The sequence below is a fragment of the Micromys minutus genome (genome assembly GCF_963924665.1).
Source record: "Micromys minutus genome assembly, chromosome: X".
NCBI classification, from domain to species: domain Eukaryota; kingdom Metazoa; phylum Chordata; class Mammalia; order Rodentia; family Muridae; genus Micromys; species Micromys minutus.
The window spans coordinates 59,532,415-59,604,503 of NC_137970.1; the positions used below are offsets into that span (position 1 = coordinate 59,532,415).

At 36.9% G+C, this 72,089-nt stretch overlaps 1 protein-coding gene and 1 pseudogene across 2 annotated transcripts; one reads left to right on the top strand and one right to left on the bottom strand.

Annotated features, from left to right (window-relative positions):
* Positions 1-30,685: 30,685 nt before the first annotated feature.
* On the bottom strand, positions 30,686-32,030 carry LOC308414976 (protein FAM98A-like; annotated as a pseudogene). The gene is made up of 2 exons: positions 31,952-32,030; positions 30,686-31,860 (listed from the first exon to the last, which is right to left on the bottom strand). The product of its transcript is annotated as a protein FAM98A-like (transcript).
* A 24,065-nt stretch (positions 32,031-56,095) lies between these two features.
* Positions 56,096-56,452, top strand: LOC308414538 (ubiquitin-conjugating enzyme E2 D2-like; the record flags this gene model as incomplete). The annotated part of the gene is made up of 1 exon (XM_080909770.1): positions 56,096-56,452. One exon carries the CDS (start codon positions 56,096-56,098, stop codon positions 56,450-56,452), a length of 357 nt encoding a protein of 118 aa, XP_080765896.1.
* Positions 56,453-72,089: the final 15,637 nt, after the last annotated feature.

The following is a 72,089-nucleotide window of genomic DNA, read 5'->3' on the forward strand; positions in this document are numbered from 1 at the left end:
AATGGCAATGTTTGGATCTTTGTTTTTTTATCTTTACAGAGAAGAAAATTTGAATGTCCCCCTAGCCAATTCTATGCCTCCACAATTTTTACATTGTTGCAATCAGAGTATACACATAACCCTGTATCCTTTTTTTTTCCTTTTCTTTTATTGGATATTTTATTTATAGGATATTTCTTTCAAATGTTATTCTTTAGGGTTAGTCTGCTCTGCCATGCTGGGTGGTTGTCTGGCTGTACATGGAGGCCACATGACACTGTTCTCTGGGTGGGACAGCACAGTCTAAGGTTCGGGAGACAGTCTATTGGAGCATGCTTAGGGGTCTCTGGGCCTGCAACAAGGCCGGGTCTCCTGGTTCTCAAGTTCTTGGACACCCAGGTGTCACTGGATGCTACAGAAGAGCTGAGAAAAGAGTGGGGACACAAGATCTGAGAACAGAGTGGCGGCCCACTAGCTGGATCTGAGGGACTGAGGGAAATAGGGGAGTCCCGGCTGGTCCTGTGTGTGTGGGGGGATGCTTGGCTTGGCAGTGGCAGCCAAAGCTGGAAACGCAGAGAGGCCTTCTACCTGAGATTAGACAGTGGTTCTGTAGACAAAGGCTTCTTTACAGCTCCCCACAGTGGATCCTGATGAAAAGAGATAGTCCATGGTTTTAAGCCATTTATTGTCATAGAGAAAAGTGGATGAGTAAAACTGTACCCCACTTCTCAGGGTGGGTCTGAGATTAAATGCATTTTGTACGGAGGAGTGTCTGTGTGGGTGAAGTTCATTGACTAAGTCTCCAGGCTTTTAGGTACCTCATTATAGTGGAGATCCGTCTTAAGCCCATGTAACCTGTAGTCATGTCCTCTGCATGTAGAGTGTCTTGGGGCATTGCCCCTACATAACTGATGACCACAAATATATGGGGAGCTAAGGCTAGTAATGGGGGTGAGGTGGGGTGGGTGTCTGTTTTCCTGGGAGTCTGGCAAAACACCTACCATTCCTTAGGGCCACTGGGGTTTCAAACCTCAGCTCAGCCAGGAACCAGGGTGCCTTTAGAGGTTCCACAACTCTCCGTTAACAAGGTAGGGTGGGTTAGGGTTGAAGCATCAAATTAAAACACTACACAGGCTGGAGGGGTAGCACAACTATGCCAGAGGGGTAAGGAGGGTTGAGTGTTGTGGTTGTGAAGACAAAGGATCATTGAACAAAGTAATTATACCATGGGTTGTACAGTTTGAGGGTATCAACATCGGTATTAAACAACATTTGATTAATCTAGCTGCATATGCTTTCCTTAACATCATGTAACTTTACCCAAGTTTAGTTAGCCATTTGGCTTTGGCAAGAAAGAAGTTCATCTGTAGCTGCAACGTCCCAAGTCTGTCTTCTGTGGGTCTCAGCTGCCATGTATGGATCTTAGCAGATATCTTAGAATTCTTTAGTCAGATGAGGTTGTCTGAAAGGGAGCTTTGATGTCCCAGGCAGGTACCAGGAGATGGTGTTCAGTCTCTGCTGGATCTGTGGGAGCAGCACTGTAGGTAAATCTGTAGATTAATCAGAACAGAAGAGCAGAACCCTAGCAAGGATATGTCTGCATAGGGTAGGTATCATGTGTTAAGCCTGTGATGGTTTGCTTGGGAGCACATATTGGTCTGTTATGATCCCAGAAAAGCAAGGGTGTTTGAGTAGTTTGTCTTTTAATTCTGCTTTGGATGGCTGAGGAAGGAAATATGTTGATTTTGTATCTGGGATAGGCAGTCATAGCTTGTCTGTAAAAGGAATCATGTTGTTAACTAAGGATTAAATAATGGTTATGAGTATATTTGGTTTGACAAGTGGGAGTAGATTAGAGGACTTTTGAACCTTTAAGAAAATTAAAACTGTAAGTCTTATCTATTTGAGGCACTCATGAATGAGAAGAGAAACCAGGATTGATGTAAAAGCAAGTAGTTTATTAGTCTAGTGCACTGGGGTTGCCTACATCCAGATGAGAGGCGACCCTGAAAGGCTGTTATAAGCAGTTTTTATACTTTTTAGTAGTACAGGTTACATCAGCAGGGTTATTATTCAAATTCATTGGCTAAGCATATTGACTTTTAAATCGATTGGCTAGTGAGCATATGAAACAGGAACCCATCTGGGATTTTACAGAGAATCAGATGGCTATGAATCGGTATATTCTACAATTCTTCTGAGAATTATTTACTCAGGAAAATCCTTGCAGCCAAGGCAGGGTGGGCCGGTGGGCCATTATTACCTTTATCCCTATTTGTCAAGCACATGAGGGGCAGGGAGAAGAGGAATCGAGAGTATGGAAGGCATGGATATCAGGGCTAGAGATTTTTCCACTGTGACTTCTTCAAAATAAATAAAAAATTTTTTCGACATAAATCACAAATGCTAGGGAGAAAATAAACATTTAAATAAAGAAGAATGAAAAATTTTGGTTGAGAAGCACAAACAATGTCTTTGGTGTTCATGTTACGGAGAATAAGCATTTAAACAAAGCCTGAAAACTTTTGGATCTCAGGATATTTCCCACACCTTTGGCTGTTCTAGGTACATGTGGTGGAGATGGGGGCTGCTCTGCTGCACTGCAGCTATGTGCTCTAGCAGATAGGTTTCCTTGTTTTCCTTGGTTGTTTTTTCTTGGCTGGTATATCCTAAATGTAAAATGAAAGGAGATGAAACATCAACTTCAAAGAAAAGCTTAAAGGAAGAGGCATAGAGGTTTGATAGCACAGTTATTACCAGAGCCAGAAGGAGTAAGGGGAAGTATCCATAGTAGCTATGTACCCAGTCCCTGTGGCAGCAACAGGCTGGCCAGTTCTACAGGGCCAGGGTGCATCTATCTTCAGTCTGTAGGGGGCCTAAGAGAACCTCAGGTTGGCTCTAGCTGGCTGGCAGGCAAGGGAAGCAGAGAGCTCCAGGCATCTGCCTTCTGCAAGGCAGTTCCATTGGCAGTGTAGGAGCCCCTGTCACAGTTCCACATTATCCCTTTACTGGCTTCCCATCCAGAAACCCTCTATCCTATCCCCCCCCTTCCCCTGGTTCTAAGTGAGTGCTCTGGCACCTACCCACCCACTACCTCCCACCTCTCTGCCCTGGCATTTCCTTACACTGAGGCATCAAGCCTTCCAAGGACCAAAGGCCAGACAATGACATCCTCTGTTACATATGTGGCTGGAGCCATGGGTCTCTCCATGTGTACTCTTTGGTTGGTGGTTTAGTCCCTGGGAACTCTGGTGGGTTGGTGGTGTTTGTTTAATATTGATGTTTTTCCTTTGTGGTTGCAAACCCCTTCAGCTCCTTCAGTCCTTTCTCTAACTCTTTCATTGGGATTCCCTGCTCAGTCTGATGGTTAGCTGCAAGCATCTTAATCAGAATCAGTAAGATTCTGGCAGAGTCTCTCAGGAGCAATAGTGACAGGGTTTAGTGGCTGCATATGGGATGGATCCCCAGGAGGAGCAGTTTCTGGGTGGCCTTCCCTTCAGTCTTTGCTCCACACTTTGTCTTTATATTTCCTTCTCTGAGTATTTTGTTCCCCCTTCTAAGAAGGACAGAAGCGTCCACACTTTGGCCTTCCAAAAGCAGGAACAATATGATATTGAGAGCTGACATACTGGTTGAAATATGGGTGGAGATTTAGCAGGGAAGTGGGCATATATGATCGCATTTCATTATATATATATATTCCACAATATTGTCACAATATTAAAGAATAGCATCTTTAAAATCTAGCTGGCTTGGAAGCATTATAGTCTAGTCTCAAAATTACTACAGCATCCCTTGCAACTAGGAAATAATTCCTTTAGAATTCCTCTAGTTACTTTTTTTTTTTTTTTTTTTTTTTTTTTTTTTTTTTTTTTTTTTTTTGCTGAGCAAGTGGTTTTTATTTTCATAGGTTCTTGTTCAAGTGAGTGATTTCCAGCCTATGAAGGCCATTTAATGAGGAAAAAATAAAATACCACCAGAGTTCTTAAAACTCTGTACTCAGCATTTGATTTCGGTGAGCACAGTCAGAGATACTTGAACATAGGGACTGATATTCAATTGAATCATATACTGTGTTTCATTCAGTTATAAAGAAAATTTAAGCTTAATCCATTTAAAAATTAGTGAGAATACCTACTATTTAGCTTTTATTATTATAGTATCAGTTTTATCGTTTACTACACAATTGCTTGCTATTATAAAACAGAATTTCTTTCGTCTAAATATAGAAATGGTTTAAGTACTGTAACTGCTTCTGGGAATTCACATAACTATTATTGTTAATATATAAAATGATAATCTGTATGTGAGATTAGGAAAACAGTGCAAACATATTTATGCACAGAGATATTTCTTTAGCAATTTATATTTGGTTATTTCTTATTACTTATTTAAGTTGTTTTCCCAACAAGCATGTAGCTTGTGGTTTTTGGCTCATATTTAAATGAAATCAAAATAAAATATGTATAATGTAAAAAATATAATTTATATTTAGCACATTTTATTATGTATACAACCAAGTTAATATGTGCGTATATTAGTGTGTGTCTGTTTGTGTGTGTGTGTATATATATATATATATATATATATATATATATATATATATATATATATCAATCATATATAAATAGTAAAAAGCACATCACTTATATAATATAGTATAATAAAGTCTACTGTATTACAAGGTGAACAGAATCTCAAAATAGGCAAAAGTGATTCATTTTAAAGCTCTTGCCACATGTAGTCAATAAAATATATTACTTTTTTCAAGTTCCTGGTGAGAAAAAAAATTATAGAAAAAATGGAGGGACTTAAGAGCATTAAATTTTTGTTTAGTTACATGACTTATTTAATTGAAAATACAGCTATTTTCTGTTAGTTATAAAAGGGACAAAGAAGAACTAATTAGCTTTTCAAACTCATTATGTACCATGTTTAATCTAATGTTTGTCACATTTGAATTTGTTTAAACCTCACTAATATTCAAGTTCTTGTACTTATATTAAACACAACATGTGCTAGAGTATAATGAATATTTTAATCTCAGTAAGTCATTATTTCTCTAAACACATTAAATGTATCTAGGTGAATTATTTATCTTTCCCATTAGATTTATGAGACAGATTAGTTCCAAGTAATGGAAAATTAAATCTTTTTATTTACTTTTATGTTTATTCATCACTTGTTAAGTAAGTGATCTCTCTGACCTTTGTTCTCTTATTTTAATGAGAAAAGTGAGGCTACCTAAAACAGTGCTTTATCCATTGAATTTGCAAATACTAAGTTATTGAATTTTTCATTATTTAGTTGAAACCAAAATATAGAGTATCATGAAGAAATCTCCTTAACTCAAATTTGGGTGTTATTTAAGTAAATACTATTTTTATTGTCTTTTAAAAGAAATACTTATATGTTATTATTTTTAGTTATGTGTAGGTGTATATGTCTGCATTGTGGGTGTGTATGGATCCCTAAGGAGGTCAAAAATACAAGATATTCTAGTGGTTTAGGTATTGACAGTTTTGATTTGTTTTTTTTCTAGATTTCACCATATAAAATTTATCCCATGGAAAACTATTATCAGTATTAAATTTGTGTACATTAAATTTTATTTCTCTTTTTTGGTTAAATCAAAAATGTGTATAAATATATAAAAGTGTCAGAACATTACATATTAATCACCATGTAAAGATGTGGGCCTTCAATTTAGTTGGTACAATTGTAATAAGATAATCAACTTGTCACTTAATGTTTAAAGTGTAGTAACAAGAGAACCTTAAATAAAAACTGACCATAGCTGGGGCAAGCTAAGGTGATTTTACAGAAAGAGAGGTACTGGGAATTGAATTTCTTTCTTCTGCAAGAACAGCAAATTATCTTGACCCCTGAGACATCTGTGTAGCCTCTTGATAGCATTTATTCAGAACTTTTGTTTGTAGCCTATAACTTTCTTTTAATCACTTGTTATTTTCTTCATACCCATTAGTTTTTCATAAGTCTAATATTGACAACTCTTTTGTTCATCAATCCTTAATTCTAAAGTCAATGGAAATCAGACAATCTAATGTTGCATTTGTTAGTTTAAACTCATGCCTGCTACATAATTATTTAAAATAACTCTATCTTTATTGGTAAAAGGGAATTATTAACTTCTATGTAATATTAAGGATCATGTATTAAAGATCTAGTCCTCAGTAATTGTAATCATTGTTAGGTGAATGAATCAGGAGGGCACTGTCTTAGTCATTGAGTTAATTGTAATACAATGAAATATTGGAAAATGATGTTAATTGTTAGAAATTTGACTTACTTTGACAAAGTAGCTGTTTTGTAGAGATACCCTTAGTGGCTCTATGTCATTCTAGGCTCTCTTGTCTCTGAAGCTTTGTTTCAAGGTATTTATGAAAAGTCCAGTTGTATTATACACTAGTTCTCTGCATTGTGGTCTGCTTCATCACAGGGAAGGGGGGCAGAGGGGGTGGGGAGGTGGGGGGGTTATTGCCATCGGTGTGTATCACAAGCAGGCAACAGAAGGAAGAGGCATGTGGAGGGGGTAACCATTTGCATCCCAGAACCAAACCTTGCTGAATGCCCTGTCAACAGCACACCGCCACGCTCTTGCACCAATGTACCCCAGAGCCACACTGACTTTGAGGTATTAAATAGAACCAGACACACTAGTCCAAAGACGGGGGTCAACCTGGACTGAAAGAGACATGAGGGGACATTGTGAGTGCCTCAGTTGGCTAAATGAAGCCCAATGAAGGCTTTAAGTCTACCTCTTGACCAAACAGCCCTGCTATAAAAAGTCTGTCCTCTAACCCATTATTCCAGAAGCCAGGCTGGGAACCCCACTGGAGTGGTCCTGCTTCAGGTTGAGTGGATGGTGACAGGCCACAGCGGAGCTGGGGACCATCCACCTGACTGCTGTGGCCACAGGAGAAGGAAGGGCAGGCCTGGAAGAGCTGACTCTTCTCCCCTCCTGCTTCATGTTGACTTCATAAGAATTCTTGGGCGACCCACACTGGAAGGAGGCACTCCCTGTTCAGCCTGCAGCCTTGGGATGTCCCACAAGGGCAGGAAGTTCTCTGGCTTTTCCCCCTATATACTGTGAGGCCAAGGGGGGTAAATAGGGAGAAACACCTAAAAGTACTATGTCTTAAAACTTCCCAGGTCCCTGGGTGCTCTGAGAACCTGAAGCAGCTGGGGCAAAGTTCCTGGAAAAGACAGGTGGAATCTTCCATCCCTGTGTGTCCCTCCATCGGGCTTCCTGGGCAGCTTCTCCTGGCCCTATTTCTCTGTGGGCGATCAAACACACTTGAGCTGAGAGCAAATGCTGGTGGCTGTAAGCAATGTAGCAGGAGACAAAGACTTGGTTGCCAGATGCCCCAGTAGCCAGAGGAAATGCAGGGAGAGAAGCACTTCCTGGCTGTAATTCTCTTTGAAAGTGTGGGGTTTGTTTCCTTTTAGTTGGTGTTGTTTTGATCCAAAATATTTCTTGCTCATTTGCTCATCCCCCTCATCCAGAATCCCCCCCCCATCCTAAGACACACACACACACACACACACACACACACACACATATGTACTGCCTTTGGCACTAGAGTTCAGATAGGGATCTTAGAAGCAGCGCCCCTTGCCCCTTCCCCTTTCCCCAGCCCCTGTTCTCAGCAGCTTCCTTTTTCAGCCTTGCAAACTGTCGGAGGGCTCCATTGCTCAACGAATTAAAAACAAAACAAAACAAACAAACAACAAATTAAAAAAAAAAAAAAAAAAAAAAAACGACTCAGTGATTTTCAGGTGCAAAATGGAAGCCTCGTTTGACATTTTCAGAATGAGTGGCTCACTCTTTTCCCATAACCATGGAAAAAACAGTTCAGGTATGCTGGCGGGCATGACCCAGGCGAGCCTGCAGGGACTCTACTGGTCCTTCTTTTCTTTTGTTGTTTCTTCATAGTTGTCCAGCTCATCTGCCTGGACCAGGAATTCCTCAGGGGGCCACCGGAGCTCCCCACTCTTCACCTCCCCTTCTGTGGTTTCCACCATGATGGAGGGCAGGCGGTCCTTCAGTTTGCAGCAATGGTCAAAATCTGATGGGTCAGGAAAGATCTGATAGGAAAGGCCATCCTTGCGGCAGTGAGACCAATCTCTTCCATGGATGGAGCATTCATCATCACCTCAGTCATCTCAGCCGATCTCAGATAGTCAGAGCTTCTTAACTGTCTCCTTCTGTCTGGTGCTCCTTTAGGCAAATTGTCCCACCCCAAGGGGTCAGCTTTTCTGCAAGCTTCACATCTACCACTCTACCCCCTTCTGGGGTATTGGAGTTCTTGACAAGGGTATTTTTATGTCAATCCTCATTACAAATCCATTCAGTAATTCATCTGTCCCTTAGCCATTAAAGCAGAGCTTCTTCTACTCTCCTCATCTTCTCACAAGCAGGCTATATCCTTCATAACTACATGGATGTTTTCTTGTAGCATTTTACTTATCAATATTTGTTAAAGCTGGTCAAATATTATAAAAGTTATTTTTATTTGCTCTCTCAGATGAAGAGATGAGATGAAAGCTGTACCCAAGCTTTCTAGCTCTTTTTGAATTCTGGCAGGCTAGCATAAATCTGTACTTCTGGATCAAGCTCCTCTCCAAATAGACTGATACAAACTGGGTTCTTTCAGTTTTGCATGGAATTTCTCTGCATGGAAAAGCTGCATCTCAGTTCCTCTAACTGATCTGCACTGAAAGGACTGACTAGACTGGCTGCTCCACCTGAAGGGAACTGAACAGAACTGATCTAAATTGACTGCACTTATTCCCAACTGACAGGCTCATATTCTGTTCTTTTAAGCGGCCTCTCTTCCCTGTATGTTCTTATGAGAGGAATAGCCTATCTCTGAATCATCCTGTCAAATCTTTTTCTGATTTGTCAGTTTTTCTGACCCTCAATTAGATGGCATTTTTTTTTTTTTTTTTTTTTTTTTGGAATTAAAGGTGTCTACTAAGGTGTGTCTATATTCTAGCCATAGAGATTAAAGGTGTATACTAAGGGCATGTATTGCAGCCAGATCATACAAACATGTTTTTCTTTAAGAAAGGAGCCATGTTGCTAGATTAAAATTCCTCTACAAAATATGGCAAATTTCATTAAGCCATCTAGAACAAAAGTTGCCTTTACCTCTTCTATCACACTGCAGTGTTTTTCTCAGCATTTATTACTCTTTGAAACTACTTAAGAGTTAGCTAATTAAAAAAAAAAAAAATATATATATATATATATATATATATATATATATATATATACATATATATGAGACATAGCAAAATCATCAGATTTTGTTTCATATTTGTTGAGCATAATCCTTTGTGGTACTATGGATGAAAATCATTTGACTATGTTGGCAGAAATACATGCTGGCAGAAATAAACCTTTTATTGAAATCTTTAAACATATATAAATAGTACTCTTCTGTTAGACCTATAAATTTGTATTCATAAAATAAAATAATAAAACTCCTGTAGTTGAAAATCAAACCCAGGCTGTGAGCAGATGGTTCAGCAAATAACAGTGATTGCTCTATAAACCTGAGAGACTGGGCTCTAATCTACAGCACCTATTTTAAAAACTGGGCATATCTCCAAATTACTTTTGCATTGGAAGATGGAGATGGGCAGATACATAGAGCTTGCTGAACAACCTGCATAACCACAATGTAGAGCTTTCAATACAGTGAGAGACACTGCTCATGTTGGATCCACATGGCCCAACAATTGGGGTGGCCACTCCCACAGAGACACAGATAGACTGAGAACCAATGCAATAGGAAAGAGGTTTAATTAATAAGTCCATATATTGGGGTCGTTCTGTAAGTGGTACAGAGACAATCCTGAGGTTTCAAAGTACACAATTTTTATACAGTTCTGAGGACAGATTTCAGCCACAGCATTGGGTGGTAGTGTCTCATTGGCTAGTTACAGTGACCCTTAGATTCATTGGATAGAGGGGGGGTTAGGGTGAGGATGATGCATATTTGGACTTTTCTATGAGACCTTGTAGCTGTCAGCCAGTAAGTTCTGTCCTTTACTTTGTCAAAAATGGATGTTTTGAAAGTCTCAGAGCAGGGACAACTTAACCTGGCCAAGAGTCTCACAACATTCTTGGGTGTTTTGGAAAGTCCTAGGGAGGGGGGCAACTGAAACTTGTTCCTAGGTGTCCTGGCTGAGAGCCATATACTCAGAGCAATAATGCTGAGAGGAACTAAGGAAGACACCTGGAATCCCACTCTGACCTAGAACTGTGTGTGTATAGAGACATGTACACTTATATGCAAACACAAAACACAAATACAGCACAAATACCATCACCACACAACACACAAACAAAAATAGAAACTAAACCATGAAATTAAAATTTTCATGGCCTAAAAATGGAACTTAGTCTCCTTTTATGTTAAAATTCAATATTATTTAGGATCTAAAAGTAGAAGACAGCACACATTTCCCATAATTTCTCAGTTGAAAGAACTACATATTTGCTTATTCATGCATCTTAGAAAGTCCCTTAGAGACTAGATTAAGTAGTGCCATGTGAAAAAGAAAATGAAGCGTGTGGTGTATGTGCTTGAGGTAATGGGTATCTATATTTATCCCTTGATTTATAAATTGCCTGAAAATTTTAATTAGTCATGCATTAGTATGGTGTTCCTTTAATTATGTCTTGACTCTGTGGTATAATAAACTTTGAAGTTTAACACATTTTTCTTAATACTTCATATTATTTCTGTTACATTTTATAAAGCCTTCATATTTCCAGTGCCTGAAAATACATGTATGTTAGTTTTAATCTCTCATCATTTGGCAAGTGCTATTTTGACTATTAAACAGTTTATTTCCCATATAATTAGTAACATAGTCAATGATTCATAATATTCTTGTGGAACATCTCTTATGGCACTTTCAAGAAATTGCTGTCAAAAAATGTATGACTAATAAGTTTCAATTTTGAGCCACATATAAGTAGTTTTAACACTGATTTATCCAATCAGTTTTTTATTCATGAATTCTTTTCTTTTTATTTGATGTTACTGGGACAAGAGAAAAGTTGATTTTTAAAAAAAAATGTTGCATAATTTTAATAATAGTGTACTATAGACTGAAGACCATGTTTTAAGATTTTAATTCTTACATATTTACATATAGATTGTTAAATATATATTTTTAACTGTCAGCATTTTTCTAAGTTAAAAATGTATTTAAAGAGTATGTAAAGCACTATAATTTATACCTAACAAGTTTGTTATTAGTATACCTTATTTGCATTTCCCTTCATAATAAGAAAAAATTTAATGCTCACATAAATATTCAGTAATATATTGGGTACTGAGAAAGAAAATATATGTTAATGTCTCCTTCAAATTGACTAAAATCTGTTTGGTTAACTGTTTTGGTAGCTGCTTTGAAATTGAAACTAACATAAATATTTTTCTTTCACATATTATGTTGTATTTATTTCATATCTTTTTATTAAGAATTAAAAATGTCAGTAGCTTCAGAACACAATGTACTATAAAAACGTATCAGTTTAGTGGAAGGATGTAGTGAATCCTTAGTTAAGTCCATAAAGTGAGCAGCTTTGATAAGAATAGTGTTATGATTAATACTTAAAGTTTCTAAGACCTTTGTCTGGCCTCAGTGGGAGAGGGTATGCCTGGTCCTGTAGTGACTTTAGTTTTCAGGTACTGGTACCTAGCATAGCTTCCGCATATTAGAGGAGAAGGAGGTAGAAGGATGAAGGGAGGGGCTATGTGAGGGAAGAGCTTGGAGGAGGGTTGTATCAGGATTGATAGATAAATCAATGGGAAAAAAAGATCCTAAGATCTAATTCTTGTGTATTACTGTGATGAGTGTTGGCAGATTACTTATACTCTTTATAAAGATATGCCATATTATAAAACTTTTATTGTGGTAAGAAAAGCATAAAAGGTACAACAATGCAATAGTTAGCAAAGATCTTTAAAAAAAAACAGTTGAGGGTATGAAAGACAAAATGAAGTAAATTTTTACAAAGGATGAATAGAGCAATTTAGAAAATATGAACTCAGAAATGATAGATAGCCCCAGTAAAAAATAAGATTATACCGGAAAGTGCAAAATGAATCATCTTTTTATTGAATTTAGTAACTCACTATATTGTTTCCAACTGTACTCCCCGAGATTAATTTTTATTAGAGCTATACAAGGAAGTTCCACAATACATGCTAATGGAGTGTAAAAAGTAAATTAATGCCTATATAGTCCCTGCAAGACAATATTGGATATAAAGAATATGTCTACTTTCCTTTGTTTGAAAGGACCACTTATTATGACCTATATTACAATTATAAATAAGGAGCTAGAGTCACCACAACCTCAAGGCAAATCATGCTAAGTCATAAATATAAAAGTAAGGGTGCCTTTGACAAGGCATTGGATGGTCCTGAGAAGAAAGATCAGGAATTACTAAAATGATTAGCCTTTATTATGAAACTGTGCCATGAATTAATCACTTCATACACCTATATGTTAGCAAAATAGTAAATTATACCCAGGAAAGTCGGGTTATATTAATGTTTTGATGTTTCAAAAAGTGTATCTTGAAATATAAAGTTTCATTAAATACATGGTGTTGTGATGAAGGGTGAATTGTCACTGCTAGAAGTTATCCACATGAAAAGCTAAAAGGTAGAGTAGGGTCATTTCAAATTCAAATTATAGGCTAAAAATATAAAAGAAAACTATAATGAGAAAATTATAATGCTATGTAGTGTCTCATTTTGAACATGTACTATTAAACACGTGACTTCTGTTTCCAAGGGGTGATAATATACTGTCCTTTCTCTAGCATTGTTTCCCTTTTCTTATACAAAGAAGCACATGATAGATAATTTTTCATAATCTCTTCTTATTTAGGTTATTTTTCCTTTCTATGATCTTATTTTCTAAATTGCTCTATTTATCTTTTATCATCATGTACATTATGAATGAAAGATACTGCATATTCACAAAAATGATGGGGAAAATTTACTTTACCAAGTATTTTATGTGTTCACTCTGTAAGAGTTCAGAAACCAAATAGAAAATGCTGCCATTATCTGATTCAAAATATGTACATTTATGAAAAAGGGAATAAAAAGCCTGTGATGGAGATGCACACGGTAAATTTCAAAACTTGGGAAGCAGAGGCAGAAGCAGAAGAAAAAGCAGGTGGATCTTTCAAATTTGAGGCCAGTACAGTCTATAGAAAGAGTTTTAGGACAGCCAGGTCTACACAGATAATCCTACTTTTGAAAACAAAAATAGGAAATATAAATCTTGTTAAAAAATGTAAAATTCCAGTATAAAAGATACTTCTTTTATTTTTACATTATTTTATTTTTTAATTCTCACACAATATATTTTAATAATATTTCTCCTCCCACACTTCTCTCCAATCCTTTCTGCTCTCCTTAGCAACACAAGTTCTTTTTCTTTCACTTAAGAAAAAAAAAAAAGACAAACCAGAAGCACAACAAAACAGTGTTATGTTTAATTTTTACTGGTGAACTACTCCACTGAAGAAAAATAGTTTTCTTACTGGTATTCTGCTAAATTAACAGAACAGAAATCTAACTCCTAATGATATATTGCTTTCTGGTTCATTAAATACATTGCTCAACACTTGTCAGAGACGTTTCTCCTTTCTGTAAAAGGGAATTAACACAGAGGTCTATGATTGGGCAATGTGAATGGAATGTCTTGATTAAACTCTTCCTGTAAAGGTTCAGGAAATCTATGTACAAGATGGAATGGAAAGATTGTAAGGATCAGAGGTCGTGGGCACCTTGTAAGAGATACCCCTCATTTTTAGAGAAAAAGCTTTTCAAATCATAGGAACCACAAATGATGCAAACTGTCTTCAGTCATTCCCACATGTAATACGATCACTAATAACTTGAATTAACGCAAATCACATTTTCTGCTTTATTAGCCACAGTATAGCCTCCTCACCTGCCTTAGCTAAATGGACATTCATTTGTTTTTACTTTGCCTATTGAATATTCCTGAAGGACATAGTGTTACTGTGGTATTTATTTGTCAGAGATGGTTTCAATTCATAATGGCTTCACATATGTTTCATTTTACTCTGTTTCTTAAATAAAATTTAAATAGAAACATTTAATTGATTAATTCCAAGAATAAATGCAAGTCAAAATTAAGGTCTGAACAAACTGTGATATTATTATTTATGGAGAGCTCAATATTTTTATTGTATCTATTATAATACAATAAGACATTGCTTCTTTTGTCATATTTTACCCCAAAGCTGACAATCCTATTTCTTTAAAAAAAAATCAAAACTTGTAAGTTTTTCTTAACTACAGGAAAGAAAATGATCAAAATTGAAAACTATTATTCCCAGAATTTCTCAGGTGCATTTACTTGTAATAGTGTGTTTTACTTCAGACTTTCACCATTTTAGAATCTTACTGCCCATTTCTTGGGAACCTTTTTAGAATAATGAAGAATAGAAAAGAGAGATTTAAGATCTAGGTGTACCCCACTCTGAGTGGGTGCTATACACTTGTTGTTGTTGTTGTTTTCTAAGAAGGACTGAGGCTTCCACTTTTTGGCTTTTATTTTTGTGAGCTTCATATGGCCTGTGAGTTGTTTCTGAGGTATTCAGAGCTTTCTGGGGTTAATATCCAATTATCAGTGAGTGTATACCATGTCTCTTCTTTTGTGACTGTGTTACCTCACTCAGGATGATAGTCTCTAGATGCATCCATTTTCCTAGGAATTTCATAAAGTCATTGTTTCTAGTAGCTGAGTAGTACTCCATTGTGTATATGTCCCACACTTTCTATATCGATTCACCTGTTCATGGACACCTGGGTTCTTTCCAGCTTCTGGCTATGATAAATATGGCTGCTAAAATCTGTATGTGTTTTTCTTTTTTCTTTAAGATAAAGTTGAAAGAAAACAACAAAAAAAGGAGAGAGAGAGAGAGAAATTAAAGGAAAAACAAAACAAAACTCACTATATAGCATTAGGTTGAACAAAATATTTTATTGAGAAAAATATTTTAAAACTTGTATATAATTATGTATGTAACTTATATATGATAGACATATCATTCATAGGACAATATACAGATACTAAATTTCTAAGGTGTTATATCCCATTGTCACTAATATCCTTCAAATACCAAGACTTTTAAACTAGTCAAGAGAATTTGAATGAGATTCACAGAACATAGTGTAGATGAAATGCTACAGTTATTGTGTAGGAAATTAGAGCACATTCTCAAAAAGAGTGGAAATTTCCACAGACCCATTGGATTGATCTACATTTACGGTCTCTTTGCACTTATTTCCAATTCCTCCAGAGGAAAATTTTCGGGGGAGAGTTATTATGACCAGGTGTATAGTAGGCCTATTTGGTTTTACTCATATTGGAGTACACAAATTTAGAGTAATTTTAATCCAGCAACATGACTACTCTGTTAAGACATCACATCCAAAGACATGGATCTGTGTGATCCAGCTGGAATGCAGGCACATTACAGAACTTAATCTCTCTGGCTAGAATACAGATACACCTTTAATCCCAAACAATGAAGGTAAATTTAGTTTGTAGAAGGAAGCTGCCATATGTGAAGTGACATCTAACTGAGTGGCAGACAAAATGATGAATCCGAGAAATATCTGAAAGAATGAGTCAGAGACAGGATACAACAATACTATAAAGATACGACTCTGGAAATCAAGTTTAAATTGTTATCTACTGATAAATTTCTGGTGACTTTACCATAAACCCTACAGTGATAATTTTCATCAATAAGAGATATGAACAAGGTTACTGTCATTGACAATTGTATAAGCATCAAGAAAAATTTTATTTTCATAGCATTAAAGTATAATCTCAACTTTTACAGATGGAAATATTTAATCATATCTATAATGACTTCAACACTTATAGAAGAAAGTAAAACTTCATTTTGTTTCTATTACATATGGAAGTTAGTAACTCAGAGAAAATTAGAAAACTCTACATTCAGAGCCAAGTTTAAAATAACAGCAAGTAATGTTGATGTGAGTCAAATATAAAGTAATATGAAGAACATATTTTATTTCTATCAGTTTTGTCTATGCTGTTAACGTTTCAGTAATGAGAAAACACCAGAAGAAAAAAAGATCAATATTCTGTAAAATGCATAACTGAGAATCTTCACTTAGATCACAGTCATGAATAACATAAGAATAAGATATCATCAGTGATCCGAGGAGCGTGACCAGTAAACAAAATATGAGACTTTAGAAATATTTTGGTGTATCTGTGTTCAATAATGGAGCATGTATTGTAAGAGTTAAAGAACATTAATAGAGATATTGGTTACATATGAGCAATCTGAATTTTATTAAGAATAATGTGTGGATGCTTCTTACTTAGCTTATTATTTGTTATGTTCTCTTCTTTGACATTGTTATTATTTTTTCTTTTTTTCTTTCTTTTTTAATTTTTATTAGATACTCTCTGTAGCTACTTTTGAAATGTTATACCCCTTGCCCACTGCGCTCCCATACCCCCTCCCCTTCTAACTGTCTTCATGAAGGTGCACTAGTGCCCAATCACATTTTCTACCTCAGTGCCTTGGTAACCCTACATTAGGAAAATAATCCCTCACTGAACCAAAGGACTCTTCTCACATAGATGCTGGACACTGCAGTCTGTTACATATACAACTGGAGGCATAGGCCTCTCAATGTGTGCTCAATGGTTGGTGTTCTAATCCATGGGAGCTGTGGAGGATTTGGTTGGTCAACAATGTTGTTCTTCCAATGAGCTTGCAACCTCCTTATGTGCCTTCATTTCCCCCCAACCCCCACTCCAGCAACCTTACCATGGTCCATGTGCTCAATCTGATGATTAGCTACAAGCATGCTCAGCTGCATGACTCTGGAAGAGCCCCTGAGGAGGCACCCCTATTTGGTTTCTGTCAGAAAGAAAAACCCAGCATCAACAGCAGTTTTTGGGCCTGGTGGTGGCTGCACATGAGGTGGATTCCTCAGTTAGGCAGCCCCTGAGGCTTCCACATTGTGGCCTTCCTTCTTTTTGAGCTTCATAAGGTCTATGAAGTGTTTCTTGGGTATTTAGAGCTTTCTGGGGTTAGTATCCATTTATCAGTGACTGGATATTATGTCTGTTCTTTTGTGACTGTGTTACCTCAGTCAGGACGATATTCTCTAGTTTCATCCTTTTGCCTAGGAATTTCATGAAGTCATTGTTTCTAATAGCTGAGTAGTAATCCACTGTGTAAATGTACCACACTTTCTGTATTCATTCCTCTGCTGAAGGACACCTGGGTTCTTTTCAGCTTCTGACAATTATGAATAAAGCTGCTATGAACATGGTGGAACATGTGTCCTTAATATATGGTAGAGCTTCTTTAGGTTATATACCCAGGAGTGGATGTGTCTAGATCTGCTGGGACTGGATTTCCAGGATGGTATGATACACAAGGGGTCGGGGCAGGGGGAGGGCTCCCTTTCTCTGAAAAGAAGGGGAAAAACAATGAGTGAAGCAATTTGTAAGGGTGGGACCAACAAGAGAGGAGGGAGGAGCACTATGATTGGATGCAAAATGAATTGGAAAAAAGTTATCAGCGTATAAAACGTGGTAGAAAATGAAAATAAGCTAGAATAGTTCAGTTTTAATATGATTAAATAATAGTATCTCCTGATGAGCTTATAAAAATTGCTATTCATTGGACAAGTCCTTGGGTCTCCTAACTTTAGTCCACCAAGACTGAAATCACATGATTAAGCCAAAAATTTTCGTTTAGGCAGTTTAAGAGTTGCTGGAGTGGCTAGAATCATAAGGTTCCTTGTATATTGCTTCTAGAGAGGGAGAGAGAAAGTCAATTTAGTATTATCTAAATTTTAGGTAAAAACAATAGCGTGCCTATCTTTCCTAAACTTTAAGTATGTACTACAGTTTTAATTTTGTGCTGGATTTTTAAAAAAATCTTAGGTCTTTAGTTCACTAATAATGATTTGTTTTATTGGTCATTGTTAAAAATTTCATCAACAGGAATCCTGATTATATTTCTGTGATACTAATTATTTCTTTCAGGTTTGCATCATATTCCCTGGATACATTCAAATTAGTAGTACCCACAATTAAAGACAACTATTACAAAATTATTTAAAACAATATCAAAAGCACAGAATTGGGCTTGGCTTATCTGCCACCTGGACCAGCGGAGCCCCAGAGATAAAGGCCTGGTGAGAAGAGGAACAGACTAACCAGGGGGCAGAGAGATCTCTGCCGAGCGCGCACAGAAAATACGCCCCTGTCCTGCCTGACCCAGGGACCAGGAACCCAGCATTGGGAACTCTGTTCACACTCAGCGGCTTTGGTGTGTAGAAAAGGACTCAGACCAAACACCACCTGGACCAGCAGAGATCCAGGGACACAGACCAAGTACAAGAGAAAGCCGAGAACATATCACTGACAACAAGATGGCAAGAGGAAAGTGAAAGAGCATACCCCAGGGAAACCAAGACAACCTGGCAACACTAGAACCCAGTTCTCCCATCATAGCAAACAGCAGAATGCAAAACACTCCAGAAAAAGAAGACTCAGACATGAAATCCTACCTCAAGATGGTGATAGAGATCCTTAAACAAGAGTGGGAGGAAAAGAATAAAGAATTAGAAGTTATTAAAGAAGAAACAATAAGAACAACAACAACAACAACAAAAACACTCAAAGAACAAGGAGAAAAAAGAACCAAAAGGATGAAGGAATGGAAGAAGGTATTTAAAACAGAAATGGACACAATAAAGAAAACATTAAAAGAGACAATCCTAGAGGTAGAAATCTTAAAAAAGAAATCAGATGTTACAGATGCAAGCATTTCCAAGAGACTACAAGAGATTGAAGAGAGAATCTCAGGGGCAGAAGACAACATTGTAAACATAGACAAAACAGTCAGAGAAGATGCAAAAACCAAAAAGCTCCTATCCCAAAATGTCCAGGAGATTCAGGACACAATGAGAAGACCAAACCTAAGGATAATAGGAATTGAAGAAGAAGAATATCAACAAGGGGCACAGTAAATATATTCAACTAAATTGTAGAAGAAAACTATTCTACCCTTAAGAATGAGATGACCACCAGCATAAAGGAAGCCGTTAGAACTTCAAATAGGTTGGACCAGAAAAGAAATTCCTCCTGACACATAATAGTCAAAACACCAAGTGTCCAAAGCAAAGAAAGAATACTAAAAACAGTAAGGGAAAAAGGTCAGGAAACATATAAAGGCAGACCAATCAGAATCACACCCGATTTCTCAACAGAGACTGTGAAAGCTAGAAGAGCCTGGACAGACATCATACAGACCCTAAGAGAGCACAAGTGCCAGCCCAAGCTGCTATACCCAGCAAAACTATCAATCACCATAGACGGAGAGATGAAGATATTGCAAGACAAATCTAAATTTACACAATTACTGACCACAAACCCAGCACTACAAGGAATTATAGGTAGAAAACCCAATAAAATGAGGGGAACTACATTTTAGTAAAAACAAAACAAAACAAAACAAAAAATCTCCTAAGCAAGAAAACAAAAAGAAGAAAGAGACACAGACACAATTCAACCTACAAAAGCAATAATAGCAGGAAAAGCAACCACTATTCCTTGATATCTATTAACATAAATGGACTCAACTCCCCAATAAAAAGACATAAGCTATCAGACCGGATACATGAACAAAATCCAGCATTTTGCTGCATAGAAGAAGCTTATCTCAGAGACAAAGACAGATACTATCTCAGAGTAAAAGGTTGGGAAAAAAAAAAACATCCAAGCAAACAGCCCCAAGAAGCAAGATGGAGTGCCTATTCTAATATAGAATAAAGTAAATTTCCAACCAAAAGTTATCAAAAAAGATAAGGAAGGACACTTTTTACTCATTACAGGGGAAATCTGTCAGGAGAAACTCTCAATCCTTAACATATATTCTCCAAATACAAAAGCGCCCACATTCATAAAAGAAATCCTACTAAAGCTCAAAAAATTCATCTTATCCTACACAATAATATTGGGAGACTTTAATACCCCACTATTACTAATGGACAGATCATGGAAACAGAAACTGAACAAGGACACTGTAAAACTAGCAGAGACTATGCACCAACTGGAATTAATATATATTTACAGAACATATCATCCTAAAACAAAAGAATACACATTCTACTCAGCACCTCACGGCACATTCTTGAAAATTGACCACATAATTGGACACAGAACTAGCCTCAATCAATATAAGAAGATTGAAATACTCCCATGCATCCTTTCACAACACTATGGGCTAAGGCTGATCTTTAATAACAGCAAAGACAACAAAAAGCCCATATACACATGGAAACTAAACAATGCTCTATTAAATGATAGCATGTGGGGCGCCGCCCACACATTCCCACGCATTCGCCATCACAAGATGGCGCTGATATCTGGCTGGAGTTAGCAGTAAACAAGCCATGTGCACACACGCTGGGTAACTTTTCCGCCTCATGAGTTCCGCCTCTTCCGTGGCGTCATAGGGCCTGCTGAGTCTCAACCAATCAGGGGGCTCCGCGTCCAAGGCAAGGACTGATCCCTTTATAGGGGAAGGGCTGGATAGCTCCTCTCTCTTCTGCCTCTCTCTCCCTCTCTTCTCCTCTCTTCTTCTTCCTCTCTTCTTCCTCTCTTTCTCCCGTTGGTTTTCGGCCGTCTCGTGGAGCTTGTTCGTCCTGTTCGTCTCCTTGGATCTCTTGGTTTTCTCCGTCTTTTCGTCACGTGAAGCAAGTACTGGTTTTCCAGAGCAATAAAGTTTACCGCAGAAGGATTCTATTTTGTGTGCCGCGTCGTTCTTGCAGGCGAGACGGTTGCGCGGGACAATAGCAGGGTCGGAGGAGAAATAAAGAAAGAAATTAAGGATTTTCTAGAATTCAATGAAAATGAAAACACAACATACCCAAACCTATGGGATGCAATGAAAGCAGTACTGAGAGGAAAATTCATAGCTCTGAGTGCTTCCATTAAGAAACTGAAGAGAGCATAAACTAACAACCTGACAGCAAAATTGAAAGCTCCAGAACAAAAGGAAGCAGATACACCCAAGAGGAAGAGATGGCAAGAAATAATGAAACTTTGGGCAGAAATAGACCAAATAGAAACAAAAAGAACCATTGAAAGAATCAACAAAACCAAGAGCTGGTTCATTGAGAAAACTAACAGGATTGATAAACCCTTATCCCGACTATCTAGAGGGCAAAGAAAGAGTATCCAAATTATCAAAATCATAAAGGAAAGTGGAGAAATAACAACTGAAACTGAGGAAAATCAAGAAATCATCATAACCTACTACAAAAGCCTATATTCCACAAAGTTGGAAAATCTGGAGGAAATGGATGAACTCCTAGACAGATACTAGATCCACAAGTTCAACCAGGACCAGGTAAACCATCTAAGTAATCACATAACAGCTAAAGAAATAGAGTCTGTCATCAAAAGCCTCCCAACCAATAAAAGCACACGTAAAGATAGGTTCAGTGCAGAATTTTATCAGACATTTATTGCTGAAATAATATTAATACTCTCCAAACTATTCCACAAAATAGAATCAGATGGAACACTACCTAACTCATTTTTTTGAGGCTAAAATAACCCTAGTTCCTAAACCACACAAAGACCCTACAAGGAAAGAGAACTTCAGACCGATCTCACTTATTAACACTGATGCAAAAATACTCAACAAAGTCCTTGCAAACTGAATCCTAGAACCCATCAAAAATATCATTCAACATGACCAAGTAGGCTTCATCCCTGGGATGCCGGGATGGTTTAATATACGGAAATCCATCAATGTAATCCACCATATAAACAAACTCAAAGAAAGAAACCCCATGGTCATCTCAGTAGATGCTTAGAAAGCATTTAACTAAATTCAACACCCCTTCATGCTAAAAGTCTTGGAAAAAACACTAATTCAAGGTCCATACCTAAACATAATAAAAGCAATATACTGCAAACCAACAGCCAACATCAAAGTTACCGGTGAGAAACTTGAAGCAATACCACTAAAATCAGGTACTGGACAATGCTGCCCACTCTCCCCCTACCTTTTCAACATAGTACTGGTAGTCCTGGCCAGAGCAATTATACAGCAAAAGGAAATGAAAGGGATACAAATCAGAGAGTAAGAAGTAATAATAGCACTATTTGCAGATGACATAATAGTGTAATAAAATGACCCCAAAAATTTCACCAGAGAACTTTTACAGCTGATAAACTGCCTCAGCAATGTGACTGGATATAAAATTAACTCAAACTAAACAGTAGCCTTCCTCTATTCAAAGGACAAAAATGCTGAGAAAGAAATTAGGGAAAAGATACCCTTCCCAATAGTCACAAACAATATGAAATACCTTGGTGTGACTCTAAATAAGCAAGTGAAGGACCTGTATGACAAGAACTTCAAACCTCTAAAGAAGGAAATCAAGGAAGATATCAGAAAACGGAAAGATCTCCCATGCTCTTGGATTGGAAGGATCAACATTGTAAATATGGCCATCTTACCAAAAACAATCTACAAATTCAATGCAATCCCCATTGAAATTCTAACTCAATTCTTCATAGAGTTTGAAATAGCAATTTGCAAATTCATCTGAAAAAAAAAAAAAACCTATAATATCGAAATCCATCCTCAACAACAGGAAACATCTGTGGGAATTAATATCCATGACCTCAAGCTTTATTACAAGGCAATTGTGTTAAAAACTGTACTGGTACAGAGATGGGCATTTTGATCTATAGAAAAGAGTAGAAGATGAATGACTGAATCCTCATATATATGGTTACTTGATTTTTGACAACAGAGCTGTAACAAATGGTGTTGGTCCAACTGGCACTTAGCATTGAGAAGAATGAAAACACACCCTTTCTTATCTTCTTGTACAAAGCTCAAGTGGAAGTGGATCAAAGATCTCCACATTAGTAGGGCACCACCCTCTTACAGGCAAAGGGGAAATGGACAGGATAGGGGCTTTTGAATGGTAGACTTTGAATGGGAATGATACTAGAAATATAAATAAATAAAATTACCAATAAATAAGTAAATAAAGGAGCAGATTGTAAAAAAAAAAAAAAAAAAAAAAAAAAAAAAAAAAAAAGATCTCCACATTAAACCAGGTACACTGAAACTATTAGATGAGAAAATAGGTAAAACCTTAGAACACATAGGCACAGGGGAAAATTTCCTGAACAGAATACCAATGGCTTGTGCTCTTCGACCAAGGATTGAGAAATGGGACTTAATGTCATTGCAAAGTTTCTCTAAGGCTAAGGACACTGTCAAGAAAACAAAATGACAGCCAACAGTCTGGAAAAAATATCTTTACCAACCCCACATCTGATAGTGTTCTAATATCCAATATATACAAAGAACTCAAGAAGTTAGATACCAGAGAATCCAACAACCCCATTAAAAAATGGGGTACAGACTTAAACAAAAATTTCTCAATTGAGGAATATTGAATGGCTGAGAAACATCTAAGAAAGTGCTCAACATCCTTTGCCATCAGGAAAATGCAAATCAAAACAACCCTGAGATTCCACCTCACACCAGTCAGAATGGCTAAATTCAAAAACTTAGTTGACAACAGATACTGGTGAGGATGTGGAGAAAGATGAACACTCCTCTACTGTTGGTGGGGCTGTGAGCTGGTACCACCACTCTTGAAATCAGTCTGGAGGTTCCTCAGAATATTAGACATAGTTCTACCTGAAGACTCAGTTATTCCACTTCTGGGCATATACCCCAGAGATGCTCTAACATACAATTAGTGCACATGCACCACAATGTTCATAGCAGCCTTATTTATAATAGGCAGAAGCTGGAAAGAACCCAGATGTCCTTTAATTGATTAATGGATACAAAAATATGGTATATTTACAATATGGAGTACTACTCAGCTATCAGAAAGAATGACTTTATGAAATTATTAAGAAAATGGATGCATCTAGAGAATATCATCCTGAGTGAGGTAACCCAGTCACAAAATAAGAGAAGTAATATACAGTCACTGATAATTGGATACTAACTCCAGCAAGCTCTGAATACCCCAGAAACAACTCATTGCTATATGAAGCTCAAGAAAAACATAAGCCAGAAAATGAAAGCCCCAGTCCTTAGAAAGAAAAATGTATATCACCATGTCAGAGTGTGGTACACCTGGATCTTAAATCATCAATAATCCAAGAGCTAAGAATATAGCCCTTTCACAATTTTTAGTATTCAAACTCATTTATGTTTAATCTATACACACCAAGAAAACTTTGACTGTTTCTTTTTACTTTCTCTTCTATTTTGCCTTTATGTTTATGGTAATTAGTAATATTTCTACACATACTATAAAACCTCTAAATGAATTAAGTACTGACAAAAATATATTCATATAGTGCTATGTCAAAATGCCTTTAAAAATCTGTACATGTATTTATGTTTTTTAAAACTAAAGTTGTAAAAAAAAAATAAAAAACATGAGCCAAAGAAAAGAAATAGACAGAAAAATCATTTGCCTATTGACCAGTTGTTGATTACTCTGATGGCTTCCAACTAATGGCAAAACTAAGTTTTTTTTTTTTTTTCTTTTCTATATGAGCTGATAAATTCACTTACATCTAAAGTAAAGTTAAGAATTCTAGTACATTAACAAAGTAGTATTTTTAGGTTCTTCTCTAGGGTTCATGAGTTCACCAGCTAGTAGTAGTTGTCTAGGCATACAGGACTAGGGCTGAATTTATCTTCCACTGAGTAAGTCTTAAATCCACTTAGATGGTTGCTGACTAACTGTACGATACAAACTATACTATTGCATTGTTGGTTATATCTTGCTTTTTTGGACTTCATGTATGTGGTTTATAGGCTTTCCAGATAGGTAGGATCACCAATTTTTCCTCTTCTTTGGAGGTTCCAAAACATCTTTGGATCCACTGAGAGAAAGTCCCCTGGAAGGAGCTATTCAGGTCAATTATACTGTGTTGGAATTGATTTCTCTGTGTTGCATGTCCAAAGTGGATACTGTCTTCAACAATAGGGAGTAGCCTTCAATTTCTGAGAGTAATCAACATTTACTGTAGGATATATTTCCATGTGTAACATTTTATGTCATCATGTAAAATATTGCATTGCATTAAAATATGACTATATATGGAGAATATGTTTTAGTCATGGCTTGTCATGAGGATGTTTACACTTGTAATACTGTAGTAGGGAGGTGGATGTAGGAGAATCAGTCAATCAGAAGTACAAAGTATAGAATCACTTTCTTCCAAGTAGTTTACCCTCTATTTTCTGAACTGTACTCACTCCAGTCTGATCATATTTGTGTCTTGCTTAATTCTCATTTTTCAGCTTTCAATGAAACAGGTATCAATGAGATCTGCCCTTCCTTACATTTCCCATTGGATGAAGGCTCTATCCTGTTTACATTAATTCAGATCCATTTACTTGTATCATAAAATGTTACTCTTACATTTGTTCCTTATATATTTTGAGAAATCTATATATGGTATATGCTACTAAATGTTCCCATGAGGTACAAATGTTTTGGTCATCACTATTTACCACTTGTCGTCTAGTGTAGTATGTGAATCTTGGATGTTTCTTGTTTGTGATTTTTACTGAAAAATTTTTAGGTAAATGGACAGGCAGAAAATACTTTGTAGATATTTTTGTATCTCATAAGTACTTCTGAATCCTAAATTATATACAAAACTTTTAGTAGATATATAGTAAATGTACATTATCATTTTCTTTGAAGGAATGTTTATAGCATTATTTAAACATGAACAGTGTTATAATACCTTACATTTTAGCTAATTTGTATTGTCTGGTCAATACTAATCAAAGGTAGTATTTTATTATTTCTGTACTTTATGTCTTTTAGTTTTACATTTAGGTAAAGAATACAAACACTTAATTCTATGTGATGAGTCCATATTCTTTAATTCTGAAAGACAGAGCTTCTATACCATTATGAATAGTTACTTAATTACTTTTCATCCAGAAACTGTAGAAACACATTTAAGAAGTTTGGTTTGTTTCTATTGTGTTAAGTTACAAAATATGAAATAGTTCAGTTGTTTTAAACTGTCAAGAACAAAAAGCAAACCAACAGAATTTCTAAGCTTCCACCAACTATAATACTGTCTCCAGAGAGAGTAAATAGTTCTCAAGAGGCATACGTATTACAGACCTGGGGAATCTGAACTAAAATTATGGTAGTCCCTAATAAACCAATATCCAATTTTCTCAAACAAGGGGCACAGTGATTGCTCTAGTAACACCCATGGAATTAGATGTGCACCACTGTCTTCTGGACAATCAACATCTTAATTATTTTAAGACGTATTACTGAATCATCAAAAGCCATTTGATTAACATCTTTATCAGGTCATTAAAAGTGGTCAGACTCCTTTTCATAAAAGAAATTTCATAAAATTAGTGTACTGTAAAATCAAGTTCTCAATTGTCTAGAACAAGCAAATAGTTCAGTTCAGAAAATATGATATGCAAATGAATGCAAAATATTCAGGCATAACAATGTTTCTAAAATCTAAGGAATCTTTCATTCATTTTAAGAGAATATAGAATATAGAAACACCTTTCTGAAGAATAGGCCCTAGCAGACTGGTATACATCTTTAAATTCTAACATTGGATATGTTATCTTTAGATCCTATTACAATCTATTTATTAGGGTTAAAGAGACTGAGATAGAGAATATACATTATTATATATGTGTTTACTGCTAATTTTCTTATACTTTTCTGGATAATAAAATTGGCCTTGCATTTTCCTATCTTTCTAAGTGCACGATAATTTCAAAGAAGGTTTATTCCTAAAGGTTGGTTATAATTGAACACTTATGCAATAGGGACTAAAGTTAAACCAAGGTGCTACTTCTTGTTTGTCCTTATTCCCGTAAACTTTATGTTCATTTTTAGTTCACTAAATTTCTCTCTGGCTAGTAAAAATCTATTTCCAATGTCTTATGAGGTATATTTCACGTATCTTTATCTGAGACATGTAAGAATAAATGGGCTTAACAATATTGTTTTAAAGGGTTTTACTATGTATGTAGTAAGAAGATGATGTTACATTTTTTTTTGCATGTGCCATCCCACCAACCTATGATTGATACTGGCTTAGTCACAGCTATAATCCATAAAATAGTTTGATATATGTAGAATGAAATTTTAAAATTTAATTATAAATTGACATGTAAATTTTTCATTTATTCTCTTTAACACATATTTCACATGTTATAACTAATCTATACACACACATCTGAGTTTGTAGCTCCACTTGGAACTTTCTTATGTTATTAACAGCCCTACGTATAAATAATTATTATATATCTATAAAAAGTTGTATTCATAAATTTCACACAGCCTGTGTCATTTTTAAATTTCTAATTCTATATACCATTCAAAAATGTATTTTAATTTACCACTTGCATCAAATTTATCATCAAGTTTCATAAGTATCATCTTGAAAATATACCTTTATCTTTTATCTGTATAGTCTATTCTACCATGACCTCCTGCTGGAGTAGTACGGGATACTATTGTCTAGTCACTCTCACTTGTGATTGGATCAACATTCATTTTATCACTGCAGCCAGAGTAATACTTACACAGCACATTAGAATTCAATCACAATGGTGAGTTCACACTGGTGTTTTCTGGCCTCATTTTTCTTTTCTTCTTATCCCTGACTTTTAGTGATTACAGTTTTTCAAGTTTTGAGATGAATAAACCACTGCTCCACACTGGGGCATTGCATGGCTTTCCCTCTGCTGCAACTGCATTTTGTTTCTTTTAATTCACCCTGAAAACTACTATTTTTTTTTTACTCTAATTTAGGTGTCACATCTACATACTATCTTAGTCTCTCTATTCTAAATTATGTAACATCTGTATTTTTTATTTAGCTCTCTTATGTTTTTATCACTTAACTCAATTTATATTCCATAATTACTTGTGAAAGTGCCTATGTATTGAATAGTTCCCACCCTATGCTGCATTTTTTATGAATAGTTTACTCATTAATAGGTCACTTACTTCCTAAAAGAGCAACTGAGTTTTTCTTTTTTTCTTTTCATTTTGTCACTTTTTAAAATTGAATATTCTTTGTATTTACAATTCAGGTGTTTTATTTACAATCCCCTTTCCAACAATCCCAATCCCATCCTCCCTCCCCCTCCTATTGCCTCCATGAAGATGATCCCTCTCCCAACCTCCCTCTCCTACTTCAGCATTCACCTATACTGGCAAACAGCCCTTTGCTGACCAAAGTTCTCTCCTCTCATTGATGCCAGAGAATGATATCCTCTGCTTTATATGCACCTGGAGCCATGAGTATCTATAGCAACCTATTGGTTGGTGTTTTAGTCCTTGGGAGCTGTGACAGGTTTGGTTAGTTGATAAATTTGTTCTTCCCATGAGGTTGTAGACCCTTTCAGCTCCTTCACCCCTTGCTGTAGCTCCTGCATTGGGGTCTCCATGTTCAGTCCGATGGTTAGCTTCAAGGAATCTCCTCTGTATCATCAGTATGGCTCTGGCAGAGCCTCTGAGGAGGCATCCATATCAGAATCCTGTCAGTAAGCACTACTTGACATCAGCAATAGTGCAGTGTATGTGCTTAGTGGCTGCATATGGAATGAATACCCAGGTAAGTCAGTCTCTGGATGATTTTTTTTTCTCCAATCCCTGCTCCTCCATGTGTCCCACTATTTTCTCCAATGGGTGTATTTGTTCTCTCTTCTAAGAATTACTGAGGCACTCACCTTCTGACCTTCTTTCTCTTTGAGCTTCATAAGTTTTGTGGATTGTTTCTTGGGTATTCCTTAGATTTTTATGGGCTGGTATCTGATTATCAGGGAGAGCATTCCATGAGGGTTCTTTTGAGACTGGGTAACCTCACTCAGGATAATAGCTTCAAGTTGCATCCATTTGCCTAAGAATTTATTGAACTCGTTTTTAATAGGAGAGAGTACTCCATTGTGTAAATGGACCACACTTTCTTCATCCATTCCTCTGCTGAAGGACATCTGGATACTTTCCAGCTTCTGACTATTATAAATAAGGCTGCTATGAACATGGTAGAACATGTGTCCTTGTTAAATGCTGGAGTATATGCCCAAGAGTGGTATAGCTATGCCCTCAGGTAGTACTATGTTAAGTTTTCTGATGAACTGCCAGACTGATTTCCAGAGTGGTTTTACCAGTTTACAACCCCACCAACATCGGAGAAGTGTTTCTATTTCTCAACAACCTTGCAAGCATCTGCTGTCACCTGAATTTTTGTCCTTAGCCATTCTAACTGGTGTTAGGTGGAATCTCAGGGTTGTTTTGATTGGCATTTCCTTGATGAGTAGGAATGATGAGCATTTCTTTTCTTTTCTTTTCTTTTCCTTTCTTTCTTTTTTTTCTTTCTTTCTTTCTTTCTTTCTTTTCTTTTTTTTTTTTTTTTTGAGAATGTACAGGTACTTTATTGCTCACCTCTCACACAAAACACACCTCCAGCCACTTTCTTTCACAGCTTGACCGTGTTTACACGTACAAAAACCCGGCAGAAGTATCATGTGATTTAGGTACAGACATGGAGGGTGACATTGCCAGGCTTCTGTCTTCTGCAGCAATAATGAAGGGCTCACTGCACCAAACAGGACTCGTTCTCACTTCTTAGTGCACTTCTGTCACAAGAAAGGTCTCTTGCCTAAAGCAAGCTAACTTGCATTTGCTGAGCCAGTAGCATGAACTAGTGCATAAAGCAGATGTCTGCTCACCATTTCTTCTAGCAAATTTCAAGTAAAGACAAGGTTGAAGGAGGGACTTTTGTCTCAGACGGATGCAGGTCTGTTGAGTTGCTATACTTAACTAAGTGGGTACAGGTACTACGGTTCACAACTCAGTTTGCTTTTGTCGTCTTGATGGATTGTGGCCGTGTTCGTGGGTTTTGGAGGAGCACGTGGTACAGGATTCCACCAACAGGATAAGGCTACAGAATGTGCTGTCTGCAAAAGAGCTCATGTAACAGGAACCAACCCACCAGGTCTATCAGAAATAAAGGTGATGAAGTCTCTCTGAATAAAATGCCAATCAGGGTAGAGCTAAACTTGGAGAATAGACATCAGATAGTTTACGAAAATCACACATTGGTTGTTAATATCAGGAAGGTTTCCCAGTGGTAAATATAAAAAAAAAGTCTAGGCAAGTCCTCATTTTCAAAACTTGCATATTGAAAGTGTGAAAACTATTTTATTCAAGTAATTTCTTCAAAAAAGCATGTATATTCCAAGTGGATTAATCTACTGGTCATTTAAAGGCAACTTAAATTGCCTTTACGATTTGTATTTCATAGAAAGAAGAGATATGTTTCTTCAATAAACAGTGTTATGTAAAACTGTTTAATAATAAAAGAGAAAGAGCTGAATGAAGACCAACAAATGGTTGTCCTAAGCAGAGGTGTGCCTGCCACCTGTGGTCTTACTTTCATTCCAAATAGATGTTGGATTCAGGATTCTGAAACTAAGTTTCTATTACTTTGAGCTCTAGCAAAATATGAGTCTGTAGCCTCAGCTAGTGTAATGTCTTCCTTGTCCAAATCCAGAGTAAGTGTACTGATAGCCCCGTGTTGGTGCTGGAAGTGCTGTTCAAACTGGCCCCCTTGGTGATAAGTCTTGCTCCCTCTTCCTCCCCAGACTCCTCCCTGGCTTCCACATCCTCTCTCACCTCTTCTCCCACGACCACTGACTGGTTCACCATGGTGCCCACCATCTTAGTATCTATTGTCCTGCTGGTAGCCACCACCCTGGTATCCATTTCCTGTATATGAAGATGTTTGGAAACCACCATAGCCACCACCTTGGTAGCCACTGCTGTGGCCGCTATGATAACCACCAGGCTGGAAGCCCGAATCTCGATAACCACCATCCTGGTAGCCACCTGCACCTCCACTCCCTTCCTCTGTCCAGCCTCCTTGATGCTTACTTCCTCTTCCTCCCCCTCAGCCACCATGGTCCTAGCCACCACATCCACTTCTCCCTCCTTCTTCATGACCTCCTCGGCCTCCATATGAGGAACGTTCATAACCACCTCTTCCTCCCCCTCGGCCACCTTGGTCATAGCCACCACGTCCACCTCTCCCTCCTTGTTCATAACCTCCTCGGCTTCCATATGAGGAACGTTCACAATCACCTCTCTCTCCGCCTCTGCCTCTTGCTTGCTGCTGGGAGCCATCTTGTCTTTTCTGCCATGGTGGCATCTCTGGGGGTGGAGGCACAATTTCATTAGGTCTGCCACCTCTGCCAGGCACCCTGCCCATCAGCACCTTATTAATGGCACAGGCAGTCTTTTCTCTTATGGACCCACTGCTTGTCCTTAAAATCTTTAACAAGTCTTGTCTGGCGGACAAAAGATGAGCAACGGAAATATTAACTTTAGGAGACAAAACTAAATGCTTTGGCTGGTAAACCTTAGCTAATTTTTCTGTCTGACTCAGCTCTGTCAGACCAGCCAAAGGACTGGACGGTAACATCCAAACGTTTGATTAGCAGCTTCTTCCAGACTTCATATTCATTAGCTATGGCTTGGTTAACGGCTTCTGTCTTTTCCCAGTGGGTTGGTCCCTTCGACTTCTTCAATAGCAGCTTTTCCACATGATTAGGTGGAACTTTTGCTAATGTTTCCTTTAACTCAAGCTGGAACTCTTCAGCTTCACCTGGACTGTTAGTTGCCTTTATATTTTCTCCTAGTTTACAGAGGATTCAGACACCAGGAAGCACAGAGTTTGGTAAACTCCGGGGAAGCAGCTCCAGCAGAGACGGCCTGCAACAGTGCACCATCATCCAACAATGGGCCCCTGTAACCTAAATCTTCCAAAGACTCCAAGATGTCAGTCTCCATGAGGTCACACTCCATGCTACTGTGGTATTCAAATTTCCGAGTCCTCAGGCTGCCCTCTCTCCTGCAATGCTGAGCATTTCTTTTATGTGCTTGTCAGCCATACCTCAGTTGGGAATTCTTTGTTAGCAACTGGGATTTTCAATCAGCTTTCAAACTAATTTCAAAAGTTCCAGTTTTCCTTTTAATGTTTTTCTTTTCTTTTCTTTTTAATCGATTAACTTTTCCTGTATGGTAATATTCACTTCCAAGAGAGATAATCCTGGAAGATGAAAATCCACAAGTAGAGAGAGTCTTTTAATTGCCAAACTATGTGCTAGAATTTTTTACCTACATGATCTAAATTGGTCTTCATGATAATCATTTGCAAAGATGTATTGTTGTGTCTCATTTTACAGATAAGAAAATTGAGTCTCAAATATCAAATGACTTGCAGGAAATTTTGGATTTAAACACAAAACTGGGACAAAAGCTCCCTGATTTTTTTTTTTTTTAATTTTGGGCTTGCTTTACCTCATATGTGACATACTCATATCTGTTCCTGTTACCATTGTACACGTGTCATCCTACATGTTTAAAATAAACATAAGCCTAAACATTCCATATCTGTACTTATGTCAAATCTTTCTTGGAACATTTGTTTTACGTATATTTTCATGAATACCATTAAGATGAACCTAATTAGCTTAGCATTTATTCTGTTTCATGTAATAGGCTCTGATATTGCTTTATCACTGTTGTGGAACAGTTAATTCAAATATTTAATTGCAAGTATATAGACAAAGAATAAAAGTTCTGGCTCTTATAAAAATATGCTCCTTTATAGTATGCCTTGTACGTGTTATTGAGTCTGACAAGCTCAAAAGAAAAACAGTCAATTTTCCGTCAGACTGCTGAAAGCAGTAGATATTTTTACTTGTCAGAAAATTTTCTTGAATCAATAGCAAATTGATTCTGAATGTTCTTTCTCATCAAATACTGTCAACATTACAAGACCACCTTATCATATTGCACAGTGCTGAGATAGTTTTAATGTGCAAACGTTCAGTTATCTTGTCTCTTATTCTTACTTTGAAATGTCTCTGGATGCAAAACATGCAGCCAGATCTATGCTTGTGGTTATCCAGATGCTGGAAGTGTTCAAAATTTATTACACATTTTAAGGCTAGCTAGAGGTGCACACCAGGTGCCTGTATGTGCTATTGCTGTACATTAAAGGAAATGTGATTGCAGCTCAACTTGCACTTTCTTCCATGTGAAAATGATACAAATACTGAAGGCTAGCCCCTGAAAATCTGGGTAATTATATCTGAATAAAAAACCTATTTTTCCTTAGTCCTAGCTTGTTTGATTAAAAGCAACTTGGGGTGGGGGTGGGGTATCTGTTTCTTATATTACCCAGGACACAATCCATCATTGAAGGAAGTCAGGGCAAGACCCCAAGTTAGAAACCCCGAGGCAGGAACTGAATCAAGGTCTATAGAGGAGTACTTCTCACTGCCTTCTTTCCCATGGCTAGCTCAGCCATCTTCCTCATACTACCCAGACCTATCGTTCCATGGATGGTTCCAGCCTGCAGGTCGAAGGGCCCTTCTACATCAACTAGCAATTAAGAAAATTCTCCATAGACATTTCCACAGGACAATATGATAGGGAGATTTCCTCAAATCTGATTCCCTCATCCCAGGTGACTATAGTTTAAATCAAGTTGATACAGGGATAGCTGAAATATCATTTTTAAATTAAGGCTTCTTCAGTGATGTTAAGAGGAAAAATTTTATCTAAACATCCAAATGTGTATTTTCCTAATTAGAACTTAATAACAGAGTCCAAAAGACCATATGAAGTAGGAAATATTATAGTTTATTATGGGTTGGAGATGTGCATGTACTCATAAATTATTTTATCTGTCAGAATTAAATGTACTCAAATTTCATGTTTATTAATGATTTTTTCACAGTTATATCAATTGTACCATTTATACTTTGAAGGAAGAATGTTTAAGATACTGGTATTTTCAGTTGCACATAGTTCATTTACTTCTGTCTTTGATAGCACTGAATCTAAACACCAATTTTAAAGACAATAATATTATTTTCGACTTTAATTTTCTCTTTTTTTCAAAAACAACAGATTAACTTAGAGTTTTACTGTCATATAATTGGGTAAAAATTACTACGAAAATTTTCGGAGATTAAGTTACCCATTCCATAATAACCACTTGCACTTAGTCCTGGTCTTTAGTACTTTTCAAATTGCATACAACATATTTGCTTCATTGACTTATGAATATCCCAGCCCAATTTATTTAAAATATTAACTTTGCCATTTGGGTTACATTTTTTATTACTAAGGTTCTCTTACTTAGAATGAAAATGCTATAAGCAGTATGTACTGTCGTGAAGCTTTTATTGGTATACAGTGTGCTAATGTAAAACTTTGCCAAGGTTTTATGAGACAGTCTGACACATCCTAAGCTAGCCTTGAACTTTCTATGAACTTACATAAGGCCCTAAACTTCTGACCCTTCTGCCTGTATTTTCAATATAGATATTATAGTTATATAGCATCATGCGAGGCTTATTAGGAGCAGGAGTAAAATATAAGAAGTTATGTGTAATCGGAAAGCACTTAACCAACTGAGCTAAACCCAAGCCAATATTACTTGTACATTTCTGATACTTGATTTATTCATAAATTAATGCTGACATTTTCAGTCTTAGGGAATCATTTCATTTCATACAAATCTTACTTTTTAAAAATTACAGTTTATTTTCTACATGATTCCTGATCACCTTTTTTAATTATTGTAAACATTTTTTTGCAATAGTAATTATGTGTTTTAACATACTCTACTTGTATTTGTGGTAGAAAGTTGAGATTTACACTAGTAGCATTCTTCATGTCAGGTTTAAAAATTATAATTGAATTTCTTATTTTTTTTCAAAATTTGTCAAATCTATGTGTTTAAAACAAAATAACTCAAATAATCAATTCTTCTATTTCTATACGTTTTAATAAAAAGTGTTCTTAGCTGAAATACTTTGATAAGTTCGAGGATGAATCAACATAATATCTATTGATTTTTAAAAATTAACCACTCAGCCACCCACACATACAGCCCTGCATGTGTGTATGAGAAAGAGAGAGGCACACGGAGAAGGGAGGGAAAATAGGAGAGAGAAAAATAAAATATTTTAGATTAACTTCATGTCATCAAACCTTGATTGATAAATTCAAATTTAAACAAAATATCAGTTATTAAGTTATTTTAAATTTGAATATTAAAAGAAGGTTTAGACTCCTGTCTTATTTTAGAGTTTTACTACTCTGAATAGATACCATGGCCAAGGTAAATCCTATAAGAACACAATTTAATTGCACCTGGCTTACATGCCTCTGAGACAATTACAAAAGCATTCAACACATCTGAGACACATCTGAGACATCTGAGTTTTTTCCCTCTTTTGGCTATCACAAATAGGGTTGCTATGAATATAGTAGAGGATGTGTCCTTGTGATTTAGTAGAGTCTCTTTTGGGTATATGCCCAGGAGTAGTTATAGATGGGTCTTCAGGTACAGCTATTTCCAATTTTCTGAGGAACTTCCAGATTAATTTCCAAACCGGCTTTACCAGCTTGTAATCCCACCAGAAATGGAGGAGTGTTCCTCTTTATCTACATCCTCACCAGCACCTTTTGAGTTTTTGATCTTAGGTTCTTCTTTGCCATTTATGATTCCTCAGTTGAGAATTTTGTTTAGCTCTGTACCCCATTTTTAATTGGGTATGTGGTTTTCTTTAGTCTAACTTCTTGAGTTTTTGTATATTTTTGATATTAGCTCTTTATTGAATGCACAGTTGGTAAAGATCTTTTCTCAATCTGTAGGCTGTTGTTTTGTCTTATTGACAGTTTCTTTCTCCTAACAGAAGCTTTTTTAATTTCATGAGGTCTCATTTGCCAACTGTCAATCTTAGAGCCTGAGACATTGGTGTTCTGTTCTAGTAATTGCCTCCTGTGCCAATGTGTTCAAAACTAGTTTCCAGTTCCCTTTCTACTAAATTCAGTTTACCTGGTTTTATTTGGAGGTCCTTGATTCTCTTGTAATTGAGTATTTTACAAGGGGATAAAAAAGGATCAATTTGTATTTTTCTACATGCTGACCACCAGTTGAAGGCGCTCCATTTGTTAAAGATGCATTTTTCCCTCCACTAGATGGTTTTGGCATCTTTTTAAAAAAAGATCATGTGACCATTAGTGTGTAGGTTTACTTCTGGATCTACAATCCCACTCTATTGTTCAACCTGTCTGTCTCAGTACCAATACCATGCACTTTTTATCACTATTGTTCTATAGTACAGATTGAGGTGAAAGGAAATAACCATCTCTGAATTGGTTTGGCTTTTCAAGACAGGATTTCTCTGTGTAGCCTGATCACTCTGTTCGATGATGCTGGCCTCAAAGTCAGAGATCCATCTGCCTCTGCCTGCCAAGTGCTGGGATTAAAAGCATGCCACCCCCACACTAAAATATTTATTGAATTTTTAATTTTAGTATTTTAATGTGTGTGTGTGGATATGTGCAAGTAAGGGCAGGTACATGTTGAGTTCAGAAGAGATCATCAGATCCCCCAGTGTTTGCTACAGGTAGCTACAAACTGCCTGATGTGAATGCCAGAATTTAAATTCTGGTCCTCTGAAATATTACAACTCAACTTCTAGAACATCTCTCCATCCTTCACTTATGAAAAGTTTTCTTAATATTTTAGAGTTACCATTGTCATAGATAAGAAGCAACATGTTACAGTAACCATAAAGTGTAAAACAAGATAATCTGAGAAATCAGTGGACCAGAATCTTTTTCCTTTTGCCTGATTCTGTTTATTTATATAACTTAACCTAGATGTAATTTCCCAAAGAATACTGATCAAGTTCATATTTCTTCAAGAAATACACTAATAACCACAACCACAAATATTTATTTCCTGTTTATTGGACATTTGACAACTTGCTCAAGTGGACAAAAATATAAAAATACTGAGTATATCTCAATATAGATCTAAAATAAACTTTAATGCCATTTAATTGATCTAAGTTTGAGCTTTAACAGTTTGAAAAATAAAGATATTTTTTCATAGTGCCAAATGGATGGAAATATTGCATAGCCTTAGGAAAAAACATAATATGCACAGGGCTTAAGAAGATGTTACTTACTTTTCTCATATTATTAGAAACTCTGGATTTAAAATACATTAATTTGCGATGAAACTTTAAAACTGAGTTTTTGGTAATTTTAATAATCCCTGTATTTAGCAATGAAAAATCAACCCTATAAAACTAAGATGTAATTCATATACATCAAATCACCAAATCTTAACTAAAATCACAACAATTTAGCAAAGGGTACACTTTGAACAAATTTAAAAGTCTTATTTTCTTATACTTGGCTAAGCTCTGTAAGAGAAAAATACTTTCTGCCTGTGACTGGATCAATCAAATTGTCTAGGTTCAGTGAATTCCTACAGTTTCTTGCAGCAATAAACAGTGTTTTAAAGCTCAGATGCCTTGTGATATGATGAAAAGTGAAGTTTTCTATGTTATTAGATATTTTGTCACAAGTAAGAGAGTATATTGTAAGTTCCTAAAGAAGTTTGAGAAATTAGGTTCTTTTACGCATACTTTTTTTGTGTGGAATACTTCTTCAACTATTTCCTTAGTTCCTTTCATCCTACAGATTTTAACCTCAATATGTCAGTTATTCAAGAGTACGGGCCATCTTTTTCACACTATGTTTAGAAAGCATGACTCTAATAGTCTATCTATCTTCAGCATTTCCTGGATTCAGAAGTCACAAAAACAACCCATACGTGTTATTCTTTCTTAAGTCTCATCCATCTAAATTAAACAGGAAAAATCCTAAGGGTTCAATGCAATTACAGAAATTAACAACTTTTAAATATTTCTATTAGCATGTGACATAAAAATTGTTTTAATTATGACATTTTCATAATATGTGAGAGATGTGCATTTTACCTGTATTCAATACATCTTTATTCCCCATTAACTTCTTTTACCCTCTCCTCTTCTGGTAAAACAGTTTTCTGTTCTCAATTACCCCTTTATTTAAATTTCCCTATAAGTAAATTCGATCTCTCTCCCTGCATCCCCCAAACACACACACACACACACACACACACACACACACACAGAGAGAGAGAGAGAGAGAGAGAGAGAGAGAGAGAGAGAGAGAGAGAGAGAGAGAGGGAGAGGGAGAGGGAGAGGGAGAGGGAGAGGGAGAGAGAGAGAGAGAGTGAGAGAGAGAGAGAGAGAGAGAGAGAGAGAGAGAGAGAGAGAGAGAGAGAGAGAGAGAGAGAGAGAGAGAGAGATGGCTGGGAAGAGAGAAACCATAACTGAGCCAAGATTTATGAGACTATAATCAGAACTCTAGTAAAAGTTTAAAACAATCATCAAATGTGGAAAGGTAAAACATAAGCTGTTGTTTTCAATAGTAACAAAAAAAAATCCACAAAGCTCTCTCATGTATATAAAGTGGCATTAATCACAGCACAAATTTCTCAAGATTCATTATCACAGACATTAGGAAACTAAGGATATGCTGGTTTCTTCTCTTTAAACTTTGAAATCTTTACCCATCCCCATAAAATATGCACCATGACTTCTATTTCCATACCATATTACTAAACCACTGGACTTAAAGCTCAAGAGTACAAAGGCAGCCATGTATCTGACATATATATATATATATATATATATATATATATATATATATATATATATATATATATATATATGTCAGATAATATGCATGACACCAACAATTACAAGAATTCAAAGTCACCTTGAGGGAAAAAAATTTAGATACAATGAAACCATAGCATAAATTTGAAAACAAAGTGCTGATATCAGATAATATATAAAATGAAGATTCACATTACTTCTATGTTAAATGTATGGCCAGAGTTAATCCAACTGCTCTCAGATATATTTTATTTAGAATTATGAATCTTCAGATTGACACAGCTCAACCTAAATTTTCTTAGCTTAGAAGATGACTGTAATAGTACAAAATCAGTTTGGTAATTTCATTCCATATAGTCTAAGCCATTATATATTTAATTCAGTGAGGCCTACATAGGTTAATTTCACTTTAGCTCAATGAAATGTACATATATATATATGTATATATATATATTAAATAGTAACTATAATGTAAGCTAAGTAGAAAACTCCAAGAGAAGCAAAAATAAACTCATAAGGACAAAGGATGCTGGGTGAAGTGATGGTAGAGTCTGTAGGCAGCAGAATCTTGTGGTGTATCTACTTCAGCAGGTGTCTTAGTCATAGTTTCTCTTCCTGCACAAACATCATGACCAAGAAACAAGCTGGGGAGGAAAGTGTTTATTCAGCTTACACTTCCATATCACTCACTGTTCATCACCAGAGGAAGTCAGGACTGGAACTCTATCAGGTCAGGAAGCAGGAGCTGTTGCAGAGGCCATGGAGGGATGTCACTTACTGGCTTGCTTCCCCTGGCTTGAACAGCCTTTCTTACAGAACCCAGGTCTACTAGCCCAGGAATGGGACCAATCCTCTTGATCACTAGTTGAGAAAATACCTTACAGCTGGATCTCATGGAGGCATTTCCTAAACTAAGGCTTCTTTCTCTGTGATAACTCCAGTTTGTGTCAAGTTGACACAAAACCAGCCAGTACAATTGACCCTATGTCATCTTGACACACAAACACAACACTATTAAGCCTCAACCCTTACTTCTTTATCCATCCTCAAGATCTACTCAACCTTAATAGTTCCACAGTCTTTACAAATTTTTACATATTAAAATGCAATTCTTTTAAAATATTCAGTCACTTTTAAAAATCAAAGTCTTTTTACAGTTCAAAACTTAAGATCCACTTGCATTCTTCTGCATGCCGACTGCCAGTTCAAACAGCAAAATTTGTTGAAGATGCTGTCCTTTTTCCACTGAATGTTTTTAGCATCTTTTTCAAAGATCTAGTGACCATAGGTGTGGGGGTTCATAAATGGGTCTTCAATTCTGTTCTGCTGATCTACCTGACTGTCTCTGTACCTGTAACATGTGGTTTTTATCAAGATTGATTTGTAATACAGCTTGACAGTAGGGATGGTGATTACCCCAGAATTTTTTTATTATTGAGAATAGTTTTTGATATCCTGGGTTTTTTGTTATTACAAATGAATTAACAAATTGTTACTTCCAACTCTATGACGAACTGAGTTGGAATTTTGATGGGGATTGCACTGAATCTGTAGATAGCTTTCACAAGATGGCAATTTTTATGATGTTGATACTTCTAATCCATGAGCATGGGGGATTGTACCCTCTTCTGATATTTTCTTCAATTTCCTTCTACAGAGACTTGAAGTTCTTGTCGTAGAAATCTTTCACTTGTTGGTTAGAGACACAACAAGTTATTTTATATTGTTTGTGACTATTGTAAATGGTGTTATTTCCTTAATATTTTTCTCAGCCTGTTTACTTTTTGAGTAGATGAAGACTACTAATTTGTTTGAGTTAATTTCACATCCAGTCACTTTGGTGAAGTTGTTTTTCAGCTGTAGGAGTTATCTTGTAGGATTTTTGAGGTCACTTAATTTTACTATCATATCATGTGCAAATAGTGATATTTAGAATTCTTCCTTTCTGTTTTTTTAATATTGAAATCTTTTCTTTTTTATTGGATATTCTCTGTATTTACATTTAACATGTTATCCCCTTTCTTCCAATAGAAATACCCCCCCCCCTTCCTATAGTTTTCATGAGGGTGATCCCTCTCCCAACCTTGCTCTCCCATCTCAGTCAGTGCCTTGGCATTCCCCTACACTGGGAAAAAGAGCCTTTGCTGGACCAAAGGCCTCTCCTCTCAATGATGCCAGAAAATGATATTGTCTGCTGCATATGAACCTGGAGAAACGAGTCTCTCCATGCTAAATAATTTGTTGGTATTTTAGTCCCAGGGAGCTGTGATGGGTTTGGCTAGTTAATAATTTTGTTCTTTCTATGGGGTTGCAGATCCTTTTAGCTCTTTTTAGTCCTTTCTCCAGTTCCTTCTTTGGGGTCCCATGTTCAGACCAATGGTTAGCTGCAAGCATCCTCTGTATCAGTATGGGTCTGACAGAGGAGACAGCCATATCATATTCCTTTCAGTAAGCACTAATTGCTGTCAGCAATAATGCATGGGTTTACTGGCTGCATATGGGAGGAATTTCCAGGTGAAACAGTCTCTGGATGATCTTTTCTCCAATCCATGTTCCTCTATTTGTCCCATTATTTTCTCCAATGAGTGTTTTGTTCTCCCTTCTAAGAAGGACTGAGGCAGTCACCTTCTTCCCTTCTTCTGCTTGAGCTTCATAATTTCTGTGAATTTTTCATGGGTTTTCTGAGCTTTATCAGTGAGTACATACCATGAGTGTTATTTTGTGACTGGGTTATCTTACTCAGGGTGATAGCTTCAGGTTTGACTCATTTGCCTAGGAATTTCATGAAATCATTGTTTTTAATAGCTGAATAGTACTCCATTGTGTAAATTTACCACAATTTCTGTATCCATTCCTTTGTTGAAAGACATCCGGGTTCTTTACAGCTTCTGGCTATTATAAATAAGGCTGCTATGAACATGGTGGAACTTGTATCCTTGTTAGATATTGAAGCTTCTAATGGGTGTATAGCCAGGAGTCATGTAGGTGTGTCCTCAGATAGTACTATGTCCAATTTTTTTTCTTTCTTTTTTTTTTTAGGTTGTAAACATATTTATTTATTTTTTAACAACTTTATTTTACAAAACAAAGATAAATGTACAGATTTTAAGCATATTTTGCATAAAATTATACAATACATTTTTGTCAGTACTTTTTTTCAGATTTTAAAATAATTTTTACATAAAACTATATGAATATATATTTTTAGTCAGTACTTGATTGAAAACTTAATAGTTACAATGAGCATAAAGTACATGTAAAACAAAATGTAACATGGAACCTCCAAACTGATTTCCAGAGTGGTAGAATGAGCCACCAACCCCAACAAGAGTAGAGGACTGTTGTTCTGTCTCCACATCCTCTCCAGCATCTGCTGTTATCTGAGTTTTTGATCTTACACATTCTGATTGGTGTAAGGTGAAATCTCAGTTTTTTTTTCTCATTTTGTTTTGTTTAATTTCCCTGATGACTAGGGATATTAAATATTTTAGGTGCTTCTAAGCCATTCGATATTCCTCAGTCGAGAATTCTTTGTTTAGCTCTGTATGCCATTTTTAGTAGGATTATTTGATTCACTGAAGACTAACTTTTTTATTTCTTTGAATGTATTGGGAACTTATTTTCTATCACATGTAGGAATAATAAAGATCTTTTCTCAATATGTTGGTCACCATTTTGTACTTTTGACAGTGTCCTCTGCCTTACAGAAACTTTGCAGTTCCATGAGGTCCCATTTGTCGATCTTGATCTTAGACTATAAGCCATTTATGTTCTGTTCAGGAAGTTTTCCTGTGTCCTAAGTGTTCTATGCACTTCCACATATTTTGATCTATATATTTCAGTGTACATGATTTTATGTGGAGGTGTTTGATCTACTTGGACCTGAGCTTTGTACAAGGAAATAAGAAAGGATCAATTTGCATTCTTCTGCATGCTGAAAGCCAGTTGAACCAACACTATTCGTTGAAGATGCTGTCCTTTTTCCATTGACTATTTTTTTAGCTCCTTTGTCAAAGATCATGAGTGATCATAGTTGTATGCATTCATTTTTGGGTCTTCAGTTCTAGCCCATTGATCTACCTGCCTGTCTCTGCACCAATACCCTGCAGTTATTACAGGTTTGATCTGTAATAAAGCACGAGGTCAGGGATAGTGATTTCCCTAGAAGGTTTTTGTTTTGTTTTGTTTTGTTTTTTATTGTTGAGAATATTTTTTTCTATCCTGGGTATTTTTATTATTCCAAATAAATCTGCAAATTGTTCTTTCTAACTTTGTGAAGAATTTAATTGGAAATTTAATGGGGATTACATTGAACCTTTAGATTGCTTTAGGCAAGATGGCCATTTATGCTATGTTAATCCTTCCAATCCATGAACATTGAAGTTCTTTCATCCTTCGGAGGTCTTTAGTTTTCTTGTTCAGAGTATTACGGTTCTTGACGTACAGCTCTTTAACTTGTTTGGTTAAGGTCACACCAAGAAATTTTATATTCTTTGTGAATATTGTGAAGGGTGTAGATTCTCTAGCTTCTTTCTCTGGCTTTTTGTCCTTTGAGTAGTGGAAGGCAACTGATTTGTTCAAGTTTATATCCAGCCACTTTGGTGAAGTTGTTTTTCACATGTAGGAGTTCTCTGGTAGAAATTTTGAGGTCACTTAAATATACTCTAATATCATCTGACAATTGTTATATTTTGAGTTACTACTTTCCCAGTTGTATCCCTTTGTCCTCCTTTTGCTCTCTAATTGCTCTGGCCAGGACTTCCAGTACTATACTGAATAGGTAAGGAGAGAGTTAGCAGGCTTGTTTAGTCTCTGATTTTAGTGGGATTACTTCAAGTTTCTCAATATTTGGTTTGATGTTGGCTACTTGTTTGCTGTATATTGCTTTTAATATGTTTACATGTGGGTCTTGAATTCCTGATCTTTCCAAGACTATTACCATGAAGCAGTGTTGAAATTTGTCAAATGCTTTGTCATTTTCTAGATGAGAAATGATCATGTTTTTGTTTTTTTTTTTTTTTAGTTTGTTTATATAGTAGATTATAATTGATAACTTGTATCCCTGGAAAGATGCCTACTTGATCATGGTGAATGATCGCTTTGATGTGTTCTCTGATTTGGTTTGCAAGATTTTTTTTTTTTTTTTTAGTATTTATGTATCAATGTTCATGAGGGAAATTGGTCTGAAATTCTCTTCATTCTAGGGTCTTTGTGTGGTTTAGGAATGAGCAGAATAGTAGCTTTGATGAATCAATTGGGTAGTGTTACCTCTGTTTCTATTTTCAGAAATAGTTTCAAGAGTATTGATATTAGGTCCTCTATGAAGGTCTGATAGAATTCTGCACTCAGGTCCTGAGATTCTATTGGTTGGGAGGCTTTTGATGACTGCTTCTAATTTTTTAGGTGATATGGGCTTGTTTAGATGGTTGATTTGATCCTGATTTTACTTTGGTATCTGGTATATGTCTAGAAAATTGTCCATTTCCTCTAGATTTTCAAGTTTTGTTGAATATAGGCTTTTGTAATAAGAAATGATGTTCTCTTGAATTTTCTCAGTTACTGTTGTTATTTCTCCTTTTTCATGTGTGATTTTGTGAATTTGGATACTCTCTCTGTGCCTTCTAATTAATCTTGACAATTTTGCTGATTTTTTTCAAAGAACCAGGTCCTGGTTTTGTCAATTTCTTGTAAACTTAAGATCTCATAACCCAGAGGGGTTTATTGAAAAATTGTATAAGACCATCATATAAGACTTAGTACCAATATTCTCCAAAATATTTCACAAAATTGAAACAGAAGGAACACTACTCAACTTATTCTTCCAAGCTACAATGACACTCATGTCTAGACTCCACAAAGACCCTACAAGGAAAGAGAACATTAGACCAATTTCCCTCATGAACATGGATGTAAAAATACTGAATAAAATTCTGACAAACTGAATAAAAGAACACATCACAATGGTCATTCACCATGGTCAAGTAGGTTTCATCCCAGAGAGGCAGGGATGCTTCAACATAAGAAAATCTATCAATATAATCCACTATATAAAGAAACTGAAAAAAAAAGATCATATCATTAGATAGTGAGAAAACATTCAACAAGATTAAGCAACTTTTTATGTTAAAAGTCTTAGAAATATCAGCAATTCAAGGTCCATACCTAAACATAGTAAAAGCAATATACAGAAAATCAGTAACCAATGTCAAACAAAATGGAGAGAAGCTTGAAGCAATCTCACTAAAGTCAGGGACTAAACAAGGCTGCCCACTCTCCCCCTACCTATTCAATATAGTTAGGGAAGTCCTAGCTGGAGTAAATAGACACCAAATGAAAGTCAAAGGGATAAAACATGAAAAAGAAGAAGTCAAAAATACCATGTTGGCAGATGATAAGATAGAATACAAATTGACACAAGAAATTCCACTAGAGAACTCTTACATCTGATAAAAAAATTTCAGTAAAGTGCCTGGATATAAAATTAACTCAAAAAATCAGTAGCCCTCCTCTACAGAGTATAAACAAAGTGAGAAGGAAATTAGGGAATCTACAACCTTCACAATAGTCACAAAGAATATAAGAAACTTTGGTGCGACTCTAACCTAGCAAGTAAAAAAATCTGTATGACAAGAACTTCAAGTTTCTAAAGAAAGTAACTGAAGAATATCATAAGAGACAGAAAGATCTTCCATGCTCATGGATTACAAGCATCAATGTAGTAAAATGGTCAACTTGCCAGAAGCAATCTACAGATTCAATGCAATCCCCATCAAAATTCTTCATAGAGTTGGAAGACACACCTTGCAAATTTATTTGGAATAACCAAAAGCAAAAAAAAAAAAAAATTCAGTTAAGCAAAACAAACAAAAAAAAAACTATTCTCAAAAAAAAAAAAAAAAAAAACTTCTGGGGGATATCAGCATCCTTGTCTTCAAGCTGTATTACAGATCAAACTTAAAAAAAACTGCATGATTTTTAAGACAGAGACAATCAGGTAGATCAATAGAATAAAATTGAAGATCCGGAAATAAACCCATGGCTTCAGTTGCATATATAGCAGAGGATAGCATTGTCTGGCATCAATGGGAGAAGAGGCCTTTGGTCCAGTGAAGTCTCATTTTCCCAGAGTTGGGGAATGCCAAGGCACTGAGCTGGAAGAGGGTGGTTAGGAGAGAGAGCACCTTTATGGAAGCAAAAGGAGGGGGAGGAGGATGGTAGAGGTGGGAACTGAAATAACATTTGAAATGTAAATTTAGAGAATATCCAATAAAAATAAAATGAAAGAAGTGGTATTCGAGGAAATGTATGTTATTTAATCAACAAAACATAACATATATTATGACATTGGACATTAATGTTCAAATCAAGTCATGTTTTATTCATGTTAATTTATAAACATTTTAGTCAAAAATGCTTTGTCATTAGACTGTTGAAATTGGGGAAATGATAAAATCTGTGTCTAAAATTTAGTCTTTTTTAAATCTGAAGGTATAATCAACTCTATTCACCATTAACATTTTATATTCTAATTTAGATTAGACAGAAATTCATTAGGTAGAAGCATATTCTGAAAGTATCAGCTTTTCACACTGTAAGGTCTTATATAAGAATATTCCGGTGGTCTGAATAGGCATGCCGCCCCTCAATGCACTCATATGTTTGAGTACTTATTCCATTGGTATTGGCAATATTAGGAGTTGTGGTCTTAGAGTAGGTGTGTTTTTGTTAGAGAAAGTGTGTCATCTGTGGTGGGGTAAGCTTGGAGAACTCTTAAGCTCAAACCAGATTATGTCCTGCTATCTACTGACCTAGATGTAGAACTCTCAGTATCTTCTCCAGTATCATGTCTGTCTGTTTGCTTCTGTGTTTCTATCATGATGATAATGGACTAATGCTCATAAGTTGTAAGCCAGTTCCAATTAAGTGTTTTCCTTTATCATATTTCCCTTGGTTATAGTGCCTCATCACAGCAATGAAACTTTAACACAGAGGGCAACAGAAAAAAGAAAGGGATGCCTCAATAAAAAACAGAGTTTCACAAATGGATGTCTCAATAATAACAGAGTTCTACATTCAAGTTACTTGAAGAAATATGTGGTAACAGTAAAAACAAGAAAATATGTTTGACATTTTTGAGCTTTATTCAATTAAAATGGAGTATAATTAAGTGAACTAAAGTTTTTACAGAAAATATCCAATAGAAACGATTAAGAAACCAATGAAATCATGAAGATAAACCAATAAAATTAGTAAAAATTACTGAGTATGTAACAAGACCCAGAGAGTCATGTATTATATGTCTTCAGTTATATATAGATATTAGCTCTAAAGTCTATGATAACAGAGATTATGTATATAGTAAGGGACTGGGGGCACAAATAATCTTTCTAGAAAAGGAAACTGGAATATACATTTATGGATACATAAAAGTTGTCTGGAATGAGAGGATGAAAAAAATCAGGAGATAAGAGGAGGAACAAGGAAGAAAATGCAATGAGAGACAGAAAAAAAAATGTCAATGGTCATTTTAAGTGTGGTATAGACACAGAGCAGAGCCTGGCCCAACAGCCAGCTGGAAAGGCGGCTCGAACAGGCTGAGCAACTGGTGAGAGGGAGACCTAGGCTGCGGGGGAGCAGAGGGATCTCTGCGGAGTGCACACAGAAAGGGCACCCCCTGCCCTGACCTGCCCTGTCCTCCCCGACCCAGTGACCGGGAACAGATCTTAGGAACTTCTGTTCCCACGCAGAGACGACTTCAGGACGCTGAGCGGAGCCTGCCCCAACTGCCAGCAAGAAAGACGGCTCGTACAGGCTGAGCAACTGCGACCTGGAACAGATCTTAGGAACTTTTGTTCCCACCCGGAGACGACTTCAAGATGCAGAGCGGAGCCTGCCCCAACTGCCAGCCGGAAAGGCGCCTCGTACAGGCTGAGCAACTGGTGAGTGGAAGACCAAGGCTGCGGGGGAGCAGAGGGATCTCTGCAGAGTGCACATGGAAAGGGCACCCCCTGCCCTGACCTGCCCTGTCCTCCCCGATCCAGTGACCGGGAACAGATCTTAGGAACTTCTGTTCCCACCCGGAGACGACTTCAGGACACAGAGCAGAGCCTGGCCCAACAGCCAGCTAGAAAGGCGGCTCGTACAGGCTGAACAACTGGGACCGGGAACAGATCTTAGGAACTTCTGTTCCTACCCGGAGACGACTTCAGGACGCAGAGCAGAGCCTGGGCCACCTGCCAGCCGGAAAGGTGGCTCAGAGAGGCTGAGCATCTGTGACCAGGAACAGATCTTAGGAACGCCTCTTCCCACCCGGAGGCGACTTCAGTACGCAGAGCAGAGCCTGGCCCAGCTGCCACCCAGAACCTGGGCTGCCGGGGAGTAGAGAGATCTCTGCGGAGTGCACACGGAAAGTGTACCAGGGATACAGACCAGATACAAGGGAAAGGCAAGAACATATCATTGACAACAAAATGGTAAGAGGAAAGAGAAAGAGTATATCCCAAGGAAACCAAGACAATCTAACAACACCAGAACCCAGCTCTCCGATAGTAGCAAACATCAGAATTCCAAACACTCCAGAGAAAGAAGACACAGACCTGAAATCATGCCTCAAGACGCTGATAGAGTTACTTAAACAAGAAAGGGAAGAAAAGCAAAAAGATTCAGAAGCTTTTAAAGAAGAAACAAGAAAAACACTCAGAGAACTCAAAGAACGAGACAAAAACAGAACCAAAGAAATAAAGGAATGGAAGAGGGAAATTAAAACAGAAATTGACACAATAAAGAAAGTGCTAAAAGAGATAAACCTAGAGTCAGAACACCAAAAAAAGAAATCAGGAGTCACAGAAGCAAGCATTTCCAACAGATTACAAGAGATCGAGGAGAGAATCTCGGGGGCAGAAGACAACATTGCAAACATAGACAAAACAGCCAGAGAAGATGCAAAAAACAAAAAGCTCCTAACCCAAAATGTCCAGGAAATACAAGACACAATGAGAAGACCGAACCTAAGGATAATAGGAATAGAAGAGGGAGAAGAGTATCAACTAAGAGGCACAGTAAATATCTTCAACAAAATCATAGAAGAAAACTTCCCTACCCTCAAGAATGAGATGACCACGAGCATAAAAGAAGCCTTCAGAACTCCAAATAGGTTGGACCAGAAAAGAAATACCTCCCGACACATAATAGTAAAAACATCCAGTGCCCAAAGTAAAGAAAGAATACTAAAAGCAGTAAGGGAAAAAGGTCAGGTAACATATAAAGGCAGAACAATCAGACTCACACCCGATTTTTCAACAGAAACTATGAATGCTAGAAGAGCCTGGACAGACATCATGCACTCCTTAAGAGAGCACAAGTGCCAGCCCAAGCTGCTATACCCAGCAAAACTATCAATCACCGTCGATGGAGAGACGAAGATATTTCAAGGCAAATCAAAATTCACACAATATCTGACCACAAACGCAGCACTACAACAAATTATAGGTGGAAAACCCAATACAAGGAGGGAAAATACAGCCTAGTAAAAACAAGAAAACTCCTAAACAAGAAAACTAAAAGAAGAAAAAAACAGAGACACAACTCAACCCAAAAAAGTAAAAATGGCAGGAAACAGAAACAATTATTCCTTGATATCTATTAACATAAATGGTCTCAACTCCCCAATAAAGAGACATAGACTATCAGACTGGATACATAAAAAAAATCCAGCCTTTTGCTGCATACAGGAAACTCATCTCAGATACAGAGACAGTCACTATCTCAGAGTAAAAGGGTGGGAAAAAAACTTCCAAGCAAACAGCTCCAAGAAGCAAGCTGGAGTGGCTATTCTAATATCGAATAAAGTAAACTTCCAACCAAAAGTTATCAAAAAAGATAAAGAAGGACACTTTTTACTCATTACCGGGGAAATCTGTCAGGAGAAACTCTCAATCCTTAACATATACGCTCCAAATAAAAAATCACCCACATTCATTAAAGAAACTCTACTAAAGCTCAAAAAATACATTTCACCCCACACAATAATAGTGGGAGACTTTAACACCCCACTCTCACCAATGGACGGATCAGGGAAACAGAAACTGAACAAGGACACTGCAAAACTAGCCGAGACTTTGAACCAACTAGAATTAATAGATATATACAGAACATACTATCCTAAAGTAAAAGAATACACCTTCTTCACACCACCCCATGGCACCTTCTCAAAAATTGACCACATAATTGGACACAGAACGAGCCTTCATCAATATAAGAAGATTGAAATACTCCCATGCATCCTCTCAAATCACCATGGTCTACGGCTGGTCTTTAACAACAACAAAGACAACAAAATGCCCACATACACATGGAAACTAAACAAAGCTCTGTTAAAGGATAGCAGGGTCAAAGAAGAAATAAAGAAAGAAATTAAGGACTTTCTAGAATTCAACGAAAATGATAACACAACATACCCAAACCTATGGGATGCAATTAAAGCAGTATTGAGAGGAAAACTCATTGCCCTAAGTGCTTACAAGAAGAAACTGGAGAGAGCTCACATCAGCAACCTGACTGCACAGCTAAAAGCCCTAGAACAAAAAAAAGCAGATATACCCAAAAAGAGTAGACGGCAAGAAATAATCAAAATTAGGGCAGAAATAGACCAAATAGAAACAAAAAAAAACCATTGAAAAAATCAACAAAACAGAGTTGGTTCTTTGAGAAAATCAACAAGATTGATAAACCCCTAGCCAGACTAAATAAAGGGCAAAGAGAGAGTATCCAAATTAACAAAATCAGAAAGGAAAGTGGTGACATAACAACTGAAACTAAGGAAATTCAAGAAATCATCAGATCCTACTACAAAAACTTACACTCCACAAAATTGGAAAATCTGGAGGAAATGGATGAATTCCTAGACAGATACAAGTTCCCAAAGTTTAACCAGGACCAAGTAAACCATCTAAATAACCCTATAACACCTAAAGAAATAGAAGAAGTCATCAAAAGCCTCCAAACCAAAAAAAGCCCAGGTCCAGACGAGTTCAGTGCAGAATTTTATCAGATATTTATTGGGGATATAACACCAATATTCGCCAAACTATTCCAAAAGATAGAATCAGATGGAATATTACCCAACTCATTTTTTGAGGCTACAATAACCCTCGTACCTAAGCCACACAAAGACCCTACAAGGAAAGAGAACTTCAGACCAATCTCACTTATGAACATTGATGCAAAAATACTCAACAAAATCCTTGCAAACCGAATCCAAGAACACATCAAAACCATCATTCATCATGACGAAGTAGGCTTCATCCCTGGGATGCAGGGATGGTTTAACATAAGGAAATCCATCAATGTAATCCACCATATAAACAAACTTAAAGACCAAAATCACATGGTCATCTCACTAGATGCTGAGAAAGCATTCGACAAAATCCAACACCCCTTCATGTTAAAAGCCTTGGAAAGAACAGGAATCCAAGGCCCATATTTAAACATAATAAAAGCAATATACAGCAAACCAACAGCCAACATCAAACTTAATGGCGAAAAACTTGAAGCAATCCCACTAAAATCAGGGACTCGACAAGGCTGCCCACTCTCTCCCTACCTATTCAACATAGTACTGGAAGTCCTGGCTGGAGAAATTAGACAGCAAAAGGAGATCAAGGGGATACAAATTGGAAAGGAAGAGATAAAAACATCACTCTTTGCCGATGACATGATAGTGTTGTTGAATGACCCCAAAAATTCCACCAGAGAAATCCTACAGCTGATAAACAAGTTCAGCAAAGTGGCCGGATACAAAATTAACTCAAACAAATCAGTAGCCTTCCTATACTCAAAGGACAAACATGTGGAGAAAGAAATTAGGGAAAAGGTACCCATCATAATAGTTACAAAAACTATGAAATACCTTGGTGTGACTCTAACTAAGGAAGTGAAGGACCTGTATGACAAGAACTTCAAACCTCTAAAGAAAGAAATTGTGGAAGATCTTAGAAAATGGAAAGATCTCCCATGCTCATGAATTGGAAAGATCAACATCTTAAAAATGGCCATCCTACCAAAAGCAATCTACAGATTCAATGCAATCCCCATCAAAATTCCAACCCAGTTCTTCATGGAATTGGAAAGATCAATGTGCAATTTCATATGGAATAACAAAAGACCTAGAATAGCGAAATCCATCATCAACAACAAAAAAACATCTGCGGGAATCACTATCCCTGACCTCAAGCTATATTACAAGGCAATTGTGCTGAAAACTGCATGGTACTGGTACAGAAATAGGCAAGTGGATCAATGGAATAGAATAGAAGATCCAGAAATGAGCCCTCATGTATATGGTCACCTGATTTTTGACAAAGGAGCAGTAAACATTCAATGGAAAAAGGACAGCCTATTCAACAAATGGTGCTCGTCCAACTGGCCCTCAACATGCAAAAGAATGAAAATAGACCCGTTCTTATCTCCTTGTACAAAGCTCAAGTGTAAGTGGATTAAAGATCTCCACATTAAACCAGATACACTGGAACTATTAGATGAGAAAGTAGGGAAAACCTTAGAACACATAGGCACAGGAGAAAATTTCCTGAACAAAACACCAATGGCTCAAGCTCTAAGGTCAAAGATTAACAAATGGGACTTAATGAGATTGCAAAGTTTCTGTAAGGCTAAGGACATCGTCAAGAAAACAAAACGGCAACCAACAGAATGGGAAAAGATCTTTACCAACACCACATCAGATAGAGGCCTAATATCCAAGGTGTACAAGGAACTCAAAAAGCTAGACACCAGAGAATCAAATAACCCTATTAAAAAATGGGGTACAGAGCTAAACAAATCATTTTCAGTTGAGGAACACCGAATGGCCGGAAAACATCTGAGGAATTCCTCCACATCCTTAGCCATCAGGGAAATGCAAATCAAAACAACCCTAAGATTCCACCTCACACCAGTCAGATTGGCCAAGATCCAAAACTCAGATGACAGCAGATGCTGGAGAGGCTGCGGAGAAATAGGAACACTTCTCCACTGTTGGTGGGGTTGCAAGCTAATACAACCACTCTGGAAATCTGTCTGGCGATACCTCAGAAAATTGGATATAGTACTACCTGAAGACCCAGCTATTTCACTTCTGGGCATATACCCCAGAGACACTTTAATACACAACAAAGATATATGCACCACAATGTTCATAGCGGCTCTATTTATAATAGCCAGAAGCTGGAAGGAACCCAGATGTCCTTCAGAAGACGAATGGATACAAAAATTGTGGTACATATACACAATGGAATACTACTTAGCCACCAGAAACAATGACTTAACCAAATTCTTAAGAAAATGGCTGCATCTAGAGAAGATCATCCTGAGTGAGATAACCCAGTCACAAAAGAACAGACATAATATGCAGTCACTGATAGTGGGATGCTAACCCCAGAGGCTTGCACTCCCCCAGAAACAACTCACAGACTGTATGAAGTCCAAGAAATAAATAAAACAAAAAATATACATATATTCACAAAACAAGAAGACTTTGACTATTTTCATGTTGCGTTTTGTTTTGCATGTACTTTACGCTTATTGTAACTAGTATGTTTTAAATGCATACTGTCAAGCCCTTGAAAAAAATCAAGTACTGACTAAAAAACATATTCACATGGTTTTATGTAAAATTTATTTTAATGTCTGAAAAACCAGTACTGACAAAAATGTATAATTTTAAGCAAAAAAATGTTTAAAATCTTTACATTTATCTTTGTTTTGCAAAATAAAGTCGTTTTAAAAAAAAAGAAAGCTAATATTGTTAAAACATGGCTCTCTTTGTATCATTGATAAGTAGAAGGTGATACAGATGTTCATGGCTAGATATATCCATGTTGTTCCGGCATTATTAAGGATTTAGTAGCTCAGTAATCTGATCACCTTTAGCCTTGAGATAAATTAGACAATGAAAATGAAGTTTAATTTGGAATTAGCTATAGTTGAAATTCTGTTACTTCAGTTGCTTTTCAGTAGATAAAAGGGTTTCTGTTGCCCAAGTGAAATTGAAGGTTATCATAGACCCATGATAAATTCTAAAAGAAAAATAAAACAAATGCAGCATATTCAAGTTTATGAAAATTCAATAAACTAAAGTGTAGAGGAATTTTAATCCAGAAAATTACGTTTACTGAAGTACGCTTTCTAAGCAAAAATTCTAAAAATTCCAGATATAATTTTGTATAATGTGTGGTTTTCTACATTAAAATACCATGATGTGCAAACAAAATTCTACAATACCTGTAGTAGACATGCAGTTAGGCATTTTTCCTGAAGTTATTATTGATCCAGATGAAATATATTCATTGATCATAATACATTTATATAACACATGTTCTAAAATTTGCATGGCAGTTGTGTTTACATTAATTTGAGTGAACATGAACTTTAAAAATACATGAAAGCATATTGAATGCAAGTATAAAGTTACGGTGTCCTTTTAATATTTCAATCATTCATCAAAGTGTGTTGTTAACATATAGTGTATAGCAAGTTGAAGGTTTAAGCAATATTAGTTAAGTACTAAAAAAAAAAAAAAACTTCAGAAAACACTTTGTTATACTTAGACTGTTTTAAAATACATTGAAGCTACTACAAAGCTGATTAATTTATTATAACTTTCAATGGTTCTAGAGAAGATAGTGGTATGTTTTGTACATGGAGGTATGTTATGGTGGGAAGGGTGCATCCCCATGGAGGGACCAGCCGTATATATGAAAGTCTCATATAGAATAAAGTTTATTTGGGGGCATGGGAAGGAGGGTTGGGAAGGGAGTAGAGGCAGAGAATAAGAGGGTACAGAGAGTAGGGAAGGGAATTGGGGGGGGGGGAAGAGAGAGAGAAAGGGTAGCAGGGAGGGGGAGGAGGGGGAGAGAGGGAAAAAGGATAGAACACAGGGGGTAGGGCTGGGCAGGGAGGGGGGCAGAGAGGGGCTGCACACAGAGAGCACAGCAGGAGGCCAAAGAGTCCCAGACACCTACTTGGCTGTTGCTAGGTAATTGTTGGTAGAGCCTAGAAGGAATGCTAACATCCCAACAGTTAAAGAATGTTTAAGTTCATTCAGAACCTAAATTTTAATTTCTCTTAGGCAATCTTTAGTACTTTTAATAGTTCTTGGGAATACAAGTTTTCTGTAATAAAATTAAGTCCACATAGCTTATAAAAACCCATGAAGAGTTCATTGTAACACATCATAAACTGCTTTAACTTCCTTACAATTTTCAAAACACAGATCTGAGCCCACTTTCTTGTCCCGTTTTCCTCTTCATTACCAAATTGTCAGATTATCAATGTCGATGTTTTTAATACTGAGAAGTTATAAAATTTTTATTGATTTTTATGAAAATTGAATCTTTAACTGATAGTTACTTTAAGCAACATTATCACAGCATTATTTTTTTCTAAAGTTGTTCATACTAGAGAATATAATCCTTAGGAAACATAAAATTAAGGGCCATAGTGTGTTCACCCTAAAAATACAGAAATTACAGCAAAGCTATTGTAGTGAGTAGAGGGGCATTGACTGATATATTCTGAATGAGTAGAAGAGATTCATTGCGACTCACTAGATAAAAGTCCAAATATTCTATGAAGCTGTGCAGTACAGCCATTTTCTCCTTGCCCCCAACATGCTCGTCTCCCACATTATTCTAAAGTGAATACCCATACTGACCTCACACTGATACCAGCTGACCCCACGCTGACCCCACGCTGACCCCACGCTGACCCCACGCTGAAGCCAAGTTGACTGACTTGCCCCATGCTATTATGCTCTGTGATGTCATAGAATATCCTTTAGCCGTTACCCAGATATTGGTCAGAGTCCTGTCTGTGCTAGTGGCAGACTGCCTGAGGAACTTCAGCCTCTCCAGACAGCTGTGTTTCCTGGCATCACCACACCTTCCAGCAACCACAACAGATTCTTTCACTCTTGGCCTGAAGTCACAGAAGTTCTTGTAGCTCTACAGGTTAGTTAAGTAACTAATCCCTCCAGCCTTTGGCTTGGTGTCCTCTCTTTCTCTCTCTCTCTCTCTCTCTCTCTCTCTCTCTCATCCATCTCTGAATTATGCTTTAAGGACATGACCTACCTTCCTTCAGCCTAATTATCTGTTTATTTTCTCTCTCTCTATAGACCTTCGGGGCAACAGAGCCATCTACCAGCTGCCACATTCGCTGAAGATGCATCATTCTACTTTTGAGGAGATCGCTATTAAACGAATCCGGATGGAGTTCCTTTCCTTCTCTCAAGATCCCCCGGCTCAGTGTTCTGCAGGCCCAGTGGCGGAAAATATGTTTCATTGGCAAGCGACCATAATGGGGCCCGAAGATAGCCCCTACCAGGGAGGGGTTTTTTTCTTATCTGTCCACTTTCCAAACAATTACCCCTTCAGGCCCCCCCAAATTGCGTTCATTACCCGCATTTACCATCCAAACATTAACAAAAATGGAAGTATCTGCCTAAATATCTTGAATTCTGAGTGGTCACCTGCACTTACAATTTCCAAAGTCCTTCTATCTATCTGCTCGCTATTGTGCGATCCAAACCCAGATGACCCCCTGGTTCCTGAAATTGCGAAGGTCTACCGCCAGGATCCAAAGAAGTATAATAGAATGGCTCGGGAGTGGACAGCGAGATATGCAATGTGATTTCAACATATATTGGTCATAATAATAAAAGCCGGTGCTTCACTTTATCAGTCATTTTTGTTTTTCTTCCTTTGAGCGAAGTGACGACTTTCTAACCTTTTGTAGATAGATTCCCATTGTACAGTTTCCATAGTACCATAGGGTAACTATGGGTGAGGGTCGGGGTGGAAAAGATGGGAAAACGGATGGGATACCGGGAAGGTGGGGAGTGCAAGTGAGATGAAACAGAGTGTGGGGAAGTGGGAGGTGAAAGAGGGAAAGATGGACAGGAGGTTAGCAGGGGGCAGAGCATGAGAATGAGAAGGGAAGATGGGTGGAAGAAGGGTAGAAGAAGGGGTGACAATAAGAACAGATTGTTTGGGTGTGGGAAAGAGGGGATTGAGAAGAGGGGAGATAGAAGAGATATGTGGGGTAGGTGGTGGGTGAATGAGAAGACAGATGGATGAGGTATGGGGAAGAGACTGAGACTAGATCAGGGCCTAGTGGAAAACCCCGTGCTTTTTTTTTTTTTTTTTTTTTTTTTGTTTAGTTAAAGGAATGTAACAATAAAACGGTGTTCTATACTTAAAAAAAAAGGATTTATTTATTTTAGTTATATGAATACACTGTTGCTATCTTCACGCACACCAAAAGAGGGCATCAGATCCAATCACACATGGTTGTGAGCTACCATGTGGTTGCTGGGAATTGCACTCTGAACCTTTGGGAGAGCAATCAGTGCTTTTAACAACTGAGCCATGTCTTCAGCTCCCTCTTATACTCTTAAATCAGACAGTTGTTTGCTCAGCCATCATTGGAGTATCTTCTTTCTGCTGCAGATGGGAACAAGTAGAGACACACAGCCAGACATTATACAGACAAAGAAAGACTTTAGAAAACTCAGAAATAAATGAGATGTCTCCATCAAATCTGTTTCTTCACATCTCAGGACACCCTGTGAAAGAGTTTAAGAGTCATAAGAGATGAAGAATACCAGAGAAATGAAGCTTTTAAAACACAATATATCCAATGCACATATGAATTCACAGAGACTCTGAGCAGCATACCCAGAGTTTACATTTCTCTGTGAAATATCAGATGGGAATGGTAGAGCTCAAAGGAGAAGTGAACACATGCCCTTAACCCTAACTCACAATTTATTTCCTAAGGATAAATAGATACAAATGAAAATTTAGTTGTCTCACTGTGCAAACAATCTACTTTTTAAGGACATGCTGCTTGCTCAATGGTTTGCTAAGGGAAGTCAAGAAGCTGAATATCACATATTTTATCTTATATGTGGAACATTTTACTCACATAAACATCATAAATATACTGGAAGTAAGCTATTTGGGAAGATAAAGCAGACACGTGAGAGGGGGTACTAAGACAAGAGAGGGTAATCTGAGTATGAATGTAATCAAGTTATGAGATTTATTGTAGCTAGGGCTAACTAAGAATTATTCATATACAGAAAAACAGTAATTACAGTCATCATGCAATATCCTTAGTGACTCTGGGAAAATAATAGCTGTCTCAAGACATTTCACTAATAGGAAAAAAAATGGGTGGTTCATTTGATGATTGATAAATAATGTTAACACCTGATTACTTATAATCCCATACTACCAATAAATTACTTCCAAAATCCATGGAACTGTCCCTATGATTGTGTGTTTTTGTTGTTGTTTTTGTTTCCAGTTATCCAATGGATAGCAATGCACACTTACTAATATACAGGCTATGAATAGAAAGCTAATATTGACTGGTTTGTGGGAGACCTAGGCTGCGGTGGAGCAGAGGGATCTCTGCGGAGTGCACACGGAAAGGGCACCCCCTGTCCTGACCTGCCCTGTCCTCCCGGATCCAGTGACCGGGAACAGATCTTAGGAACTTCTGTTCCCACCCTGAGACGACTTCAGGACACAGAGCAGAGCCTGGCCCACCTGCCAGCCGGAAAGGTGGCTCAGAGAGGCTGAGCAACTGTGACCAGGAACAGATCTTAGGAACGTCTGTTCCCACCCAGAGGCAACTTCAGTACGCAGAGCGGAGCCTGGCCCAGCTGCCACCCGGAACCTGGGCTGCCAGGGAGTAGAGAGATCTCTGTGGAGTGCACACGGAAAGTGTACCAGGGACACAGACCAGATACAAGGGCAAGGCAAGAACATATCACTGACAACAAAATGGCAAGAGGAAAGAGAAAGAGTATATCCCAAGGGAACCAAGACAATCTAGCAACACCAGAGCCCAGCTCTCCCATAACAACAAAAATCGGAACTCCAAACACTCCAGAAAAAGAAGACACAGACCTGAAATCATGCCTCAAGACGCTGATAGAGTTAATTAAACAAGAAAGGGAGGAAAAGCAAAAAGATTCAGAAGCTTTTAAAGAAGAAACAAGAAAAACACTCAAAGAACTCAAGGAACGAGAGGAAAACAGAACCAAATAAATAAAGAAATGGAAGAGGGAAATTAAAACAGAGATTGACACAATAAAGAAAATACTAAAAGAGATAACCCTAGACTCAGAACACCAAAAAAAGAAATCAGGAGTCACAGAAGCAAGCATTTCCAATAGATTACAAGAGATCGAAGAGAGAATCTCGGGAGCAGAAGACAACATTGCAAACATAGACAAAACAGCGAGAGAAGATGCAAAAAACAAAAAGCTCCTAACCCAAAATGTCCAGAAAATCCAAGACACAATGAGAAGAACGAACCTAAGGATAATTAGGTATAGAAGAGGGAGAAGAGTATCAACTAAGAGGCACAGTAAATATCTTCAACAAAATCATAGAAGAAAACTTCCCTACCCTCAAGAATGAGATGACCACGAGCATAAAAGAAGCCTTCAGAACTGCAAATAGGTTGGACCAGAAAAGAAATACCTCCCGACACATAATAGTAAAAACATCAAGCGCCCAAAGTAAAGGAAGAATACTAAAAGCAGTAAGGAAAAAAGGTCAGGTAACATATAAAGGCAGACCAATCAGACTCACACCCGATTTTTCAACAGAGACTATGAAAGCTAGAAGAGTCTGGAAAGACATCATGCACTCCTTAAGAGAGCACAAGTGCCAGCCCAAGCTGCTATACCCAGCAAAACTATCAATCACCATCAATGGAGAGACAAAGATATTTCAAGATAAATCAAAATTCACACAATATTTGACCACAAACCCAGCACTACAACGAATTATATGTGGAAAACCCAATACAATGAGGGAAAATACAGCCTAGTAAGAACAAGAAAACTCCTAAACAAGAAAATTAAAAGAAGGAAAAAAAAAAAAAAAAAAAAAAAAAAAAAAAAAAAAAAAAAAACACAGACACAACTCAAACCAAAAAAGCAATAATAGCAGGAAACAGAAACAACTATTCCTTGATATCTATTAACATAAATTGTCTCAACTCCCCAATAAAGAGACATAGACTATCAGACTGGATACATAAACAAAATCCAGCCTTTTGCTTTATACAGGAAATTCATCTCAGAGACAAAGACAGACACTATCTCAGAGTAAAAGGGTGGGAAAAAAACTTCCAAGCAAACAGCTCCAAGAAGCAAGCTTGGGTGGCTATTCTAATATCGAATAAAGTAAATTTCCAACCAAAAGTTATCAAAAAAGATAAAGAAGGACACTTTTTACTCATTACCGGGGAAATCTGTCAGGAGGAACTCTCAATTCTTAACATATATGCTCCAAATAAAAAAAATCACCGACATTCATAAAAGAAACCCTACTAAAGCTCAAAAAATACATTTTACCCCACACAATAATAGTGGGAGACTTTAATACGCCACTCTCACCAATGGACAGATCAGGGAAACAGAAACTGAACAAGGACACTACAAAACTAGCAGAGACTTTGAACCAACTAGAATTAATAGATATATACAGAACATACTATCCCAAAGTAAAAGAATACACCTTCTTCTCACCACCCCATGGCACCTTCTGGAAAATTGACCACATAATTGTACAGAAAACGAGCCTCCATCGATATAAGAAGATTGAAATACTCCCATGCATCCTCTCAGATCACCATGGTCTAAGGCTGGTCTTTAACAACAACAAAGACAAAAAAAAACCACATACACATGGAAACTAAACAATGCTCTGTTACAGGATAGCAGGGTCAAATAAGAAATAAAGAAAGAAATTAAGGATTTTCTAGAATTCAACGAAAACGAAAACACAACATACCCAAACCTATGGGATGCAATGAAAGCAGAATTGAGAGGAAAACTCATAGCCCTAAGTGCTTCCAAAAAAAACTGGAGAGAGCTCACATCAGTAACCTGACAGCACAGCTAAAAGCCCTAGAACAAAAGGAAGCAGATATACCCAAAAAGAGTAGACGGCAAGAAATAATCAAAATTAGGGCAGAAATAGACCAAATAGAAACAAAAAGAACCATTGAAAAAAATCAACAAAACCAAGAGATGGTTCTTTGAGAAAATCAATAAGATTTATTAACCCCTAGCCAGACTAACTAGAGGGCAAAGAGAGAGTATCCAAATTAACAAAATCAGAAAGAAAAGTGGCCACATAACAACTGAAACTGAGGAAATTCAAGAAATAATCAGATCCTGCTACAAAAACTTATACTCCACAAAATTGGAAAATCTGGGGGAAATGGATGAATTCCTAGACAGATACAAAGTCCCAAAGTTGAACCAGGACCAAGTAAAACATCTAAATAACCCTATAACACCTAAAGAAATAGAAGAAGTCATCAAAAGCTTCCCAACCAAAAAAAGCCCAGGTCCAGACGGGTTCAGTTCAGAATTTTATCAGACATTTATTGAGGATATAACACCAATATTCGCCAAACTATTCCAAAAGATAGAATCAGATGGAATATTACCCAACTCATTCTTTGAGGCTACAATAACCCTCGTACCTAAACCACACACAGACCCTACAAGGAAAGAGAACTTCAAACCAATCTCACTTATGAACATCGATGCAAGAATACTCAACAAAATCCTTGCAAACCGAATCCAAGAACACATCAAAAAGATCATTCATCATGACCAAGTAGGCTTCATCCCTGGGATGGAGGGATGGTTTAACATAAGGAAATCCATCAACGTAATCCACCATATAAACAAACTCAAAGACCAAAATCACATGGTCATCTCACTAGACGCTGAGAAAGCATTCAACAAAATTTAACACCCCGTCATGGTAAAAGTCCTGGAAAGAACAGGAATCCAAGGCCCATACTTAAACATAATAAAAGCAATATACAGCAAACCAACAGCCAACATCAAACTTAATGGCGAGAAACTTGAAGCAATCCCACTAAAATCAGGGACTCCACAAGGCTGTCCAGTCTCCCCCTACCTATTCAACATAGTACTGGACCTCCTGGCTGGAGCAATTGGACAGCAAAAGGAGGTCAAGTGGATACAAATCGGAAAGGAAGAGATAAAAACATCACTCTTTGCCGATGACATGATAGTGTACTTGAGTGACACCAAAAATTCCACCAGAAAACTCCTACAGCTGATAAACAAGTTCAGCAAAGTGGCTGGATACAAAATTAACTCAAACAAATCAGTAGCCTTCCTATACTCAAAGGACAAACATGTGGAGAAAGAAATTAGGGAAAACGTACCTTTCACAATCGTTACAAAAACTATGAAATACCTTGGTGTGACTCTAACTAAGCAAGTGAAGGACCTGTATGACAAGAACTTCAAACCTCTAAGGAAAGAAATTGAGGAGGATCTCAGAAAATGGAAAGATCTCCCATGCTCATGGATTGGAAAAATCAACATCTTAAAAATGGCCATCCTACCAAAAGCAATCTACAGATTCAATGCAATCCCCATCAAAATTCCAACCCAGTTCTTCATGGAATTGGAAAGATCAATGTGCAATTTCATATGGAATAACAAAAGACCTAGAATAGCAAAATCCATCCTCAACAACAAAAAAAAAAAAAAAACATCTGCGGAATCACTATCCCTGACCTCAAGCTATATTACAAGGCAATTGTGCTGAAAACTACATGGTACTGGTACAGAAATAGGCATGTGGTCAATGGAATAGAATAGAAGATCCAGAAATGAGCCCTCATGTATATTGTCACCTGATTTGTGACAAAGGAGCAGTAAACATTCAATGGAAAAAGGACAGCCTATTCAACAAATGGTGCTGGTCCAACTGGCACTCAGCATGCAAAAGAATGAAATAGACCCGTTCTTATCTTTTTGTACAAAGCTCAAGTGTAAGTGGATCAAAGATCTCCACATTAAACCTGATACACTGATACTATTAGATGAGAAAGTAGGGAAAACCTTAGAACACATAGGTACAGGAGAAAATTTCCTGAACAAAACACCAATGGCTCAAGCTCTAAGATCAAAGATTAACAAATGGGACTTAATGAGATTGCAAAGTTTCTGTAAGGCTAAAGACTTCATCAAGAAAACAAAACGGCAACCAACAGAATGGGAAAAGATCTTTACCAACCCCACATCAGATAGAGGCCTAATATCCAAGGTGTACAAGGAACTCAAAAAGCTAGACACCAGAGAATCAAATAACCCTATTAAAAAATGGGGTACAGAGCTAAACAAAACGTTTACAGTTGAGGAACACCGAATGGCCGAGAAACACCTGAGGAAGTGCTCTACATCCTTAGCCATCAGGGAAATGCAAATCAAAACAACCCTGAGATTCCACCTCACACATGTTAGATTGGCCAAGATCCAAAACTCAGATGAGAGCAGATGCTGGCGAGGCTGTGGAGAAAGAGGAACACTTCTCCACTGTTGGTGGGGTTGCAAGCTAATACAACCACTCTGGAAATCTGTCTGGCGATACCTCAGAAAATTGGATATAGTACTACCTGAAGACCCAGCTATTCCACTTCTGGGCATATACCCCAGAGACACTTTAACACACAACAAAGATATATGCACCACAATGTTCATAGCAGCTCTATTTATAATAGCCAGAAGCTGGAAGGAACCCAGATGTCCTTCAGAAGACGAATGGGTACAAAAATTGTCGTACATATACACAATGGAATACTACTTAGCCACCAGAAACAATGACTTAACCAAATTCTTAAGAAAATGGCTGCATCTAGAGAATATCATCCTGAGTGCGATAACCCAGTCACAAAAGAACAGACATAATATGCAGTCACTGATAGTGAGATGCTAACCCCAGAGGCTTGCACTTTCCCAGAAACAACTCACAGAATGTATGAAGTCCAAGAAATAAAGAAAACAAAAAAAATACATATATTTCCAAAATAAGAAGACTTTGACTATTTCCATGTTGAGTTTTGTTTTGCATGTACTCTACGCTTATTGTAACTATTAGGTTTTCAATGAATACTGTCAAGCCCTTGGAAAATTCAAGTACTGACTAAAAAAATATATTCACATGGTTTTATTTAAAAATTATTTTAATGTCTGACAAAACAGTACTGACAAAAATGTATAATTTTAAGCAAAAAATGTTTATAATTTATACATCTATCTTTGTTTTGTAAAATAAATTCGTTAAAAAAAAAGAAAACAATTGTTGATTTTCCAATTTTTTAAATGATGTTGAAAGAATTCTGTATCTGCTTATGGTCTAATGCTAATTGCTTCCTTCAAAACTGTCTACATAAGAAGGTCTAGACACAGGTTCTGGAAACCTGTCCTCAGTAAATTCTTATTGCTAAATAAATATGCCAGCAGCCAATGTTGGGACAAAGTACAGATATAGACAGGCTTTTTAGGTTTTGGGAGCTTAGAGCCATCAAGAAGCAGGAGAGATAGATATTATGTCTTAGGAGTGTTTAGGGCAAAAGAAGAGCTGCCATGAGTTTGAGATGCAAGGGCAGTGCTCTGAAACTATGGGCCAAGAAATTGTGGTCCAGATGACTATTTGGAGTTAAGAGGAGCCAATAAGGAACATAGATACTAACTAGTAAGTAGTAACTCAGAGTTATTGGAAGGAGGTAGATTCTACCAGCATCGAGGTTAGGCAGTGGTCCTGCTATTGAGATGCTTAAGGCATATTAAATATAAAAGCTGTCAGTGAGTCTTCCATCTAGGAACAGAAACTACTGAGGCAGATAGTAAGCTGAAATGAGATTTATTAAAATATTAATACTATAAATTCTTTTTTTTAATTTTATCTTTCTGAAACTTGAAACATATGATGGCAACATTTCTTAAATTCCTTTTCTGAATTCATAGTGCCAAATATTTATGCTTTATTATTATTTGTTTATTAGATAAAACACATTGATCAGCGTTCAATCCATAAACTAACTGGGATTTTGGAGTTAAATTTTGTTTTAATATAATTTCACATATAAAAATACCTGGACAAAGGCTACTTCAGTAGGAAGAGCTTATTTTGGATCATTGTTCCTAAGAAATTAGAATACTTGTTTTACGAGTTTTGGGGCAAAGTACATGAAGTTATATGGTTAGGCATATGGGGATGGTTTGGCAGGAGTTGATGGAGGGTGAAAAATATGTCTAAATATAAAGTTTGATAATTGTTTCTAATAAAAGAAATACAAGTCAATTGTGGTGTAAAATACAAGGCAATATGCAGCAAGGGTGGTGGCAGAAACGCGCAGTTGAGAACTTAATTATTCAAATGTAACGATGAAGTAGAAGGAATGACTAGAAATAGCTGAGTTTTTTTTTAAATCTCATAGCATACCTGTGTGAAATATTTCTCCTAACAAAACCATACCTTCTAAACCATACTAAATGGTGCTACCTACTTGGGCACCATGTGTTCAGGTATTTGAATTTCTATTAGACATTCTGATTCATATGACTACACCATGGCATTATATTGTGAAATAATAAGTATTTTTGGAGCATGTTTGAAAAAATTAAAAGCATATATGTTTTTTCTCAATTTTATGAAAATGGAAATTTAAAATTATAGAAAATGAAGAAAAATAAATAAATTGAAAGTGTCAAATGACAGCCACTGCCCACAAGGGGCACAGTTGCCTTTTATGAAAAAGTAAAGGGCTCTTGAGGATATGTGGTAGACTTACTAAAGGAAATCATGAAAGTAAGAAGTAACAAGAGTGCTGAAGAATATTAGATAATAATGTGCACCCCAAGATTTTATTATTTACTGAAAAAAGCTGTTTCATGTTGTAGTATCTCTAAGCCTTATCACACACCTTTTAATTCCAAAGAATGAAGTTAAAGTAACTTTGTAGAAGGAAATTACTTCTAATTAAGTGGCAATGTGACAAATCAGAGAAAGGTTTGACAGATTATGTCCTGTTCTCATAAGAAGAGAAAATGAAGGAAAGCTATTAAATAGAGCACAAAGAGAGACCCAAAAAGGAGAAATTAGGGAGGCAATAATACAAGGACAGTCGTGCAGAGAATGAGAAGGAGTCAAGGGATTGATTACAACATATTGCCAAAGTTAATATGAGGTAAAGCGGAGCAACTCAATAGATGGTTAGAGAGAAGCAACATTGAATCAGTCAATTTGGAGAAAAGTTTGAGCCAGAAGAGCAGAATTGACAAGCTCTCTAGAGTTCAGAAAGAGCTAGAAATTGTGAACTTATTCAGCAGTAAGTTTCAGAGATTGAAAACTTTATAGGACTACAGATGGAGGAAAGATGCTTCCAGTACTAGGCATAGCTTAGCAGGGAGAGGCACTAAGCTTCTTTCATAACAAAAGAATCAGACAAATAAAGCATACATTTATGCAAGATTATTATTATACATAACCTATTTTTTCTCAGTACAAATAATACACAAATCCAGTAAATGACTATGTACAGTTGCATAAAGTATTAAAAATCTGTGAATGTTAACAAAGTATTTTGAAGACACATACTTATCTTAGATTTTTTCTTATTATTGTGATAAAATACTCTTACAAAAACAAGGAAGGGAGGATTTATTTTAGCTCATTATTCAAGATATTATATAGTAGTTCATATATCATGGTAGAATATTCACAGTAGCAGGAGTATGAAGTATCAGTCATAGCACACCCACAATCAAGACAGAGGTATGAATTTAAACTAGTCTTTAATTCACTTTTTCTATTTTATACAGTCGGTTGAGAATGCCTATCAAGAAAATGGTCTTACCCACTAATAAGATAGTTTCACATCAAGTGATGTAATCAAAATAACTCTCTACATCCAAGCCCAGAGCCTCATCTCACACATAGTTCTAGATTATGTTAAATAGAAAACAGTATCATGGTACTTCAAAGTCTAAAATTTTCCTGAGAAAAAAAATAAAGATTTAATTTGTGATATATACTATGAGAAGTGACTAGGAGAGTCAATGTTTCAAAAGTATTATTGTCTTCAAATATATGACTAGGCACACTGAAGTTGCAGTCATAATTTACATATATAATTTTACATAAATTGGAAAGCACAATATAAAATTTATATAGTACTTCAAAATATATAGAGTGGCATAGAAAAATTGAAGATAAAATTATACTTATATAACTCAAGAGATAATTAGTATAAGTAATATGTGGTATTGATTTATATAAGAACTAGATAGAAAATGAAATGATGGAAGTTGCAAAATATTCACCATATGTAAATTGTGTACAATGTTATCAAAGTGAGGCAATGTGGAAAAGACATTTTTCTGAGAACATATAAATGAAGCACGTGGCAATAAAAGGGAAGGTTATATGTTGCTTTATGTAATTAAAAACTATGTTATAGTTCCCAAAGTAATAACTCAGTATAAAATATTTTATGAAAATAAAGTAAATATTCCTGATCTTGGGATGAAGCAGTATTTCTTATGTAGAATGTGAAGAACAAAAGTCTCAAAACAATACAGTGTCATCTTAAACAAAAATAAAGGTTTCTACCATTTTAAAGTAATTACAAAAGCAAAAAGCAAACCAGAGGATGGAAAATATTCACAGGACCCATTTATAGCTTAAGAACGAGATTCTATGCAGAACAGGGCACGGCCCATCCACCACACGGATCAGCAGCGCTTAAAGCTTTAAAGACCCGGTGAGTGGGAGACCTGGGCAGCCAGGGAGCAGAGGGATCTCTGCGGAATGGACACTGTAAGCACACCCCCAGCCCTGCCTGATCCAGGGACCAGAAACAGAACTTTGGAACTTCTGTTTCCACCCGGCGGCGACTTTAAGGCTCAGAACAGGGTGCGGCCCATTAGCCACACAGATCAGCAGTGCCTAAAGCTTTAAAGACTGGTGAGTAAGAGACATGGGCAGCCAGGGAGCAGAGAGATCTCTGTGGAGTGAGCACTGTAAGCGCACCCCCAGCCCTGTCTGATCCAGGGACCAGGAACAGAACTTTGGAACTTCTGTTTCCACCCGGCAACTCTGAGGCATAGAACAGGGCTCGGTCCATCTGCCACCTAGACTAGTGAAGACCCAGGGACACAGAACAGATACAAAGGAAAGGCGAGAACATATCACTGACAACACAATGACAAGAGGAAAGCGAAAGAGTATATCCCAAGGAAACCAAGACAACCTGGCAACTCCAGAACCCAGCTCTCCCACAACAGCAAACATAGAAATGCCAAACACTCCAAAAAAAAAAGATGCAGACCTGAAATCATACATCAAGATGCTGATAGAGATACTTAAACAAGAACGGGAGGAAAATGAAAGATTCAGAAGCTTTTAAAGAGGTAGCAAGAAAAACACTCAAAGAACTCAAAGAACTAGTGGAAAACACAGCCAAAGAGACGAAGGAATGGAAGAGGGAATTTAAAACGGAAATTGAAACAATAAAGAAATCACTAAAAGAGATAACCCTAGAGGTAGAACACCTAAAAAATAAATCAGTAGTCACAGAAGCAAGCATTTCCAATAGATTACAAGAGATGGAAGAGAGAATCTCAGGGGCAGAAGATAACATTGTAAACATAGACAAAACAGCCAGAGAAGATGCAAAAAACAAAAAAAAACTCCTAACCCAAAATGTCCAGGAAATCCAGGACACAATGAGAAGGATAATAGGAATAGAAGAGAAAGAACAGTATCAACTAAGAGGCACAGTAAATATCTTCAATAAAATCGTAGAAGAAAACTTCCCTACCCTCAAGAATTAGATGACCATGAGCATAAAAGAAGCATTCAGAACTCCAAATAGGTTGGACCAGAAAAGAAATACCTCCTGACACATAATAGTCAAAACACCAAGTGCCCAAAGCAAAGAAAGAATACTAAAAGCAGTAAGGAAAAAAGGACAGGTAACATATAAAGTCAGGCCAATCAGAATCACACCTGATTTCTCAACAGAGACTATGAAAGCTAGAAGAGCCTGGACAGACATCATGCACACCCTAAGGTAGCACAAGTGCCAGCCCAAGCTGCTATACCTAGCAAAACTATCAATCACCATAGATGGAGAGATGATGATATTTCAAGACAAATCAAAATTTACACAATATCTGACCACAAACCCAGCACTACACTACAACGAATTATAGGTGGAAAACCCAATAAAATGAGGGAAAATGCAGCCTAGTAAAAACAAGAAAACTTCTAAACAAGAAAACTAAAAGAAGAAAAAGACACAGACACAACTCAACCTAGGCAATCATGGCAGGAAACAGAAACAATTATTCCTTGATATCTATTAATATAAATAGACTCACCTCCCCAATAAAGAGACATAGGCTATCAGACTGGATACATGAACAAAATCCAGCCTTTTGCTGCATACAGGAAACTCATCTCAAAGTAAAAGGGTGGGAAAAAATCTTCCAAGCAAATAGCTTCAAGAAGCAAGCTGGAGTGGCTATTCTAATATCGAATAAAGTAAATTTCCAACCAAAAGTTATCAAAAAAGATAAGGAAGGACACTTTGTACTCATTACCGGGGAAATCTGTCAGGAGGAACTCTCAATCTTTAACATATATGCTCCAAATACAAAAGCACCCACAGGCATAAAAGAAACCCTACTAAAGCTCAAAAAAAAACATTTCACCCCACACAATAATAGTGGGAGACTTTAATACCCCACTCTCACCAATGGACAGATCATGGAAAGAGAAACTGAAAAAGGACACTGCAAAGCTAGCAGAGTCTTTGAACCAACTAGAATTAAAAGATATATACAGAACATTTCATCCTAAAGTAAAAGAATACACCTTCTTTTCAGCACCCCATGGCACCTTCTCGAAAATTGACCACATAATTGGACACAGAACGAGCCTCAATCGATATAAGAAGATTGAAATACTCCAAGGCATCCTCTCAGATCACCATGGTCTATGGCTGGCCTTTAACAACAACAAAGGCAACAAAAAGCCCACATACATATGGAAACTAAACAATGCTCTGTTAAACATAGCAGGGTCAAATAAGAAATAAAGAAAGAAATTAAGGATTTTCTAGAATTCAACGAAAACGAAAACACAACATACCCAAAATATGGGATGCAATGAAAGCAGTACTGAGAGGAAATTTCATAGCCCTAAATGCTTCCAAAAAGAAACTGGAGAGAACTTTCATCAGCAACCTGACAAAACAGCTAAAAGCCTTAGAACAAAAGGAAGCAGATATAACCAAGAAGAGTAGATGGCAAGAAATAATCAAAATTATGGCAGAAATAGACCAAATAGAAACAAAAAGAACCATTGAAAAAATCAACAAAGCCAAGAATTGGTTCTTTGAGAAAATCAGCAAGATTGATATACCCCTAGCCAGACTAACTAGAGGGAAAAGAGAGAGTATACAAATTAAGAAAATCAGAAAGGAAAGTGGTGACATAACAACTGAAACTGAGGAAATTCCAGAAATCATCAGATCCTACTACAAAAACTTATACTCCACAAAATTGGAAAATCTGGAGGAAATGGATGAATTCCTAGACAGATACAAGGTCCCAAAGTTAAATCAGGACCAAGTAAACCATCTAAATAACCCTATAACATCTAAAGAAATAGAAGAAGTCATCAAAAGCCTCCCAACCAAATAAAGCCCAGGTCCAGACGGGTTCAGTGCAGAATTTTATCAGACATTTAGTGAGGACATAACACCAATACTCTCCAAATTATTACACAAGATAGAATCAGATGGAATACTACCTAACTCATTTATTTAGGCTACAATAACCCTAGTACCTAAACCACACAAAGACCCTACAAGGAAAGAGAACTTCAGACCAATCTCACTTATGAACATTGATACAAAAATGCTCAACAAAATCCTTGCAAACCGAATCCAAGAACACATCAAAATTATCATTCATCATGACCAAGTAGGCATCATCCCTGGATGCAGGGATGGTTTAATATAAGGAAATCCATCAATGTAATTCACCATATAAACAAACACAAAGAACAAAACCACATGGTCATCTCACTAGATGCTGAGAAAGCATTTGACAAAATTCAACACCCTTTCATGTTAAAAGTCCTGGAAAGGACAGCAATCCAAGGTCCATACTTAAACATAATAAAAGCAGTATACACCAAACCAACAGCCAACATCAAACTTAATTTTGGGAAAGTTGAAGCAATCCCACTACAATCAGGGACTCAACAAGGCTGCCCATTCTCCCCCTACCTATTCAACATAGTACTGGTAGTCCTGGCTTGGAGCACATAGATAGCAAAAGGAGATCAAGGGGATACAAATCGGAAAGGAAGACATAAAAACATCACTCTTTCCCTATGACATGATACTGTACTTAAGTGACCCCAAAAATCCCACCAGAGAACTCCTACAGCTGATAAACAAGTTCAGCAAAGTGGCTGGATACAAAATTAACTCAAACAAATCAGTAGCCTTCCTATACTCAAAGGACAAACATGTAGAGAAAGAAATTAGGGAAAAGGTACCCTTCACAATCATCACAAATCTATGAAATACCTTGGTGTGACTCTATCTAAGCCAGTGGAGGACCTGTAGGACAAGAACTTCAATCCTCTAAAGAAAGAAATTGAGGAGGATCTCAGAAAATGGAAAGATCTCCCTTGCTCATGGATTGAAAGATCAACATTTTAAAAATGGCCATCCTACCAAAAGCAATCTACAGATTCAACGCAATCCCCATCAAAATTCCAACCCAGTTCTTCATGGAATTGGAAAGATCAATGTGCAATTTCATATGAGACAACAAAATACCCAGAATAGCGAAATCCATCCTCAACAACAAGAAAACATCTTCGGGAATCACTATCCCTGACCTCAAGCTATATTACAAGGCAATTGTGCTGAAAACTGCATGGTACTGGTACAGAAATAGGCATGTGGATTAAAGGAATAGAATAGAAGATTCAGAAATGGGCCCTCATGTATATTGTCACCTGATTTTTGACAAAGGAGCCATAAATATTCAATGGAAAAAAAGACAGCCTATTCAACAAATGGTGCTGGTCCAACTGGCACTCAGCATGCAAAAGAATGAAAATAGACCCTTTCTTATCTCCTTGTACAAAGCTCAAGTTTAAGTGGGTCAAAGATATCCACATTAAACCAGATACAGTTAAACTATTAGATGGGAAAGTAGGGAAAGCTTTAGAACATATAGGCACAGGAGAAAATTTTCTGAACAAAACAACAATGGCTCAAGCTCTAAGGTCAATGATTAACAAATGAGACTTAATGAGACTGCAAAGTTTCTGTATGGCTAAGGACATTGTAAAGAAAACAAAACGGCAGCCAACAA